General features: G+C 43.1%; 1 protein-coding gene and 1 non-coding gene across 2 annotated transcripts; one reads left to right on the top strand and one right to left on the bottom strand.

Moving 5' to 3' along the window:
• Window positions 1-18,023: 18,023 nt before the first annotated feature.
• On the bottom strand, window positions 18,024-70,654 carry SMS (spermine synthase). Its single transcript, XM_012784619.3, has 10 exons — window positions 70,356-70,654; window positions 46,233-46,353; window positions 40,876-40,969; window positions 40,292-40,356; window positions 35,232-35,407; window positions 33,927-34,081; window positions 32,672-32,761; window positions 24,584-24,698; window positions 23,714-23,793; window positions 18,024-18,639 (listed from the first exon to the last, which is right to left on the bottom strand). Exons 1-10 carry the CDS (start codon window positions 70,402-70,404, stop codon window positions 18,439-18,441), a joined length of 1,146 nt encoding a protein of 381 aa, XP_012640073.2. The 5' UTR covers window positions 70,405-70,654; the 3' UTR covers window positions 18,024-18,438.
• LOC142866031 (U6 spliceosomal RNA) lies at window positions 50,115-50,221 on the top strand. The gene has a single exon (XR_012916104.1). It is a non-coding gene; the product is annotated as a U6 spliceosomal RNA (small nuclear RNA).
• Window positions 70,655-72,089: the final 1,435 nt, after the last annotated feature.

The following is a 72,089-nucleotide window of genomic DNA, read 5'->3' as shown; positions in this document are numbered from 1 at the left end:
GTGCCCTTCCTAAAGGAATTGCAAATTTCGAGACCAGGAGCCAAGCATTTGGAGGTAGCAGATAGAAAAAGGACACAATTATATTACAGGTCGCTTCTAATAAATTTTGCCAAGTGCCTTCCTAATTTCTGCCGGCTTTTGTTTATTAGCCCTTCACATGCAATGACTTCAGTGGCTGGTAAGGATGTTTTAAAGGATCCCTTTGGCACGTTAACAAAAATCCATAGTAATGTGAATATTTTCCAACTTGTCCATTGCTTTTTTTCCTAGTATCATTATTGTAGCATTCTGATTCATCCATGAAAATGGGTGTTTTTTTTTTACTTTTTATTTCAGCATATTAAGAGGGTGCAAATGTTTAGGTTACATATATTGTCTTTGTCCCACCCGTGTCAGAGCTTCAAGCGTGTCCATCCCCCAGACGGTGAGTACCGCACCCATTAGGCATGAATATACCCATCCCCCCCTCCCCTCCCACCTGCCCAACACCCAATGAACGTTACTACTATATGTGCACATAAGTCTTGATCAATTAATACCAATTTGATGGTGAGTACATGAGGATGTTGACATCAGTCTTCCAAGTTTTGAAGGGCTGGGAATTTAGACCTGGTTAAATGCATTTGTTCCATGAAAGAGAAAGCTGGTCATCGTTTTTGGTTGTTAATTTCTATCTCCATATGTCAGTGTCTAGCTGAAACATAAATTACTCACTATTCTTACCATTTATGTTGAATCACCTACTAAATTCTTTGTATGTTACTGTGTCTTCCATAGCCAAATCACCAGATATGTCATCTTTTTGATGATTTAAATTTCATATTATCTCGATGATCTTTTTTTGTTTGTTTGTTTGTTTTGTTTTTTTGAGACAGAGTCTCACTTTATTGCCTGGGCTAGAGTGCCGTGGCGTCAGCCTAGCTCACAGCAACCTCAAACTCCTGGGCTCAAGCGATCCTCCTGCCTCAGCCTCCCGAGTAGCTGGGACTACAGGCATGCGCCACCATGCCCGGCTCATTTTTTCTGTATATTTTTAGCTGTCCAATTAACTTGTTTCTACTTTTGGTAGAGACGGGGTCTCGCTCTTGCTCAGGCTGATCTCGAACTCCTGATCTTGAGCCATCCTCTCGCTTCAGCCTTCCAGAGTGCTAGGATTACAGGCGTAAGCCACCACGCCCAGCCTTGATGATCATTTATATTTTCATTTTCTCTTTATTGGGTGCTCTGTGACTGCCAGCCTCTGGGGATATGAAACTCCATAGGGCATGGTCTCTATCCACCAAGACCTTATAGAGTTTCTCAATGTAAATATCTAACCTTAACTTTTTTAAATGCATACAAATGGAAGATCGCCCAATCCTCCCTTAAATGAGTCCTTCCAGGACACATCAAGAACATCTAACAGGCCATTTGCAGTGGCTCACGCCTGTAATCCTAGCTCTCTGGGAGGCCGAGGTGGGCGGATTGCTCGAGGTCAGGAGTTCGAAACCAGCCTGAGCAAGAGCGAGACCTCGTCTCTACTATAAATAGAAAGAAATTAATTGGCCAACTAATATATATAGAAAATATTAGCCGGGCATGGTGGCGCATGCCTGTAGTCCCAGCTACTCGGGAGGCTGAGGCAGGAGGATTGCTTGAGCCCAGGAGTTTGAGGTTGCTGTGAGCTAGGCTGACGTCACGGCACTCTAGCCCGGGCAACAGAGTGAGACTCTGTCTCAAAAAAACATCTGACATCTTTGCCACCTTCATTTAACCATCATTTAATATAGCCACTTAACTTGGGGACATGTGGAGAAATTAGAAGGAAAATTTGAGCATTTGGGTGGATTAAATAGGTTTTTAAAAACTAACCCAATTCTGTACCATTGTTCTTGGTGAATGTAAAGACTGAAGAGAGTGTGGCCATCAGTATTCCTTCATATCCTACCACCTGATTTCTTTTAAAGGCAGCAGTAGCATAATATATTAATAATAGGCAGTTTGGCTGCACTGGTATCAATTCTAATTTTGCATAACTGATTTTTGAAACCTGATGCTTGCTGATAAATGATAAAATCTAAAATTTGAGCACTTACTCCATGCCAGGCACCAATCAAAGCATGGATTTTTTTTTTTTTTCATTTGATCCCCACAACAATCTGGAGAGAGATGCTGTTATTCCTATCTTACAGCTGCACAGAGGGCCAAGGTCCCAGAGCTAGGAAGTGGCAGAGCCAGCATTTGAAGCCAGTAGTCCGGGTCAAGAGCCTCTGCTCAAAACCACTTTTACATTGTGCACCCCATAAAGTCTTTGCAGGAGTTGGCATTGCTTGCTGAGTGTGTGATGCCTACGTAGTAACACCACTGTGTACGTGTGAAGCACTACTGACTTTTATGCCTGGAAATTTAGGATAATTTCTCAAGCGAGTCTTGATCCTACTACTAAAGGCAAGGAGTGGAGAGAAGGAACAAAGCTGCCTTGTAACTTTGGACTTCCATGTCCAAGGCTAAAATACAATTTAGTCTTGTGTTTTAGTTCCCTAATTACCAAGAGAATATGTTCACCAAGCGGAGCCTTTCCTCAGTTTCCAGAATAGTGTTCCTTCCAGGGAACCACAAACATTGGCATTTCATACCAATGTAGGATGTCTGTGCACTTCACAGTACGTGTCAGGTGCCTGTTAGTGCTTCTGATTATTTCCTTCAAAGGTTTTAATATCTCTTTGCTAATAAAAGGTCATCTTGATACAGGGCTATAGGATTCAGTTGTCAGAGTCAAGCTAGACTGCTGCTATCTGTGGGAAAGAAATTTTCCCATTTCTTTAAATACCATTAATTCTGATTCGGGGGCATTGAGCTCTCCTTGGATTTTACAGTAAATTGTGGAGTCAAATGTGGTAGATCGAAATCTCTTTTCCAATTCTTTACTGCCCTATCATCCATCTCCTTGCCATAATCTCATGATTGGCAGAGTGTGCCGTGTTTCCCTGAAAATAAGACAGGGTCTTATATTTATTTTTCCTCAAGAAGACACACACCCTAGGGCTTATTATCAGGGGATGTGTTATATTTTTAAGTACGGTAGAACAATCTAAATGTAGTTTATGCAAATATCTAAATGTAGTTTAAAAATCTAAATGTAGTTTATATAAATAAACTACATTTATTCAAATATAGTTAAGCCATCTTCTTCTGGAACATCATCATAACTCTCCAAACCCCAAATTCCATCCTGAATTTCTTGCAACTCTATTTCCTTTAGAACCATTGGCCCCAATCTCTCATGTCGAGCAATAGAGCTCTCATGGGGCAGATGAGAAGGGCTGCTCATCTTCTTTACCACTCCATGAAGAAATGCATGGGTTGTGCAGATATGCTGCATAGCCACCCTCATCACTAGGTCTTATTTTTGGGGTAGGGCTTCTATTGCGCAAATGCTCAGAAATCCTGCTAGGGTTTATTTTATGGGTAGGTCTTATTTTTGGGGAAACATGGTACATCCTTGTCTCTTGGCCTTAGCCATGCAATGTGGTGTGGCCAATGGAATACAGACAGACATGGCACACACACAGGCTTGACATGGACACATGCTAGAGTCACTGTGTCCTTCCTCTTGCATTCCTGCCTTTCACCATGAGAACACCTGTCTCAGGTAGCCATTGCTCTAAGAAGGATCGGACACATGCTGAGCAAGCCTAGACCCAACACACAGCTTGGAGCAAAACCCAGCCTAGATCAGCTGAACCCCAGCCAACCAATAGATGGGAAAAAAAAAAAAAATTCAACACTTGTTGCTATAAGCAACAAGTTGAAATTTCAGGTTTGCTTGTTGTATAATTGCATGTATAGCTGATGGATTCATAAACCCTCATCCATCTGCTAATCATTCTGAAGACCATTTGTATTAGTTTCTTGGGGATGATATAACAAAGCACCATATACCAAGTGGCTTAAACAACAGAAATTTATTGTCTCACAGTTCTAGAGGCTGGGAAGTCCAAGATCAAGGTATCAGCAAAGTTAGGTTTCTTCCAACAGCTGTGAAGATCAGTTCCATGCCCTTCTCGTAGCTTCTGGTAGCCTCAGGCATACCTTGGCATGTAGAGGGCATACTCCCTGTGTGTGTCTGTGTTCAAATTTCCCCTTTTTATAAGGACATGAGTTCTATCAGATAAGGGCCCATCCTAAGTACCTCATTTTATCATCTGCAAAGACCCTATTTCCAAATAAGGTCACATTCACAGGTACTGGGGGTTGGGACTTCAACATTTTTCTGAACAACACAATTCATCCATAACACCATCCAAGATGTCTTTCTAGCTGGAGTGGTGGGGGAGGAAATAAGAGTTGAAGGGTCTTTTTGGTTAACAAGAAATCTAAGAGTTTGCCTTTTTATATAGCTGTTGCAGGGCTAAATAGTATTAGGGTTTTTGTTGTTTTTTTTGTTTTTTTTTTTGCAACAGAGTCTCACTGTTGCCTGGGCTAGAGTGCTGTGGCGTCAGCCTAGCTCACAGCAACCTCAAACTCCTAGGCTCAAGCGATCCTCCTGCCTCAGCCTCCTGAGTAGCTGGGACCACAGGCATGCGCCACCATGCCCAGCTGATTTTTTCTATATATTTTTAGTTGGCTAATTAATTTCTATTTTTAGTAGAGATGGGGTCTCTCTCTTGCTCAGGCTGGTTTTGAACTCCTGACCTCCAGCAATCCGCCCACCTCAGCCTCCCAGAGTGCTAGGATTAGCTGACACCACAGCACTCTAGCCTTGGTGACAGAGCAAGACTCTGTCTCAAAAAAAAAAAAAATTAAATTTTTTTTTAAATTCTTAAAAAAAGGATGTAGCTGAAAGATGCTCTAATACAATGTCAAGGACAGAAGCATGTAACCTCTAATGCTGCCTCTTATTATTCTTTTTATTTCCAATAAACCTGCAAAAGACCCAAGCACAAACTGAAATTTATTCTGGTTTTATTCTCCACAGAAATAAACTGACCTAAACCCATAAAATCAAAGCATAATCCAGACTTCAGTAAGTTGCATGTTTAGTTGAATAAAGAATATAATCCCTTATCCTTGTGTTTAGAACCTTCTTGTTGTCAGGGCAATGTCTGCACACTGAACTGGGTCCCCAAATCCTCAAAATCACAGGGTGGACTTGAAAATTTCTGCACGGTTCATTCCTTCAAAGTCTCTACTAATGGGCCTGTATCTACCACCACTGTTTTGTAATTTTTCAAACCCTGGGGGTATGGATGCTTTTTGGGGAGTTCTGAGAGCTTAAAAGCCCCAGATTAATGGTTTATCAAATTGCTTTTTCATTTTGTATTGATACATAATAAATGTATGTATTTTCAGGGTACATGTAATAATTTAATACATTCATATAGTCTGTAAAGATCAAATTAGCATAATTGGAATATCCATCATCTTAAATGTCTTTTCTCTATGCAAGAAACATTCGAATTCTTCTCTTCTATTTTGAAATATACAATAGATTATTGTAAACTATAGTCACCCTACTTAGCAAACACTAGATGTTATTTCCTCTATCAAACCATGTTTTTGTACCTATTAATTAACCTCTCTTCATCCCTTCTCCCCACTATCCTTCCCGGCCTCTGGCCTTAAAGTCTTTAATTCATCTTGATTTTTTTACATGGTGAGAGAGAGGAGTCTAGGTTCATTCTTCTGCATGTCGCTATCCAGTTTTCCCAGCACTATTGAAGAGACTGTCCTTTCCCTACTGCATGTTCTTGGTGTCATTGTTGAAAATGAGTTGGCTTTAAAAGTATGGATTTATAGCTGGATTTTCTATTCTGTTCCATTGGTCTGTGTCTGTTTTTATGCTAATACCATGCTGATTTGGTTACTCTAGTTTTGTAGTATATTTTGAAGTCAGGCTGTGTGATACCTCCAGCTTTGTTCTTTTTTCTCAGTATTTCTTTGGCTATTCAGGGTCTTTTGTGGTGCCATACAAATTTTAGGATTGATCTTTCCATTTCTGTGAAGAATGTCATTGGTGTTTTAATAGGGATTTCACTGAATCTGTAAATTGCCTTTGTAATAATGTTCATGAGAACATTTCTAATCCTTGAAAACCAAACAGAAACTCATTTTAGCAATTATCATGGCAACATCTATTGCTTTCAAGGCCACTTATAAGTTGATATTTAAAACATTTAAATTGAAGGCTGGGCACGGTGGCTCACGCCTGTAATCCTAGCACTCTGGGAGGCCGAGGCGGGCAGATTGCTCGAGGTCAAGAGTTCGAAGCCAGCCTGCGCAAGAGTGAGACCCCGTCTCTACTATAAATATAGAAAGAAATTAATTGGCCAACTAATACATATAGAAAAAAATTAGCCGGGCATGGTGGCGCATGCCTGTAGTCCCAGCTACTCGGGAGGCTGAGGCAGGAGGATTGCTTGAGCCCAGGAGTGTGAGGTTGCTGTGAGCTAGGCTGACACCACGGCACTCACTCTAGCCTGTGCAACAAAGCGAGACTCTGTCTCAAAAAAAAAAAAAAACATTTAAATTGAGCAGGTCTTACAACAGCTTTCTGCATTTTTCTGCAATGAGGCCCATCCAATTTTCCATTGACCAAGTACTCTTGCTCAGTACTATTCAAGGTGTGGTTCAAAGACTGGCAGCATCAATATCCACTAGATTGTGAGAAATGCAGACTCCTGGGCCCTACCCCAGACCTACTGAATCAGACTCTGTATTTGAACAAGATTCTCAAGTAATTCTCATGTGTGACTTAAGTTTCAGAAGCACTGCTCTAGTTTTTCTATTTCTAGATAGCAAGACAACTACCGTTCTAGTGGAACCTCTTAAAGCCCTCACCCACTTTTCTCATAAAACTGGACACGTTTTTGATGGGATCCAACTTCAATTTTGAAATATTACAATGTGGGGCTCTTTGCCTTAAGTCCTCAAACACACTCACTCTCCATCCCTCTTTTCTGCCACATATACCAGGAAAAGACAAAGAAAATCAGTCATGTTCTGCTGTGTCATAGCAGTAGCTCAAGCTCTGGAAGTCTTTGAAGAAGGATCTTTCCCTGAGGCCTTTTGTCTCTAAGCCAGCAGAACCCGAGGGTCCAGAGCCAACTGTCATGCCATCTTCTCCCTCTTGCTGCCATCTCCCTTTTTTGTTTCTCCCTTGGCAGACATCACGGCAGAGCCCTGCTCCTCTGGTCTCTAGTGGGAGCCCTCGTAGCTTTGGTTTCTTCTTTGTGTGGCAGTCAGAAAGCCTCAAAGATATAATTTAACCACTAGGACTTCTGCCTCAGGAGCATGCCATCTTACTGTCTCCTGGGCTAGATCATAAAAGCTGCAGAATGCTCCTTTGGGTGTTACACAGGTCCCTTGAGCCTTACTGCTGTTATGTTTTTGATTCTGTGTCCAAAAATCTTGCTAGGCAGTCCCTCGGGAGCACGGGAGACCAACTGTGCCCAAACTACCCCTTCTCCTATTTCCTAATGTTTAAAATTTGATTTAGAAATAACTTCAAACTTAAATAGTTGCAATAAGAACTTTAGTAAATTTAATAGAGCACAATACTTACACTGAAACTGTCTGCATTCTAACTTGTCAATTGACAATGTCCTGTACAGCATATTTTCCACCAATACAGGTTCCAGTATGGGGTGAGGTATCACATTTAGTTGGCACATCTTCTTAGCCTCCTTTAACCTGGAATTGTTCGCAGCCTTTGTCTGTGACATTAATACTCATAAGCTAGGCATATTTCTTAATACAACATTTCTCTTTTATTGTCTAAGGTTTCCTCAAAGATTTAGGCAATGCATTCTTGCCAAATATCGTGTAGATGGTGACAGACCTTTCTTCACGTGTGGAGGCACGGGATTCCGCCTGCCCCCTTGTGGGTGTTGATTTTGATCACCTGGTCAAGGTGTTCTCAAATTTCTCCACTGGGAAATTACTTTTCTCTTGCAACATGTGGTAGGCCGAATAAATGCCCCCCACCAAGGATGTCCACATCCTAATCCCCAGAACCTTATGTTACCTTCTATGAACTTTACGTGGCAAAGGGGACTTTGCAGATATGGACGAGGATCTTGAAGTGGGGACAATATCCAGGGTCATCCAGGTGGGGTCCAATGTAATCACAAGTGCCTTACAAGAGGGACACAGGAGTCAGAGATAGCAATGTAACAACTGGAGCAGAGAGATCTGAAGCTGCTCTGCTGCTGGGTTGGAGACTGGAAGAAGGAGCCAAGAGCCAAAGAATGCAGGCAGCCTCTAGGAATTAGAAAAGGCAGAAAACAGATTCTCCCCCAAGCCTCCAGAAGGAACCAGCCCTGCTAACACCTTAATTTGAGCCATTGTGAGACCCATTTCAAACTTTTGACCCCACAGAACTGTAAGATGGTAAGTTTGTGTTAAGGAACTAAGTTTTTGATAATTTGTTAAAAGGGAAATAGGAAACTGATACACAACTCACAAGCAATCTGTGGGAGATACTTTAAAGGCACATTAACGTGCTCCTTGTCAAAATTTCCCCCAAGAGTGAACACCAATGATGATCCTTGCCTGATTCAGCCTTCACTAAACATGCTCATTTCTCAACTCCAGCACCCCCATCCCCTTAACCAATTGACACTCAGCATTCTATGGTAAGCAAGTCTTATCTGTGTCCCCCCCATTGTACATATTATCTGTTAATATACTCATGGTTTCCAATTTTCTTGAGCAGTTTGTAACTCATCACTACGCCTAGTTATATTGCTGCACAAACCCTTTTACCATGTTTCCTCGAAAATAAGACAGGGTCTTATATTTATTTTTCCTCAAGACACCCTAGGGCTTATTTTCAGGGTATGTGTTTTTTAAGTACGGCACAACAATCTACATTGATTCAAATATAGTTTAGTCATCTTCTTCTGGAACATCATTATAACTCTTCAAATCCCAAATTCCATCCTGAATTTCTACACTTGATCTTAGCCAAAAGGCCGAGAAGCGATGCATCCTGAATTTCTTGCAACTCTATTTCCTTTGGAACCATTGGCGCCAATCTCTCATGCCGAGCACTAGAGCTCTCCGTGGGGCAGATGAGAAGGGCTGCTCGTCTTCTTTACCGCTCCGCGACAAAATGCATGGATCGTGCAGATGCGCTGCGTAGCCACATCCATCACTAGGTCTTATTTTCAGGGTAGAGCTTCTATTGCACAAATGCTTAGAAATCCTGTTAGGGTTTGGTCAAGGTTAAATTAAAAAAAAAAAAAAAAGAGGCCGGGCGCGGTGGCTCACGCCTGTAATCCTAGCTCTCTGGGAGGCCGAGGCGGGCGGATTGCTCGAGGTCGGGAGTTCGAAACCAGCCTGAGCAAGAGCGAGACCCCGTCTCTACTATAAATAGAAAGAAACTAATTGGCCAACTAATATATATAGAAAAAATTAGCCGGGCATTGTGGCACATGCCTGTAGTCCCAGCTACTTGGGAGGCTGAGACAGAAGGATCACTTGAGCCCAGGAGTTTGAGGTTGCTGTGAGCTAGGCTGACGCCACGGCACTCACTCTAGCCTAGGCAACAAAGCAAGACTCTGTCTCAAAAAAAAAAAAAAAAAAAAAAAAGAAATCCTGTTAGGGCTTATTTTATGGGTAGGTCTTATTTTCGGGAAAACACGGTAGATTCATTAAGTGGGAGCCAAGGTTCAGCACCTGAGCCAAAGACAGTCCTCCATAAGCTGGCCAGGACCGAAGTAGAGGCCTGGTGCAGGAAGTGCACCCAGATGGGTGGGGAATGGTGATATTCAATACTGAAATCAGTAGAGAGCAAATAAGGAGAAATGGCTGACAGCCAAAATGGCTACAGATCCTCCACTTTCTCCCAGTTTTCCACTTGGGCTACTGTATACCTTCTCGATTTTCTGCTCCTCTTCAGCCCTTAGGGGCACCAAAAAGGAAATGAGAGGCAAGCCCTGGATTTTGAGGACCCCCTTCACCAACACCGTGCTTTCACCAGTACTGGGACTGCACCCTTGCTAATGCAGCGCAGACGTTCTTGCTCCTTTGATGTGTGAAGATGCAGAGACGTCTCCATCATCATAGATTGTTTTTCTTCTTGAACAAGCCCAACCCTGGGTAATTTCTCCAGGCCAGCCTGTTTCCTCCACATTCTACCTGGAAAATGCAATTGCATTTTACAGTGCACTTCAATCTCCTAAGGTTGGAAATACTGACTGTAATACATGCACGAAGCAGCAAAGGTAAAAAAGAGGGACCCAGAGGTTGCTTTCAGAGCTTACATTCTACCTGATGTTAACCAGACCTGGGCCCAAGTTCTTGCTTGCTCTGTGCCCCCACCACAGAGTTGGGCTCGTAAGTCAGAACCCTAACTCAAGTGTCTGTATTCTTTCCCACCAAGACACACTGTCTCTTCAGACATTAAATACTTAAAACTAGGCCGGGCGCAGTGGCTCACGCCTGTAATCCTAGCACTCTGGGAGGCCAAGGCAGGCAGATTGCTTGAGGTCAGGAGTTCGAAACCAGCCTAAGCAAGGGCGAGACCCCGTCTCTACTATAAAGAAATTAATTAGTATATATATATATAAATTAGCCGGGCATGGTGGCGCACGCCTGTAGTCCCAGCTACTCGGGAAGCTGAGGCAGAAGGATTGCTTGAGCCCAGGAGTTTGAGGTTGCTGTGAGCTAGGCTGACGCCATGGCACTCACTCTAGCCTGGGCAACAAATTGAGACTCTGTCTCAAAAAAAAAAAAGAAACACTATATGGGCTACATGGGATGAAGATCACTTATTAAGAGTAGAAAAATCAGAAATACTGAGTGTGAAGGGAGCATGTAATGCACCCAATATGCTGACAGAAGCTGCCCTTAGCACTGGGAGGAGGGACAGAGGAGGAATTTCAGATATCAAATTTAATTCAGTGGGTTGGGCGCGGTGGCTCACACCTGTAATCTTAGCATCTTGGGAGGCCGAGGCGGGAGGATTGTTCCTGGTGAGGAATTCAAAACCAGCCTGAGCGAGACCCTGTCTCTACTAAAATTAGAAAGAAATTAATTGACCAACTAAAAATATACAGGAAAAAAAAAAAATTAGCCAGGCATGGTGGCACATGCCTGTAGTCCCAGCTACTCGGGAGGCTGAGGCAGGAGGATTGCTTGAGCCCAGGAGATAGAGGTTGCTGTAAGCTAGGCTGACGCCACGGTACTCACTCTAGCCTGGGCAACAAAGGGAGACTCTGTCTCAAAAAAAAAAAACCAAAACCGGAAAAAAAAAAAAAACAAACAAACAAAAGACCAGCCTGAGCAAAAGACCCTGCCTCTACAAAAAAAATTAAAAAAAAAAAAAACAGAAAAATTAGCCAGGCGTGGTGGTATGCATCTATAGTCCCAGTTACTCAGGAGGCTGAGGCAGGAGAATCACTTGAGCCCAGGAGTTTGAGGTTGCAGTGAGCTATGCAAGGTCACTGCACTCCAAGCCTGGGCTGCAAAACAAGACCCTGTCTCAAAAAAAAAAAAAAAAAAAAAAACATTAACTCAGACAACTGAGAACGGGCCAAGGTAGAATGTCTAGAAAGTAGAAGAGGATGTGGAATGTAGTGCAGAGCTGTGTGCATGACCAAGTCCAAGGAGTGTTTCTGTCCCTCAGCAATGAACAGAGAGCAGCACTCTAAATCACTTAGCAAGAACCTAAGCTACCACCATAATCATTAACCAAGACATTACATTATTTTAGAAAAAAAAAGAATTTCCCAATAGGTGGAACTAGGAGTCATCTCCAAAAAGATGACTCTAGGGTCAAAGCCAACATCTGGCGACCTACCCCTTGGCCAGTCTTTTTGGGAAATACGATGGAGCAACTCTCCAGTACTCCCTCTCTGGATACTGGAAGTCTTCTGTCTAAATACACTTAGCTTGTTTAGCCCGCCTCTCTACTCAAGAGAACCCCCGGATGCATTTATTGTGTTACATTTCTGTGCACAGAGAGGGACCTATTCCCTAATGCTCCATTCATAAGGAATTGCTCACGAAAATGATCACCCCATGGTTGGATGCTGCATGGGAAAACTGTCTGTATTGATGAGCTGGCCTGGGCATCCCCGGGACCCCCAGATATAGGAGATAAGTATACCTGTCCAGTTACATTTATCATCCAGTTTCCCAGGGAAATCACATCCAAGATTATTCAAATAGCTTTCCAAAGCACTACTTCTTGTCCATGTTCTACTTCTCATTTTTGAAATAATGAGTAAAGCAGAAATCACTGGAACGACTGCATGAGGTAATTGAGATTTTAAATGGTTCTGGCCAAGAATTGATTGCCAGTATTGATTTGAGGTTCCAACAGAAGGGTGAAGGGACTCTACCTATCCTTCCCCACCACCCAGAAACAATGAAACAATGGAAGCAAAAATTCTAGGTCAGGGGTTGTTAACCTGGAGTCTATGGACAGAATTCTGTGTGTCCATAAACCTGGATGGGAAAACATTTCTATGTTTATCTTCACTAACCCCTTGCTGAAATTTAGTATTTCCTTTAACCAATGAACAGAGATGACGAACCCTATTATAACACAGAGCAGTTCCAATGACTTTGTCAACAGAAATCTGATGTGTTATCACATTTCAGTCGCTACAGATCTTATGCATATTTACTACTTCACAATTATGGTATCCAACCCACCACTCCAGCTATTTAACAATAAAGCAGCACAGGCCGGGCGCGGTGGCTCACGCCTGTAATCCTAGCTCTCTGGGAGGCCGAGGCGGGTGGAATGCTCGAGGTCAGGAGTTCGAAACCAGCCTGAGCAAGAGCGAGACCTCGTCTCTACTATAAAATAGAAAGAAATTAATTGGCCAACTAATATATATACAAAAAATTAGCCGGGCATGGTGGCGAATGCCTGTAGTCCCAGCTACTTGGGAGGCTGAGGCAAGAGGATTGCTTGAGCCAGGAGTTTGAGGTTGCTGTGAGCTAGGCTGACGCCACGGCACTCACTCTAGCCTGGGCAACAAAGCGAGACTCTGTCTCAAAAAAATAAATAAATAAATAAATAAAGCAGCACAAATATTCAATCAAGGGGCCCAGCACGGTGGCTCACGCCTGTAATCCCACTCTGTGAGGCCAAGGCTGGAGGATCGCTCAAGGGTCAGGAGTTCGAAACCAGCCTGAGCAAGAGTGAGACCCTGACTCTACTAAAAATTGAAAGCAATTAGCTGGATAACTAAAAATATATAGAAAAAAAATTAGCCAGGCATTGTGGCACATGCCTGTAGTCCCAGCTACTTGGGAGGCTGAGGCAGGATGATCGCTTAAGCCCAGAAGTTTGAGGTTGCTGTGAGCTAGGCTGATGCCACGGCACTCTAGCCTGGGTAATGGAGTGAGACTCTGTCTCAAAACAAAAAAACAAAAAAAACAAAAAAAAATTCAATCAAATTTTTGAAAAGGATAAGTTTGCTTGCAATTCTATTTTGTGTACTTAATATTTAAAAGCATGTTTCTGAGAAGGGGCTCACAGGTTTCATCAGGTAGCTACCAAAGGAGTCCAGGGTACAAAAAAGGTTCAAGAACCCATGATGGAAGCTTCCACGTTGAAAACTGAGAATGCTGAAACCTAGATTCTCTGTGGCACAAGGAAAATCAGCACACTGCTTCGTTCACTGAGAAAGTCTTGCTACGAAAAAAGTTCTGCTGAAGTAAAAAGTGCTTAGAAAACAAAGCTGGTTGACAGAGCACACTTGGAGTACCACTGTTCTAGAGCCTTGAACACAGGCCAATGATAAAGAACACAACAAAAACATCCACGATTCCCCACCCTATCCCAGGAGTCATGGGAATGAAATGAAATTGATCTACTGAGAGACAGACGGTATAGATAGATGCGAACTCTTGTCAGCAATCGTTAATGCAAGCAAGGAAGTGACTATTCAAAGGGCGTAGGAAGATATTTTTATTTCGACATCAGCACTGCTCCAGCCCATTAAAAACACTGTCAACGCAGCCTTCTTCCAGCCCCGTCAGATCGCTATTAATCAAGTTCTTAAAATATTCAATCACACATCCAAAAGAAAGCATTTCATTTTTTTAATAAATCAATTCTTGATATCTCATGTGTTAAATAGAATTTTAAACTACAGCCATATTTGTCTTGTCTTTAAAAAGCAGCTCTAGGATACTACAGTATATTCCATTTTAAATTATAACGGGGACTATCACACTATATAACACTACAGCCACTACAGGAAAATAACAGTGCTAGATCTTATAACATTTCTTTAAAAGGCAGCAAAAGCAGAGGTGTTTTTAAGTTATCCAAGTTCAGTTTCCATGCTTTTTTGTTTTAAAATAACAAACATGTTCAAAACAATCAGACATCATTTCTCCAATACAAAGATATGAGTAGGATCAGAATTCGCTATTATCACCCCAAATAAAATATTGATTTCCATCCCCCCCTCCCATTCTGACATTCCTTATGCTTTCCTGCATGTATCTTCTATGGCCTGGCACAACCCGATCCACTTTCTTCTACCTCTCAGGTATTAGCAGGCAGGATCTGTGTCACCAGATTTATCAGCAGATCTATTGCCTTAGCTGCAAGTTTCAAGTACAAAGTCATGCCCACATATTTCTATTGCCAGTGCTCTATAGTAATGGCACCATCATTTTAAATCGTACATACTACACAGACTTTGCAAAGCATTATAGAAAAGTTTAAGGGGATGGGGAAGATTCCTTAACATCCACTGATGCCATTTTAAACCCACATGCACAAGAAAAATATTTGTTCAGCCTATCTAGTTCTAAAATGACTCTAACTCCTTTATTCTACCTTAGTTTCTTCTTCCATGCCAATCCAACAAAAAGAAAAATAAGTATACACTCACTCATTTTTAAAGAACATTTGTTACATACCATACCAACTGTGTTCCCACCTTGGGAGAAAGAACATTCTGTGTTCACACTAGTTCTACCTCCAGACACTGAGTATTTCATTTTTTAACGTTTTTACTGCAAATTCAACATAAATGAACTCATTGCACTGATAAGGTATAAACCTTTCATAAAACCAAAAGCATAACTTGGTAATGTCTAACAATTCAAAGTCTATACGAGCTCACCTTTGATGTGGATTGTTACCCACAGATAATAAGCTGTTACATGTGCTTCCTTAGGAGAATTTTCAAGTTGCTCTTATTGCCGAGGGCCTCTGTCCTTTCTGTGCATCCAAGAATCTTCTCAGAAAGTTTCATAGCAGCTATTCAAAATAATCTTTATTTCCACATCTAATATACCAGTAAGAGTGAGAATAGAAATAAGCTTTTGACTTTCAACTCTGCAGTCAGGCAAAATCTTTTGCTAGCCTCGGGACAATGTTCAAATGAAGGACTGGTGAATTTAATAGGTTGTGTATCATTTAGCACGGTAGCAAATGAAGTCATTACTACTGTTCAAAAAAGGCCCAAGGCCAACCTATTATAAAGAGATAAATGACACCGAGTGATAGAACTAAAAACAGACCAGGAGATATCTGTGTTCTATGAGATCAGAAGTGAGAAAGAGGGACTGCGCTGAAATAAAACAACAGAACACGTGAAATGTCTCTTTTGTGATTTTAATTGAAGCATTACTATTCATTTCTTTAACTCTTATAAGCACCAAATTTTAATATCTAAGTCAATGTGGGAGAAAGAAACACCATCAAGAACTTCCCTCCAGAACAAAACAATGATGTTCATTCCTCCAAACATCCAAATTGAAGGTCTACCAAAAAAAAAAAAAAAAAAAAAAAAAGCCCACACAGAAATAAAAACAAAAATCACATTCTAGGGGGTCAGTGCATTTAGCAGTCTTCGCTGTGCTGTCTAACTGTCCTTCAGCTGACTTTCAACAAAAATAACACCCTAGCTCATCAAAATATACATTTCCCATTTGCTTTTTTTAAATTAAAAATAATTATTAAAGAAAACTTTAAGGAATTCACAATCAATTGCCTGACTCGTTTCGATGTCATGTACAGCATATGGAGGTCAGGAAGGTTATCTGCAGCACATGATTGGGGATATTCATCTTCAAGGCTTAGCTTTCTTCCACACAGTGTAAAATACCCACCTGGACAGGGAGTCAAGGAATAAGACCAGGTCATTCAAAGAACAGGCATCACTTAAAATTCATTTGCTGGCCAAGAAACTGGAAGATGTATGAAAAGCTTCATGGCTTAGCATTGTGGGAATAAGGATAAGGCCACTTTACAGCCAGGGACATCCACCACTTGGGGATGGCTTAAGGTGAGGACTGAGTTGACAAAAGGCGAAAGGAACGCAAATATTCAATCAGGTAACACTACTGGCTTCCAGGGTCTCATAAAAGTTTTAAGGAATTATGAGAAGGAAAGAAAAGAGGGAGGGAAAGATTGGGCGGGAAGAAGAGAGAGGAAGTGTAGGGAGGACAGAAAGAACAGAGAAAAAAAGTAGAAGGAAGAAAGGAGGGGGAAGAACTAGAGGACGGAAGTCTTTTCCCCAAATGTCATCAACTGATTTCTCTCAAATCTCTAAACATGAACACAGACCTGACTATAAAAAAAAATCTCCCAATGGGAACCGTAAACAAAGGTGCATGGTCATGGGGTGGGGGATGGGGCGGGCTGTCAAACCTCTCCACAGGCCATGGAGGGACACGGCCACGCAGCAAGTACAGGACACCCCTCCTCACACAGAGGACCTAGGGGGTTCCTCTTGCCACTGTCTGTGCTGTCCCAGCCTGCCCAGGCTGGTGGGACCCGGCTGCAGGCTGGCAGCAGTCGCAGGATCTCCCATTTTTTTTTTTTTGAGACAGAGTCTCACTCTGTTGCCTGGGCTAGAGTGCCATGGCATCAGCCTAGCTCACAGCAACCTCAAACTCCTGGGCTCAAGCAATCCTCCTGCCTCAGCCTCCCGAGTAGCTGGGACTACAGGCATGCGCCACCATGCCCGGCTAATTTTTTCTATATATATTAGTTGGCCAATTAATTTCTTTCTATTTTTAGTAGAGTCGGGTCTCGCTCTTGCTCAGGCTGGTTTCAAACTCCTGACCTTGAGCGATCTGCCTGCCTCGGCCTCCCAGAGTGCTAGGATTACAGGCGTGAGCCACCTCGCCCGGCCTATCCCTTGACAGAAATAAAAAACTGCTGTCACGGGAACCTGGACTCGGCCACCACAGATGAGGAAGCTGTCATTCTGCAGACTACAGTCCACATTTTAGAAGAAGGAAATGCAGTGCAAATTTCCAGCGACAATGCTGTCATTTTGGTTCTTCTCCACGTTTTCTTATTTCTCTGGGCTAACTTTACTAAGTGAGACGTTTTCTTATTTCTCTGGGCTAACTTTACTAAGTGAGACTAATGGAGAGCCCCGACATTACCTGTGCCGTCCCCAGCATTATTCTGGTTCTCAATGTCTACTGCAAATAGGCACCAAGTGTAGAAACTAATATTAAAGTCAGATAACTTTAATAATATAAGAGCGGGATAGGCCGGGCATGGTGGCTCACACCTGTAATCCTACTACTCTGGGAGGCCGAGGCGGGAGGATCGCTCAAGGTCAGGAGTTCAAAACCAGCCTGAGCAAGAGCGAGACCCTGTCTCTAGTATAAATAGAAATAAATTAATTGGACAACTAATATATATACAAAAAATTAGCCGGGCATAGTGGCGCATGCCTGAAGTCCCCAGCTACTCAGGAGGCTGAGGCAGTAGGACTGCCTGAGCCTAGGAGTTTGAGGTTGCTGTGAGCTAGGCTGATGCCACGGCACTCACTCTAGCCTGGGCAACAAAGTAAGACTCTGCGCCCCCCCTCCAAAAAAAGAAATTAATTGGCCAACTAAAAATGTATAGAAAAAAAAGTAGCCAGGCATGGTGGCACTTGCCTGTAGTACCAGCTACTCGGGAGGCTGAGGCAGGAAGATCGCTTGAGCCCAGGAGTTTGAGGTTGCTGTGAATTAGGCTGATGCCACGGCACTCTAGCCTGGGCAACAGAGTGAGACTCTGTTTAAAAAAAAAAAAAAAAAAAAGCGCAGGATGACTGTCTTCATACAGACTTTTACCTGCCACAAGTGTGGCAATGTTTTAGACTAGGGCTTCTCAAGCTTTTCAGGTGCACAAAAATCCCCTGGAGGGCTGGTAAAACAAGTCCCTGGGCCCCACTTCCAGCATCTGACTGGGCAGCAGGTCAGGATGGGGCTTGAGAATTTGAATGTCTAACTAGCTCTTCCCAGGTGATGCTGCAAGTTTGAGAATTCCTTTGAGAACCAGTGCTTTTGGACCAGTGCTGCTTGTTAAAAGCATCTAGGAACTTGTGGCAAGTCATCTCCCAGAGTTTCTGAGGGTGGGACTTGGGAATCTGTTTTGTTTTGTTTTGTTTTAAAGCTCCTGGGGGAATTCCAATATGCAGCCAAGTTTGAGAACCCAGGCTTTATATATTCCAGAGCTAATTCCATTCATTACTGTGATTTAAAAATGTTAAATTGGCATAGGATTGACTTGGGTGCTCTGATCTGGCAACACAACGTCACGGTCAAAGGATATAATTCCAAGTATGAAGGGACACAAACGATCTCCTTCGAGAATTCCACAGGACAATACAGGCGCCCGAGCTGTTCTTCATAGAGCGACAGGGCTTCTGTCAGATTGACACAGTTCCCCTAAATCAAAGGGAGAAACACAAACAATAAGATTGAGTCCTACCGAGCACCCTGCTCATCTCGTTTGAAGGTCTCCAATAAAGGAGAGCAAGTCTAGCTTTAGATAAAAGTTCATCTTTGAAAAATAAGGCTTCTGTACTTTTACAAATTGCATTGAATTCTATTTATAGACTCATGCGTTCATTATCCTTCTACCTCATTTACCAAGCCATTTCAAATTATTAGAGTATGAAGCAATAAAAAGCAGTGAGACCAATTTCTCATTAGTGACACATCATTGTATCGACACCATGCAATTTAGCAAAGATTCATACACACAACCCGTTCAAAGTAAATTTTCTCAATAATGGTCATGTCACCATTGTGTTGAAAATTAAGTAGCAAAAATAGAGTGTTCTCGATTTCCAGAATGTTTTTAAACTACAAGTCTCCCAAGAGTGTAAAACATTGACAGAGAACAACATTCACCCCTCATGCGTTCCCCAAAATCTGTGATCTTAAGGCATAAAAGAACAAACGTTTCTTCAGGATATATATGCCAACGATCCCCCAGTTGCACCCCTGATCAAAAACTTTCTCTCAGTTTCATCATTCTAACTTTTCTCCCTCTCTGGTCACCACTTTTTTCAGGATCCCCAGCAGCTAGGGGTGGTCAATGAGATAGAGTGGCAGTCTGCTGGGGGCTGCTGGGAAAGCTTTTGATTCTGAACAAGCAAAGATACAGCAGCCCACTCCTTCAACTTTCTTCCAGCCTATAACCTGAATGTGGTATCTGGAGCCACGGCAGCCATTCTGTGACCACAAGGGAAAAATGGTGATGAGAATTAGAGATGTCATGCAAGATATAGCAGAGCTGGGCAGTGGCTACAGTATTTGCCCAGCTTTAGCTTCTCTATCTTTAATATGTATATGAATCAAAGGAAATCTTATTAAAATGCAGATTTTTGAATTAGTACGTCTGGGGTAGGATTTATCATCATTTCAGCACAATTTGTCCCCAAGTGCTTTTCATTATGGATTTACAAAACAAGATGGATGTTTAATACCACCTATTTATTTCCCTTTAACCTCTGAAGGTCTTAACATTCACAAGACTACTAAATCTATGTGCAGATTCCATTTCTTCTTACGAACTTTACTATTAATGTACTTCAAAATAGCCATGTACCACGTAAGACCAAATTATTTACAAATAAAGGCAGTATGGCATTTCAAAACCAACCAGCCAACTAGTCACGGGCAAGAGGTTAGAACTATTCTGAGAGCTGGCCTTGGTGGTTTTAACTTAGCACATTTGCTTAGCATGACGTCGTCCTTCAGTGCCAGCCTGTTTAGTAACCCATCATCTAGGGTCCTGCAGTGGGATATGGCCACAGTGCCCTTCACCAGCATATAATTTGGTTTCAACATCAAGTTCACCATGAGAGCATATAAACACCACACGTGTAATTTAAAGTTCACAAATAGAAAACACTGCCTATAGTTATTTTTACAACACATACCACTGGGGAAGGTATAGAATAGAAATGCCACCAAGGTGCAGTGTAAATGGCTTTCCTTGCCATCTTAAAATTGACAATTCTCTCTCTCTTTATAGAGGGTATATGGGAGGACTTCCTTACAGAGAGTGTGGTAAGGAAATAGGAAAGTTTCAATTTGTTTTTTCCCAACATTGTCAAGAAGCAGTTTTAAAAAAGAAAAAAAAATACCACAAATAGAGACCTACCCAAAAAAAGTAACATGATACATTTCACTTCCCTATTTAAATGAAATGCCTGTTTGTTTGTTTTAAGAAAGACACATGGGAGATGAACAAAAATCTAACAGCAAAGAATTAAGCACCTATTAAGGATGAGAGGAAAAGGTGGGACAAGGGTTGCGGGGGCACACCTAGGAGTTAAAACCCAATTCAGCAGTTTTAGTTCCAGAAAGTTCTCTCTGCCCCACATTAGGTGTGGGTATCTGACACTTCCTTTTATTTTATGAATTCTGTATCATTTACATCTTTTATACTTAAGTTAGTTAGCAATATATTATTTGTGTAATGTAAAAAAATAACAGGTACAGAAGAATACATCCTTAACAACATTTTTTTTAAATCAAGTTCCAAAAAACCAAGCCAAACTAAGTAATGTAATGATTTAGGAAATCACATAAACATGAACCATCTATAAAAAAAGCATAGGAATAGAAAGAATGACATTAAGAATAGGTTACTTCTAGGCCGGGTGCGGTGGCTCACGCCTGTAATCCTAGTACTCTGGGAGGCAGAGGCAGTCAGATTGCTCAAGGTCAGGAGTTCAAAACCAGCCTGAGCAAGAGCGAGACCCTGTCTCTACTATAAATAGAAAGAAATTAATTGGCCAACTAATATATATAGAAAAAATTAGCCGGGCATGGTGGTGCATGCCTGTAGTCCCAGCTACTAAGGAGGCTGAGGCAGGAGGACTGCTTGGGCCCAGGAGTTTGAAGTTGCTATGAGCTAGGCTGACGCCATGGTACTGTAGCCAGGGCAACAGAGTGAGACTTTGTCTCAAAGAAAGAAAAAAAAAAAAAAAAGAATAGGTTACTTCTAGAAGGCAGGCAGGAATAAGGGAGGACTACAGACGCATGAAAGATACCGATTATATCCAGTTTTCAAACTGGGTGGAGGGCTGGGGACTGCTAGTATTCTGCATCATAACTTAACCTGTATAAAATAACCTACAGTTTTTTTAAATGATGGGTGGGGAAAAGAAGGGAGGTGAAGGTCAAGTCCCAGGAACTGCCTCCTAGTTCCATGAAAACACTTCCTCCCCAGTTGCAATTCCACTGGCCCACCTCAATCCCCCTGTGCTCCATGACGCTTTCCCCAGCTTCATGGCATGCTGACAAAGTTGCCTTCAAGCAGCCCAGATGACACCACTGACATCATGACCTCACCACTGTGATGCAAGCAGTTTTCGGCGGGAGCATTTAGCTTTTATAAATCACCACCACACACTTTCATCCCATCCTTAACCTGACTCCAGTTCTCAGCTACACACTCAGGCAAGGCGGGGTGGGGATGGCAGCGGCAATCAGGGGCCATCTCCTAAGCATGTCACTTGGCAGTTAAAAAAAAATTACACTGTGGCAACTCCATCAACACATCCCGAGTCAAACCACCCTGCTTCCTGACTCGAATACTGCTTCTTGAAAGCCTATACTCCCCCCCTCCCCTTAGTTCATATGCATTTCGCCATGTGACACATTCAACCACCAAATGGCCTGCATGACACCCAGGTGTGTTATGAGATCACTTTGTGGTTCCCACTGTAATGAACGTGGGAATGAAAAACATGTCATGATATGTTTTTTGGACAATTCTTGGAAACCAGCATAGCCCTGGGCATATAATCCTTGTGATTTTTGGTAAAAGTCAGTTAGCAAGGCAAGTTATCAAAGCCTAGGTCGTTGATATTTATGAATGGGCTATGGTGATAGTCTAAGCAAGCATCTCTATTTGTCTTCCATATTAAGATTAAAGTTCCCCATAGGAGCCTACTAGGCAAATACTCAGGACAAAAGAGGACAGTCACACTTTCTAACTCTACGTGTTGTCTACTAACATACAGACTGGTTTTGCAGTGGATCCGTATTTTTTTCAATCTCTTTTGGTTAAAGATCCCAGAGCCTCACATTCTTCCTTGACTTAACTTGCATGAGATTTCCTTCCACATATTTGCAGAAACATAAAAAATTCTATAGGTGTGCTCTGCTTCACAAAATACCCACTCATGAAAAAAGTCCAACATGCTTCTTTACAGTAAGCAGCCTTCATTAAGCAAGTTTCACTGTAGATTTCCTATAAAACAGGGGTCAGCAACCTTTCTCCGTAAAGGGCCAGACAAAATATTTTAGGCTTTGCAGATCACACAGCATTCAACTACAACTATTCAACACTGCTGTAATAGCACAAAAGCGGCCGCAGACACTATGTAATGAATGGGCATGCCTGTGTGCAAAAAAATACTTCACAAAAACAAGCAGAAAGCTGGATTTGGTCCATAGTTTGCAGATACCTGCTTTAAATAGTAAGGTCTAGAATGTGTTAAAAAAAAAAATCATTTCTAAATATCAAGGGAAAAAAATCCATTCGTAGATAGTTGTTTGCTCTCCTTGAAGCTTCCCAACACTTTCAGCAAGTGCAAAGTCCAAGATTAATCTCCACTTGCCTGCAGGTCTCACAGGCAGAGGGAAGAGGAAGAAAACACGATAGGCTAGAACCTGAGTCAAGATGTCTTAGAGTCGCTAAGTTGTTTTCAGCAATATTAATCTAAGAATCCACAAAATGTCCAGGATAGTGTTGTGCCTATAAATGCCTCCTGGGGAGAATAAAGTTAATACCTCTACCTGTACCTGACATTTAAATATAGTATACTCATTCTTTATTTAAAAAAAAAAAAAGTAGAGGGAATTCTCCTGCAAACTCAGAATTCAGAGACCAGACTGCAATACTACCTATGTTAAGTGCTTATCTTTTGTTTATTCATCAACGAATTTCTGTACCAAATAAAGAGATCAGATTATCAATTAGCTGCCTTTGCAACCATTTACGGAATTTTTTTGAGGATTTTAATAGGTTTTATATATATTTTTTATATATCAAGAAATACAATCTATAAACTTTCTTTTAAAATGAAGAATCGCCTAAAAAATGAGAAAAACAGCACAATCTGCTTCCATCTGGTGGCAGGAGTTCATACTACAACCAGAGCAAAACGCATGTTGAGAAATGTGCTTTGCAATTAAAGAGTCTCCTAGAGGAAGAGGGGAGGAAAAAGAAAAATCAGTCTGTGTCTCCATCTGGTGGCAGTAGCTCACACTACAGCCAAAGACCAAGATTGATAAATCAGGATAAATCTTACATCCTGCTAATAGGACACAAGAACTCATTAATGCCCGACAGATGACAGGTCAATTACTTACTGCTTGAAAGAACATAATCCAATGATGCTGTTCCACTCTTAAAATTTCGAGAATATGCATTCAAATTTCAAAATATACAATTCTTACTAAGAGTTCTGGGGGGAAAGCCACTTCAGTAGCTTACCTGTGTGAAATATTTCCCATCCTGCTTCAATACTTTCATGGAGAGGTCAAGAATCAGTCTGAGAAACTCCCATGTGGAATCTGGACGTTTAAAAAAAATGAAGTTTTATAAATAGGGGTTTCTGTGCATTAACAACATCTAAAGTCAAATATTCACTCTCAAACTCAATACCAAAGAAAAAGGAGCAAGCCACAAACTTAAAGACCCAATATTCAAGAGCTCATTCATCAGTGATAACATATGGTTATATGGCCAGTGCATGCACGCACGCACACACACACACACCACAAAAAGCAAGGTCAAAATCAAATGTGCATCTACTTAGCCCTGCTCTCACAAAACCAATAAAGTTTTGACACAAAGGCAGTGGTTGAAATCTGAAAGAAAACTGCTTTAAGTAAGAAAGCAAGCAGCAACATCAAGAGAAACAATAAGAGTCAAACTCAAAAAAGGTCTGCAAACTCAGCTCAGCAGAAGTCAAGTTTATAGAAAAAACATTAACCAGCAGTGATCTGAGAAGGGGAATTATCTCTTATTTAAGCAAAGGTCATCAGTTTACCCCGATACTGGTTAAAAAAAATCACATAATTTAAATAAATCAAACAATTTAATGTCTTGATGTGATGAGTCGTTTTAAACTTTTGTTTCTAATGACTGAGTTAATTCTAAACTCATTTAGTGGCAGAACAGGAATTAAAGCCAAGTCCAAATCCCAGTCATCTTTCTACCATGGGCCTCAATTTAACTCCCTTTAAAAAAAAATTTAAAAAATGAGAGAACTGATTTCTAAAATCCTTTTACCATTGCATGGTGCCAAGAGAAATATTTCCATGAAAAACATCTTGGTTAAAAAAACAAAACACAATCTACCTTCTTCTGGAGACGTGGAGATTGGAACAGCCGTCAAATCATTAATCACATAATCAAACTCTCTCCCTTCTTTGGCGTACCTCTTCAGTACTGGAATACAGTCTTCTATTAGAACCTTCCAGAGAGAATAGGAATGAATCAATGAGCCAACACATGGATGTAGTTAAACAACACTAGTAGAGAAGGGGAAAAAATGCAAGCAAGGGCTTATGTCCACAGCGGTTGCCACATAAACAAAAAAAAACTTTCTTCCATATCTGTAACAGCAAAAATTAAGTGCTTACTCTGTATGGTTTATATGCCTTCTCATTTCAATGAAATAAACCTAGAGGTACTATTATTATCCCTGTCTTACCAATGGAGAAAAACTGGAGAAGTTACAAAGTTTGCCAAAAGGCACCCAATAGGAAATGGAACAAACACCTAGAACTATCTGAAAGCCAACTTCACACTTTTAACTCTAATCTATACTGCCTCTCCTACCACTATCTGCATTTTCTCCTACTTTTATTTTATACTAAGCACTGAGTGACCGTTTATAGATTTTTTCTGCATCTTACCTCGTAAACTATTAACCTATAGTTTTTCAACTTTCTCTGACATTTTGAGTATTGCTAATAAAGCCATGTAATAAATGACAGCCCCCACTATCACAGAGTCATTAAAGAGTACAGCAGTGAAGGGCTGAAATTATCACACAGATCCTACATGGTAAACACAGGAAATGAGTTTGAGGTCTGTCTTATTCTTGAAGTATTGAGGCTCTGTGCTAGAGACACATCTGGCTCTAGGCAACATCCTAGACAGGAGTTACTCCCCTTTCGTTTTTCTAATTACAAAAAGCACACTCATGTAAAAAATATTCACATATAACAAATCAAAAGTTTGCCACAATTCCCCATGATGATGTATTCCAAATTTTTTCCTACGAATGTTCTCGAAGCCTCACAGTCATAATTTTAAAAAACTGGATTTTACTATCCTGTTTTATAATTTACGTCACTTAATGCATCATACAAGTCCAACTATGCAAAGATAGAGTAGATACTAACACCCTAGCTGCCTGCGATCCACATATTAATCACACTTGATAGGCTCATATTCTTATAAATGCCCATATACAGGCCGGGCGTGGTGGCTCACGCTTGTAATCCTAGCACTTTGGGAGGCCGAGGTGGGCGGATTGCTCAAGGTCAGGAGTTCAAAACCAGCCTGAGCGAGACCCCGCCTCTACCAAAAATAGAAATAAATTAATTGACCAACCAAAAATATATATACAAAAAATTAGCCGGGCATGGTGGCGCATGCCTGTAGTCCCAGCTACTCGGGAGGCTGAGGCAGTAGGATCGCTGAGCCCCGGAGATTGAGGTTGCTGTGAGCCAGGCTGACGCCACGGCACTCACTCTAGCCTGGGCAACAAAGTGAGACTCTGTCTCAAAAAAATAAATAAATAAATAAATGCCCATATACAAACACAAATGTATCTTCTTTTGTAAAACTTGGCTTGCACACATTCTGAACTTGCGACATTTTAACCGAGCCTCTCTCAAAGTAATTATAAAATTTCTGGGCCAGGCCCGGTGACTCATGCCTGTAATCCTAGCACTCTGGGAGGCTGGAGGCTGAAGCAGGAGGATCACTCAAAGTCAAGAGTTCGAGACCAGCCTGAGCAAGAGCAAGACTTCGTCTCTACTATAAATAGAAAGAAATTAGCTGGACAACTAAAAATAGAAAAAATTAGCCGGGCATGGTGGCGCATGCCTGTAGTCCCAGCTACCTGGAAAGCTGAGGCAGGAGGATCACTTGAGCCCAGGAGTTTGAGGTTGGTGACTGTGAGCTAGGCTGATACCACAGAACTCTAGCCCAGGCAACAGAGTGACTCTGTCTCAAAAAAAAAAAAAAATCAATCTAACAATACACCATTCCACTAAAAAATGTTCTACTGTTGTTATCGCCTAGCCTTGTCCTCTATGAGCCAAACTGTCAAACCTCCTTGTACTGATGTCTGTCTGTGGGCTGGGCACACAAGCACTGGGTTACCAAGGTAAAAGCCACCTGTTTTAGTTTTTAGTTCTGACAGCAATTCACACTCCAACCAGCAATGCACGTGAGCACCTGTCTCCGTCTCACATCCTCCTCTCCAGCACAGGATACTGTCCCTCTTCTAAAATTTGCTAAGTCCGTTGCTAATGTTTTCACATGAACTGTGGTATTTTCACAGGTTGACTTTCCTCTTCTGAGAAGTACCAGTTCATAGCTAAATTTCAAAAAGTATAAAGGCTAACTTCATTTTTTAAGCTGTAGGGGCTCTTGTATTATTCAAGGGATCCACTTCCTGTCATGTTTGTTACTAGTCTTTTAGCTTGGTAATGACAACATAGTATCATAGTCTGTCTTTATCCAACCACTTCACCAAATTCTCATGAATTCAACGAATTTTCTATACAAGTTTCCTAGATTTTTCTAGCAGTCATATCATGTGCAAATAATTTGGTTATTTACACTGTTTTCATTTTCCTACCTTACAGTCTTAGCTGCCTCAAAAACAATGCTGAATAAGGGCAATAAACATCCTTATCTTGTTCCTAGAGGCAGTGGAAATGACTTTTACCATTTACTGTAATTTTAAGTTTCGATAGTTTCCCCTCTATTGCAATTTTATTTTACCTAAAGTGTTCTTATTAAAAAGGACTGCTAAACATTCTCAAATTTTGTACATACATAAAATTAACCTTCAGTTTTATATACTGCCCTTGATTTTGTATTAAGGTATTCTATTTTTGTAAAAGGAATGAAGGATTTTGGAACATTTTCTAAAAATGTTAAACAGAGTAATTATGTTTCTCAAATAACAGCTGCAAAGACTTGGTATTTTTTTTAATGGTAGTTTTTTTAAATTTTTTCTTATGGAACATAATTTATTTTTATCATACAGGAGCTGAATCTACAGGCAGGGTACTCTGCCCCCATCCCATCTTAAGGAGATGGACTCTTGGGACACAGGACTGTCTAGTAGACACCAATATATTGGACAAGGAACTCAGTGGTACTTGTGGGCCAGAGCATTAGCTATAGCAGTTGTCAGTTTCTGCCAGGAAGCCTGGGTCTATAAGGTAAATTCCTTGCTGAAGTGGGTAGCCAAGACAATCAGTACCACATTGCCTATGAGCCAGAAGTTCTCAAAATATACACTCAGTTTGCTACATTGCAGTTCACTCAGCAAAGTCGCCTTTGGGGTCATCCAAGTGCATGACAGCATTTCTGAAGGAGATCACTCCGGGTCTAGGCGTAGACAACCAGGAGCCTGCTCTTCAATAAATGGTGCTGCGAAAACTGGATATCCATATGCAGAAGAAAGTAAACCCCTATCTCTTACCATATACAAAAAAATCAACTCAAAATGGATTAAAGACTTAAATATAAGACCCAAAACTATAAAACTACTGAAGAAAACACAGGGCAAATGCTTCAGGGTACTGGTCTAGGAAAAGATTCTATGGCTAAGACTTCAAAAGCATAGGCAACAAAAACAAACAAATGGGACTAAGTGAAGAGACAGCCTGTAGAATGGGAGAAAACGCGGTTGACTCTCAACAATGGGTTTGAACTGTGCAGATCCGCTCACACACACAGATTTTTTTCAACCAAATGCAGATAGAAAATACAGTATTCGGAGGATGTGAAATTTTCCTATATGGAGGGCCAAATATGGGACTTGAGTATGCATGGATTTTGGTTATACTTTGGGGTCTTGGAAGCAATCCAAGTATGCCAAGGGACGACTATAGTTGTATTTGCAAACTATTCATCAGCCAAGGGACTAGTATCCAGAATATATAACGAACTCAACAGCAAAAAATAACAACAACAATCCCCTTAAGAACCAAGCAAAGGAGCCAGGTGTGGTGGTACATGCTGGTAGTCCCAGTTATTCAAGAAGCTGAGCTGGGAGGATTGATTCAGGCCAGGAGTTCTAGGCCAGACTGAGCAATATATCAAGACCCCATGTCTAAAATTAATTAAATTTTAAAAAATTAAACTAGGAGACCTTTTTTTATCTTTTTTATTTTTTTCCTCTCATGTTGAACTAGGGAAACTAGGAGGCATTTTTTAAAAATTGGGCAAAGAGGCCGGGCGCGGTGGCTCACGCCTGTAATCCTAGCTCTCTGGGAGGCCGAGGCGGGAGGATCACTCAAGGTCAGGAGTTCGAAACCAGCCTGAGCAAGAGTGAGACCCCATCTCCACTAAAAATAGAAAGAAATTAATTGGACAACTAAAAATATATTACAGGCCGGGCGCGGTGGCTCACACCTGTAATCCTAGCACTCTGGGAGGCCAAGGCGGACAGATTGCTCAAGGTCAGGAGTTCGAGACCAGCCTGAGCAAGAGCAAGACCCCGTCTCTACTATAAATAGAAAGAAATTAATTGGCCAACTAATATATATAGAAAAAATTAGCTGGGCATGGTGGCGCATGCCTGTAGTCCCAGCTACTTGGGAGGCTGAGGCAGGAGGATCCCTTGAGCCCAAGAGTTTGAGGTTGCTGTGAGCTAGGCTGACGCCACGGCACTCACTCTAGCCTGGGCAACAAAGCGAGACTCTGTCTCAAAAAAAAAAAAAAAAAAAAAAAAAAAAGGCTGGGCGCGGTGGCTCACGCTCGAAACCAGCAAGAGCGAGACCCTGTCTCTACTAGAAATAGAAAGAAATTAATTGGCCAACTAATATATATAGAAAAAATTAGCCAGGCATAGTGGCACATGCCTGTAGTCCCAGCTACTCGGGAGGCTGAGGCAGCAGGATTGCTCGAGCCCAGGAGTTTGAGGTTGCTGTGAGCTAGGCTGACGCCACAGCACTCATTCTAGCCTGGGTAACAAAGTGAGACTCTGCCTCAAAAAAAAAAAAAAATATATTACAAAAAAATTAGCTGGGCATGGTGGCGCATGACTGTAGTCCCAGCTACTAGGGAGGCTGAGGCAGAAGGATTGCTTCAGCCCAGGTATGAGGTTGCTGTGAGCTAAGCTGATACCACAGCATTCTAGCCCAGGCAACAGAGACTTTGTCTCAAAAAAAAAAAAAATTGGGCAAAGAAACTGAATAGACATTTCTCAAATGACAACATACAAATAGCCAACAAACAATGCTCACCATTACTAATCATCAGGGAAATGCATAACCACAATGAGGTATCTCACCCCAGTTAGAATGGCTGTTATCAAAAAGACAAAATATTAATAACTGCTGGTAAGGATGTGGAATAAAGGAAACTCTTGAAATCAGTGTATCAAAGGGATACCTGCACTCCCATGTTTACTCCAGCAGTATCAACAATAGCCAAGATATGGAATCAACCTAAGTGCCCATCAACAGATAAATGGATAAAGAAAACATGACACATAGACACATCAGAATATTATTCAGCCACAAAAAAGAAGGAAATCTTGTCATTCCTAGAAACAAGGATGAGCCTGGAGGACAGTATTGTTAATGGTATAATCGCATTTTAATGGCCAAAGGGCTTGCCTGCCCAAAGGGAAGGTGGCCCTGTTGGTCTCTCTTCTCACCCAACCCTACATACTAGGGAGCCCAAGCCCCCATCCCACCTTGAGAGCTCTCAGCCCTAGAAGAATTTTCGAGGTGGAGAAGGAAAGAGAATGCATTCAGGTACCAACTTCCACAAGTGCCTCTTTAAATAAAAACACTACTTTTCCCTTTTCTCAATAGTTCAACTGTCTTGGTCACTATCTGCGCATGGTGCCCTAGCTTCAGGTCAAGAGGTTGCTTTCAGAGGCCATTAGTAAATCTTCCTACCACTTATATCTGGCCTTTTATTACAACAGTCAACAACTATAGTATGCTGCTGGTTTGGATTTTTGGTTCTGTCTTTTCTTAATCCATAAAAGAAAGCCATATAAAAAGCCAGGGAGTCAGGAGTCTGAATCGCTCCTCTAAAGTCACCCTACAACCTTGAATAAATCCCCTTTAAACGCTCTAAGCTTCATCATCTTCACCCATATACTAGAAATAATACCCACCTGGTACAGGTGTGAGGATTAAACTCTGCAGGCAGAAGGTCTGGCTCATCATTTGCAAACACTAGTAACTTTGAGCTCATTGTGAAACAATTCTGTCATAGCTCAGAAGAACCTAATTCCCCCTTCCTCTTTAAGCTTTCAAACAGTATAATACACATCTTTTTTTCCCTTCTGCCCAGAAACAAATGACAACTGCATTTTAATGTGAGTTCCTCTCTCAACTTAAAAAAAAAAGATAACATACATGTACCATGCAATCAAATTTTGATGTACACACATTAGGAAAGATTGAGGGGTTAATTTACATATTAACAAACTCAATCATTCATCTAAATTGTTTATAAATCTGGAGTATTTGCTTCGACATCTTGCTCTAACAAGCACTATAGGTACAGTCACTGGAAATGCACATTCTCAAAATACAACACAAAATGTATCCTACAAACTATAATGACAAACTATAACAAAATGTATCCTACAAACTATAATCACCTTTCACCTACAGAATTTAGGACAGGAACTAATTGCTTATTAGTAAGAAGCAATTGTTCCTACCTCAAATATTTTAATCATACACGCGTACCAATTAAATACCTTAATTCCCTCTGAAACACCCAGGCTCAAAGAGATTATTCGAGAGAGACAAAAGACAACTTGGTGGTTACCAGGTCATAGAAAGGTATATGACATCTTTTACATAAGAACTCACAACACTCAGTTCAGATAATCTAGAGTTGGTATGAATTAAAGTCATAATTAAAGAATAAAAAAATAAAAAAAAAAGAGTCGGTGGTTTGTTTTCCCCCAAGAGTACTGAGTTTATTATTTAACATATGACACTGAAGTCAGTGAAGGATAAAGCAAGCGGACAGCACCAAGAAGTTTCTCGTTCTTATCATCTGCTGTAATTATTCATCTCCTCATCCATCTCCCTCCAAGTCCTCCAGACTTTCTGTTGCTCTATCCTTGATTAATGTCTATGTTAGTTTTATATGGTTTTTTTTTAATTCAGGATATTATAGGGGTACAAACATTTTGATTACATACAATGCTTTTGCCTCACCAAAGCCAGAGCCAGAGGCGTGTCCTTCCCCCATACAGTGTGCTGCACTTCCTTTAGTTGTGACTTTACCCCCCCCCACCTGACCAGCACCCAGTGAGTATTACTACCATGTGAGCATCTTAGTGTTGATCAGTTAGTACCAATTTGATGGCGAGTACATGTGGTGCACGTTTCTCCATTCTTGTGATATCTCACTTCGAAGGATGGGCTCAAGCTCTCTCCAGGGTAACACAGGAGATGTTAGTTCACCATTGCTTTTGTAGTTGAATAGTATTTCACGGTATACATATATCACATTTTATTAACCCACTCATGTATTGATGGGCACTTGGGTTGTTTCCACATCTTTGCAATTGTGAATTGTGGTGCATTAAACATTCAAGTACAGGTCTCTTTTTTATAGAATGTCTTTTTCTCCTTTGGGTAGATGCCTAGTAGTGGGATTGCTGGATCAAATGGTATTTCTATTTTTAGCTATTTGAGGTATCTTGAAATTACTTTCTACAGGGGTTGCACTAATTTGCAGTCCCACCAACAGTCTAAGAGTGTTCTGTCTCTCCACATTCATGTCAGCATTTGTTGTTTTGGGACTTTTAGATAAAAGCCATTCTAATTAGAGTTAGGTGATGTCTCACTGTGGCTTTGACTTGCATTTCCCTAATGATTAGAGATGCTTAACACTTTTTTATATGTTTACTAGCCATTATTCTGTCTTCTTTTGAAAAATTTCTGTTCATGTTCTTTGCTTATTTATTGATGGGGTTGACTTTTTTCTTATTGATTTTAAGTTCTATATATAGAGTTGGTGGTTTCTTATCATTTTTACACATCCACCCTAAATACAAATATACATACGATTCATACAAAGAGACAACCTATTTATCTTCTTAACCAATTATAATAAAAGCTGTTTTAAGAAGGCACAATTCTGATCAATAACTTAAATTATATTATCAGCGCACTTAAAAATACATTATCCAGAAAACATAATTACCTGATAGCAGTCTCCTTTAAGATTGTCTAAGACATCACCGCACGTTTTTCGCATATATTTCTTACATCCATCAATCACCATTTGGTCAATGTCCGAAACAGGTTAAGGATAATTTGGGTGTATCAGAGAATTCTGAAATAGCAGTACTTTAAATAAAAAGTTAACGTCAGGCGAGGTGGCTCACGCCTGTAATCCTAGCAACTCTGGGAGGCTGAGGCAGGAGGATCACTTGAGCTCAGGAGTTCGAGACCAGTCTCAGCAAGAGCAAGACCCCTTTTCTCTACTAAAAATAGAAAAAATTAGCTGGGCGTGGTGGTGTGAACCTATAATCCCAGCTACTCAGGAAGCTGAGGCAGGAGTACGGCTTAAGCCCAGGAGTCTGAGGTTCCTGTGAGCTAGGATGATGCCACTGCACTCTAGCTCGGGCAACAGAGCAAGACTCCATCTCAAAAAAAAAAAGCAGAGGAAGGCCAAGAAAACAATCTTAACCAATTCAAATTTTAAAAATAAATAAATAAAAGGTTAAGACAAACAAAGGTTTTATAATACTAATTTGGGTGTCACAATTTAAAAAATGAGACAGTGATTTTATTTTCACACTAAGGACACTCAAAAGGACTTGAATTTTCTTTTCTTCTCATGAGATGGCTTGAGGAAGCCATTTCGGAAACTGCTGAGTAGTAGACATGGTAGTTGCTTGCTCTTTAATCCTGAACTAGATTATCCCCACTTCTTTCTTGGTGGTCACATAAAAATCTACCGTATGGCTGGGTGCAGTGGCTCACGCCTGTAATCCTAGCACTCTGGGAGGCTGAGGCGGGAGGAGCGTTGAGCTCAGGAGTTCGAGACCAGCCTGAGCAAGAATAAGACCCCGTGTCTCTACTAAAAATAGAAATAAATTAGCTGGACAACTAAAAATATATAGCCAAAATTAGCCAGGCATGGTGACACAGGCTGTAGTCCCAGCTACTCAGGAGGCTGAGGCAGGAGGATTGCTTGAGCCCATGAGTTTGAGATTGCTGTGAGCTAGGCTGATGCCACAGCACTCTAGCCCGGGCAAAAGAGTGAGACTCAGTCTCAAAAAAAAAAAAAAAAAAAAAAATCTACTGGTACTAAATAGAAATGTCTGTTCAAGGTAGTCTTTATAACACATTTGCCTAGAGTCTGTGGTAACTTGAGTCTCATTAAGATGCTAAAGGAAGGAAGGAAAAGCAGCCCACTGAACTCATTCGTTCTCTTATACAACAAAGGATATCTCTACCATAGTGACCATCTTTGGTTTCAGTTTGACTATTTCACATAATATGCCCCCATCTCCACCTCCCAGAATCAGTACGTCTTTGCCAGTGTAATCTTCTTTGCCACTGCCCATGATGGCCCGGGTATACGCCAAGTCACTCTCTGCCAAATCTAGAAAAGAGAAACAAAGATCCAAACTGGTGACTCCACCAGAACACACAAACTACCTGGCCTCACCACACTAGAAAGTGCTAGAAGTTAGCCCAAAATGTAAAATCTTCATTTTCAATTTTTAAAAACTGTCAACAATGTATAAAGATTTTTTTTCAGGATTAAGGACTTTTCATCAACCCTGATCATCAGACACCTAATACAAATGGACGCTAGTTGATGGTAAGAAAATCTAGCCTTAAATGTGCTTGCAGGCCGGGCGTGGGGGCTCACGCCTATAATCCTAGCACTCTGGGAGGCCAAGGCAGGCAGATCGCTCAAGGTCAGGAGTTCGAAACCAGCCTGAGCAAGAGTGAAACCCCATCTCTACTAAAAATAGAAAGAAATTAATTGGCTAACTAAAAATATATAGAAAAAATTAGCTGGGCATGGTGGCGCATGACTGTAGTCCCAGCTACTCGGGAGGCTGAGGCAGAAGGATTGCTTGAGCCCAGGAGTTTGAGGTTGCTGTGAGCTAGGCTGACGCCACGGCACTTACTCTAGCCTGGGCAATAGAGTGAGACTCCGTCTCAAAAAAAAAAAAAAAAAAAAAAAAGAAGAAGAAATGTGCTTGCTTCTGAAAGTTGACCTTGAAAAAAAACAAAAAAGAAATGTGCTGATATGCTGAATAATTAAAACAAATTATATCTTTGATGCTTATTAAACCTTGGTAAGGAAATAAAGAAAAAAAGTAAAACAAATAGAAATTACATCTTAACAACAGATGAAATATGACATCTGAGAGTTGCTTCAAAATGAGAGGGCTGAGACTGGCCAGGAACTGATAACTGTTGATGCTCAATGATGAGTACACATGGGTTCATCACTGGTTTGTCTTCTTAGGTTTGAATTTTTCCCTAACAGCTTTTTTTAATTAGCAATTGCATTTTCTTCTGAAATACAATTCAAATACTTAACAATAAGGAAGCAATGTCAAGACAAAGTTTACACGAAAGCCCAGACAATCTACAGGTTAATATGATGTAAATGTACATCTCAAAGAACAGCAGAATCAAAGACAAACTTGGACAAATCCACAACAGCACTGTCCGGAAAACATCCAACATATCGCCACTTTGTTATGCGACTGGGGCAGGGACAGAGTACTTACTAACATCCCCGCTAAGAATGAGAATATTTCCAAATTGCTTTGAGTGTAAAATTTTAATGTTTTGATACGGAGAATCTTCATCATACACCACTTCATCAATGTCGTATTCAACCAGGCGCCCGTCAGCGGTGGGCCAGTATCTGTCGATGGCCCCTCCTCGCACTATGGGTGGTAATCTGGAAAAAGAGGAAAACAGGATTGTGCCTTACTAGAATACACCCTTACAACAGGACCTGGAATGAAGATGGTACAAAAGAAAGCCCTATGGCTGCAGGCAAACTCCTGAAGACCACAAAATGAATCCAAAGCTTGGATTTATAGTTTTGTACAATCATGGCCATCACCAAATGTTGACAAGTATTATACAGAGAGGAGTTTACTTTTTTCAAAACCTTTCTGGCATGCTTCAGATTTTTCCTAATAAAAAGCTGAAGGGAGGCCGGGCGCGGTGGCTCACACCTGTAATCCTAGCTCTCTGGGAGGCCGAGGCGGGCGGATTGCTCGAGGTCAGGAGTTCGAAACCAGCCTGAGCAAGAGTGAGACCCCGTCTCTACTATAAATAGAAAGAAATTAATTGGCCAACTAATATATATAGAAAAAATTAGCCGGGCATGGTGGCACATGCCTGTAATCCCAGCTACTCGGGAGGCTGAGGCAGAAGGATTGTTTGAGCCCAGGAGTTTGAGGTTGCTGTGAGCTAGGCTGACGCCACGGCACTCACTCTAGCCTGGGCAACAAAGCGAGACTTTGTCTCAAAAAAAAAAAAAAGGTGAAGGAGAAAAATGGTCACTGCAGACTTCACACTTCATCAAATACTCAAGCAGGTTATGTCTCTTAAGATCTCCTATATTACCATGTTGCCACTAGCACATTCACACAAGTCCTTTATAGCTGTTCTGCTCTTCAATACAGGTTCATCTATGCATTTTGCTATTTTTTTCCTTTTTTTAGCTTCATGTAACCTAGAACCTTTTTTAGTTTTTTTGGGAGACAGGATTTCTCTGTGTCACCCTGGGTAGAGTGCAGTGGCATCTTCAGAACTCACTACAACCTCAAACTCCTGGGCTCAAGATATCCTCCTGCCTCAGCCTCCCAAGTTGTTGGGACTATAGACGCATGCCACCATGCCCAGCTGATTTTTCCATTTCTAATGGAGACAGGTCTCGCTCTTGCTCAGGTTGGTCTTCAACTCCTGACCTCAAGTAATCGTCCCACCTCAACCTCCCAGAGTGCATGATTATAGGCGTAAGCCACTGTGCTGGGGCCCAGAACATTCTTTTTTTGCCTGGTATGTTTCATGACATTTATATCTCTGAAAAGTGTAAACCAGATGTTCTGCTAAAAAAAACAAAACAAAACAAAACAAAAAAAAGACACCCCCCTCCTGTGGGTTTACCTGATCTCATCATGATTAGAGTCAGGTTGACATATATTACACAGGCATGACATCAGGAATAGAAGATGTGCATCTGTCCTATTATTGGTGATGCTAAGTGTATGGTCACTTGATTAAAGCGGTACTCACTAGATCTCTCCCCTTTGAAATTACTAAGCAGGCCGTGGGGTAGTCCCCTGAAACTGGGTAAAGGTCCTAATCCCAAAACAAACCTTTACTAGTGGTTTTAGCATCTAGAAGATTATTACCTGAACCAATTATTACTAGAGTAGCTGCCGAATTATGATTTTCTGATTCCATTCTTTTGTAAATACTATTTTCGACGGGGTGAATGTACTAAAAACTACCAGCAGAGGACACTAAATGACAAGGGAAGAGAGACCCAGAAAAGGGGCTTGGCAAATCTAACCTGAACACAAAGAAAATGAGAACTCACTACACGCATAACACAACATCGTGCGAGTCCTGTGTTCTCAAACACAGTAGCGTTCAACAGTAAAACGGCAGGAGGTACAGCTGGGATACGCTACACTTCTGACTTAATCTGGTGAGTCTTTTTCCACTGCTGGCTCACCTGCTTCCAAGACTGCAGTCGGAACCTGTTACAAGTTAACAATGCTTTCTGTAGGGAAATACTAACATCTGCAAAGAGCACTGAGCTTGATGAAGCAAACGCCCATAAACTCTTATTTAACCCTAATGACTCCTGATTTAACCACTTTACTTAGCCTTTCAAGTGAAGAAATTCAGCTTTCAGAATGTTGGGCAGAGCACAGGTTTTTTTCTTGTAAATTATAAAATTTAAAGCACCAATCAGGACAACCCCCAAAGAACAGGCAAATAGCGCTAGGAAGGAGGAAGCCTCTTCTAACCCTGATGGTGGGGAGTAGAGGTGAGAGGGTGAGCCACCCACAGCACTGGACGAAGGTGACAAATACAAAGGCACCCACTTTCAGGGGAGAAAACTCATCCCCTGCTTGACAGCCAGTCATCTATAGGCAATCACTGCATTATGACAAACTCACTGAAAATAAACGATGCCTAGTCTCAATTGTGTCATTAGTGGCTTGGTCAAGGTGAAGAGCTCTTGCAACACCACGGTTTTTTTAAGACTGGCAAAGAAACAAGGATCTTAACAGGATGTGGAGGCCATTACCTTGATGAAGTGCTTAAACCTGGCATAAAATGCATCTCCTTATAATGGGCTACCAGGAGACACCGTGGAGCCCTGCAGAACTTGTTTCAACCTTCACTGCTGAAAATTGAAACTGGACTGTAGAAAGTCAGGTGGAATATGTCCTGGGCCTCAGGTATCCGTGCAAATTCCAAGAAAAATTTTTTTTAATAAAATTTATCTGATTTAGTTTTCTTATTCCATTTCATTTGAAAGTAGAATACGAAAATAAATTCAAGTAAATTCCATGGCTTCTTAGTTGAAAATTCAGATTTAATTAATCAGCCAAAGGGGAATAATAGTTTCAGACCATCTTAGTGAGTTATTTGTTAATGATTTAATCTCTAACAATGTCATTCACCAGATTGAAAACAATAGTGCAGTCCTTGTCTTTTTGAGGCCAAAAACAAAAGGTCTACACAAGGTATTCCGAACTTTTCATTCTTTACACTTATTTTATAAAAAGATGTAAAAATCGTGATAAGCAAAAATAAGGTCTGTATTTTGAAATGAAAATCTAAAGCTCAATTCTATTCCCATTTAGAAAATTCCTACACCAAAAAAACAAGAGTCAGACTTCTCATGAATGCTGAAGCCCATAAGTGCATTCTATTTCCTCACTCCTATAATTAACCCTGATTAAAAAAATCAGACCACATTTTGCTGAGAGCCAATTCATTACCACCTAAGACATTTTCTGACACAGTGAGAAACAGTGGGGGATCTTTTCTAGCTACAGCTAAGAAAAACTCTGCAATCAGGAAAAGATGAAATACCCAGAAAGAGATGTGAGTGTGGGTGCGTTTTAAAGGATGGGAAAGGAGGAGAGACATGGCTGAGGCCCCTAAACTGAGCCTGAGTCTCGGGTAAGAGAGTCTAGGTGCTCTGACAGATCTCAAAAAAGAGAGCAAGTTCTGCAGTGTGTCACGTTCTTTTCACTTTAAGCTTCCTGCTTTCCTTTCTACCTACAGTAGGTTAAGTAATTACCTTGTTATCTTACATCTGCCCTGGAGCTTTCCTATGGGCTGATCAAATTTAGCAGGGTGAGTCATTAAGTACTTAAATATCCTAGCTCTTGCCAGTAAGGATTCCCTCTTCTAGAAAGTGCCATGGACTGTATTCTGGTCATCCTCATAAAGTCCCTGTGTCTGTCTCTGCATCTATGATGTTAACTTTATGAACAAGGGACAGGCCTCCTATGCCTTAGGGCCTAATGAGAAGCCACCAAGGCAGGGCAAAAGTAAATTGCCCGGCAATGTGTGCTGTGTATCTCAAGCACTTGTTAAATCCCATGACATATCACAGACCCTGTTCCCTCAAGCAAATGCTAAAACTGCTACCACCTTCTATCAAAGTTCTTTCAAAATCTGACACCACTGGCAAACTTCAGTGCTGTCCAACAGAACTTCCTTCCATGATGAAAATGTTCAATATTTGTACTGTCCAATATGGCCGTCACTAGCCACTCACTAGCTATCAACATGAGGCTAATGCGACTGAGGAACTGAGTTGTTTATTTTAATTAGTTTAACTTTAAATAGCCATGTGTGGTTAGTGGCTACCCTACTAGACAGGGAAAGCTTCATTTTCTTCATTATCATTTGAAAATAATCTGCCTATGGCAGCTCAAGGTAGATAGGGCGGGCCTCTCAATTCTTAGTACCTTGGAAAGTTTTCTTACTTGCAAACCTTGAAGCAAATTTTTTCACCCTACCCTGTCAGAAGTGTCCTAAAATTGCTTAATTCTACTCTGGGGCCCAAAACCCTGAGCACAGAAAAGTGTCCTTTTCTCCTTCCTAAAGGGATTGGGGGTCAGGAGTTTTCTAGCCTCCCTTTGACTGAGGCAACAGCCCTATCTTATCTACTAGGTCTCCACTTTATACAGTTCCAACTCCTTGAAGTCACTCCCTATCTCCCTTGTGCCTTTGTTTCATTTTACCCAGCATTTCTGTGTATGTGTTCATACACTGTGTCTTGTTTCAGTGTGAGGGGCCCAGTAGTTCACTGTGTTGTGAGAAGCACATGCTGATTTTGATCTTTTCCACATCTTAAGTAGACACTACTGCGGACAACACTGCCATTCTGACTATTTTACCAATTAAACAAATATAAGAGGACATTCAGGCTGAGCATGGTGGCTCACACCTGTAATCCTAGCACTCTGGGAGGCCGAGGCAGGAGGATCGTTTGAGCTCAGGAGTTCGAGACCAGCCTGAGCAAGAGTGAGACCCCCGTCTCTACTAAAAAAATAGAAAGAAATTAGTTGGACAGCTAAAAATATATATAGAAAAAATTACCCAGCGCATGCCTATAGTCCCAGCTACTTGGGAGGCTGAGGCAGAAGGATCGCCTGAGCACAGGAGTTTGAGGTTGCTGTGAGCTAGGCTGATGCCACAGCACTCTAGCCCAGGCAACACAGTGAGACTCTGTCTCAATCAACCAATCAATCAATCAATCAATAAAAAAAAGGACATTCAAGAGTAGACTTACCGCTTCACCCGTCCAGTACTGTCCTGGTTCAATTCTTTCATTCTTTCTTCAACTTTGTTCAGAAGCTACAATTAAAAGAAATGAATGAGCTTACAGATTGAGTTACAAGGAACAGCTAAATTACAGACCAGAAGACTGAGGCTGTAGTGACAGAGGTGTATGGACACATACACCTGTCCCCTTCATCTCTACAGCAGCCTCCAGGCCTGGCCCAATCCCACCCTCCCACGCCAACCATCCCTCATGGAGCTGACCTAACCTTAGTCTCAGCAACACAATAACAGGGGAGGGGAAGTCTAAAGGGTGCTGTCCCTCTAAAATCCTGGGTAAAGCTTTTATATAGTCTCTCCAGTGGAAAGTAAAATCATTACTCATACTCAGGCAATTAAAGGGGAAAGCTGACAGCCAGGCTCCAAAAACAAATGAGGAACAACTACTACTCTTCTAAAACCACTTATCTGGAGGGAGGAAAGTTTAAAATTAACTGGGAAGTCAGCAATGAAGAGAAAACAATTTTAATGTCATTAAGCTAAGTGGACATTATGATTCTTAAACACTTGAGTAAATAACAATGAAAAACTGACTGTGTCAATTTCTTCCTTGCTCTGTGCATCGGTATCATAACTCTGAAGGTCCAGTAACACCAAACCATGTGGGTAAATTCTCAAATTGGCAAAGCTAGAAAGGAAAGAATAATTTTAAGGTTAGGCATTATATCACGGCACTCAAAAGAAAAAAGATGCCACCCCCATTAAGAAAAAAAGACCACTGCCCGTTATTTCTCTAAATTACACAGTTAATCCTTTTGCTTTCTTATTAGGGCCTCTTCTCAGCGGAAGAGGCTACCAATCATTTATGGAAGATTTAAAGGACGTCACCAAATGCTAGGGTTTTCAAAACTGGTTCTCGGGCCCAGAAATTGATTCAGTAGCGGTTCTGTGAATATAATTTTTTTTTAAAAAGTTCCCCAAGTGATTCTGCCAGGTTTAAAAAGAAGGGAGGGTAGAGAAGGCAAACTGGGTTCTCCCAATTAATCTTCAGAGTTCAAACCAGAGCTATTCCTCCTGACCCCAATGCAAGGCAGCAGTGGGTAAATTAATTTAGTAGCGGGTGGGGGAGTGGCAAACTCCAGCCCTACAGCCTGCAAATCCAATCCCGCCCACAGCAGGCTTTTGTAAACCCTGCAGGCTAAAAATGGCTTATATTTTTACAGTTGTTTTTTAAAAAAGGAATGTGACAGTGACTGTATGCAGCTCCTTACAGAAAGTCCTGACCTCTCTAATTTAGTGGATCTCATCAGCCCTTTTTATGAAATAAATATGAGTGTATCACATGCAATCAAAACGTGTTTGATACAACTTTTGTTTCAATTATATGCATGTATTTATACTGCATATACACAGATGTCTATTTGCAGGGTTATAAGACTACTTTGTACTATAACTTGTGGTTAAAGAAACATTTGAAAAACACTAAATTAGACAATGAATTCTGTTCAGAGAATACAAGCAGGGTGTGTGCCTGGATTTAAAAATAAATAAAACTATTCTGTGTGAATATCTTAATGAAAAAAAAGAAAAGAAATTTTATTTTTTTAAAATGTTTAGAAAAATAAATTAAATTAAAAAATAAATAAATAAAACCTTCAGCCATTAAATGGCCTCAAAATCAAGTTCAGGCCCAGACACCACAAACTCATCTACACTTGAAGAAGTAGATAATCTTTCTTTCCCCCTCCATCACCACCAGCAGCAAAAGAGGAGAGTAGCCTGGAGTAAAGGACAGAGAAATGCCACCCCTGGTGACACATTCTCAGTCTATACTGAGTCTGTGTTTCTGGGCAAAAAAAAAAAAAAGAGAGAGAAAGAGAAATGCCACCACTTAACCACTTGGGTGGTTCTAGTATGAACACAGAATGCAGGAAGTTGGGGTCAAGTAGCAAATTCAAGAATAGCAAGGAGCTCCAAGGGATTAAAAGCAGAAATAAAGAAAAACAAGAATGCCAGGTGGGGGGGAAATGGAGAAGCTAAAAAAAGGTGGCTGAGGACCAGGGCCAGGCTACTCAGCATCACAAAAGGACCATTAACTGGGAGAAACCAAGCCTTAAACAGGCTGGGGAGCTGCTATCTCCCCCACTAAGCCTAATATGGGTAGGACAAATGGGGTTTCAGGAGAGGCACCTCAGGATAGGTTCCAGTTGGCCAAGTGAAAGGAGGAAGATCAATGTAGAAAATAAATTTTTGGCCAAGCACGGTGGTTCACATCTGTAATCCTAGCACTCTAAGAGGCCGATGGGGGTGGATCTTTGGGCTCAGGAGTTCCAGACCAGCCTGAGCAAGAGCAAGACCCCCATCTCTACTAAACATAGAAAGAAATTAATTGGCCAACTAAAAATATATAGAGAAAATTAGCCGGGCATGGTGGCCCATGCCTGTAGTCCCAGCTTCTCGGGAGGCTGAGGCAGAAGGATTGCTCGAGCCCAGGAGTTTGAGGTTGCTGTGAGCTAGGCTGACATCACAGCACTCTAGCTCAGGCAAAGAAAATAAGTTTGTTAACTAAGTATGTTGATTTTATTTTTTTGCTTTGAGAAGCAAGTTCCAAGTATAAATAGCTCTTATCACTCAAAAACCCCCTTCTGGGAAGAATTCTAAGTCCTCTGTACAACTGGAATCTGTGTCTATGGTATTAATAGAAATTTCAAGAACTTCAGTAGAGGGGTAAGCAGGGCCTGGCTATAAAGAGCTTTAGGAGCTAATGACAGATGCAGCTACTCATCTGGGACTGGAGAAGTCACCTACTGAGGTGGCAGAGTGTTGAGTTCTCCCAAAGGATGGACCACAGTAAAGAGAGGTGGCAGGGACAGAGAAGGGCTGAGTGCAAGCCTGCAGGAGCCAGGGGCTCTAGGACAGCTGCAGCACCTTTGCTTCCAGGACATTCTCCATCAACTGGGCCAGAGCATAGTGAAGGACGAAGGGCAGAGGAGGGTTTGGTGGTGGTCTTGATTTGGGTTACCCTTAATGAAGAAATATTACTGTCGATCCATTGGAGGCATCTGCTAAACACATAGGGAAGTTTGCTACAGAGTTAGAAATACAAGTCTGGGCTTGGGGAGTCAAGACTGGAATGTCTTGGAGAGGTATGAGGATAGAAAACGCCAATTAATGCCACAGGGGTGGGCCATGTAGGCATATAAAGAGAATAATGGAAGGTAAGGTGGGCTCAAAAAATAGAAGGTTCCCTCATCTCACAGCACTGTCCTACAGGCCTCTGAAAGATTGGGAAGGTGGGTTTTTTTCTTTTAATAGATAAACGAAGGGAGAGAAAGTGGGAGATTAATAAATGAAAGCCATTGAAAATATCCAGTTAACTTTTTTTTTTTGAGACAGAGTCTCACTCTGTTGCCCAGGCTAGAGTGAGTACCTTGGCATCAGCCTAGCTCACAGCAACCTCAAACTCCTGGGCCCAAGCGATCCTATTGCCTCAGCCTCCTGAGTAGCTGGGACTACAGGCACGCGCCACCATGCCCGGCTAATTTTTTCTATATATTTTGTTTCTATTTTTAGTAGAGATGGGGGTCTCACTCTTGCTCGGGCTGGTTTCCCACTCCTGACCTTGAGTGATCCTCCTGCCTCGGCCTCCCAGAGTGCTAGGATTATAGGCATGAGCCACCATGCCCAGCCCAATTAACATTTTTAAGTTAACAGTGCCCATTACTAAGAATCTTAATAGTTTGACATACTAAGCCAGTTTAGATAAAATACAAACCGAGATTTAAGAAACTACAAAGAGCTCAATGCACTGGCTTCTTCTGTTATCAGTCATTTCTTAGTTTAGGCTTTCTTTCTACTCTCAGAACACATTTACTTTCTTTCTTTTTTTGAGACAGAGTCTCACTTTGTTGCCCAGGCTAGAGTGAGTGCCATAGCGTCACCCTAGCTCACAGCAACCTCAAACTCCTGGGCTCAAGCGATCCTACCACCTCAGCCTCCCAAGTAGCTGGGACTACAGGTATGCGCCACTATGCCTGGCTAATTTTTTCTATGTATATTAGTTGGCCAATTAGTTTCTTTCTATTTTTGAGACTGGGTCTCCCTCTTGCTCAGGCTGGTTTTGAACTCCTGACCTGGAGCAATCCGCCTGCCTCGGCCTCCCAGAGTGCTAGGATTACAGGCGTGAGCCACCGCGCCCGGCCCACATTTACTTTCAAGTATGTATTTACTACAAAAAAGTCTATATAGTCTTTAAAGTCTTTTTTAAAAACCCAAGACTAGAACTCTTGGGTCATCTCAGCTTCCTATCAAACTACTTTGTAGACTTTATCATCCTGCACTTTACTATTGTCTGCATTGACTGATCATCACTCAGAACAGTGCCACTCAAGGTGTGGTCAGCCGACCAGAGCATCAACATCTTCCAGGAGCTTGTTAGAAATGGGATCCAGGGGCCGGGCGCGGTGGCTCACGCCTGTAATCCTAGCACTCTGGGAGGCCAAAGCGGGCAGATTTGCTCAAGGTCAGGAGTTCGAAACCAGCCTGAACAAGAGGGAGACCCAGTCTCTACTCAAAATAGAAAGAAATTAATTGGAGAACTGAAAAATATATAGAAAAAATTAGCCGGGCATGGTGGCGCATGCCTGTAGTCCCAGCTACTCGGGAGGCTGAGACAGGAGGATCGCTTGAGCCCAGGAGTTTGAGGTTGCTGTGAGCTAGGGTGACGCCACAGAACTCACTCTAGCCTGGGCAACAAAGCAAAACTCTGTCTCAAAAAAAAAAAAAAAGAAATGTGACCCAGGGCCCTGCCTCAGAAACTCTTGGGGTGGGAGCCCAGTAATCTGTGTCACAACCAACTCTGGATCGCTGCCTGCCATCTCACATTGCTTATGCTGCCAAGGGTTCTTGGTCCTGGCAACGCAGAATCACAGGGGCTTTGGAGAAATACAGATGTCTGGGCCCAGTGGCCTCAATCTCTGCGGGAAATGGCTGGACATGGGTATTCTATGGAAGCTCTCCTGTAAAATACTGGGCTATAAGGACAATGGACACCTTACAGCTTCTGTTTACTGCTTGTTTGCTAACCGCAAGGCATTATGAATACATTATGGAATGCAGAGGAAAAAGACAAAAAACGCGGAAACCAAAATCTCTCAGCTAGGACCCGGAAACAGGTTAGAGCCTATCAGGGGCAAGATAAAATAAAAATCACTGTGGCGGCCGGGCGCAGTGACTCACGCCTATAATCCTAGCACTCTGGGAGGCCGAGGCGGGTGGATTGCTCCAGGTCAGGAGTTCAAAACCAGCCTGAGCGAGACCCCATCTCTACTAAAAATAGAAAGAAATTAATTGACCAACTAAAAATACATAGAGAAAAAATTAGCTGGGCATGGTGGTGCATGCCTGTAGTCCCAGCTACTCGGGAGGCTGAGGCAGAAGGATTGCTTGATCCCAGGAGTTTGAGGTTGCTGTGAGCTAGGCTGACGCCATGGCACTCACTGTAGCCTGGGCAACAAAGTGAGACTCTGTCTCAAAAAAAAAAAAAAAAAAAAAAATCACTGTGGGGGCAAATGCATGATCAGTGTATAAACAATTTAGTTATAAAAGGGCACTAGCACACAAAGGTCCTTGCCCGAAGAAGAGGCCACTGTGCTAGCACTCTGGGGGCTCGGACCCTAGCTCGAGCTAGACAATAAAACTCCTTTTAATAATTACAGCCTCGGTGACTCTGTCTCTCTGTCCTGCGGCCTTGCAAATCTCAAATATAACACTCCCAGGAAAGAGATTCTAATGTGCAGCTAGGAGAGAAGCACTGAGTTCCAGCCCCCTCCCAGAAGGTGTCAAAGAAGAAAACAAATACCTCCATGCCACCCCTCACCCTCTGCACCCCCCCACCCAACCCCCACCCCTGTGCTCTTCCCCCATCTGAAGAACACTCCAGGCTGCCTCACCTGCCGTTTTTGTTTGTGTAGGTTGCTAAATAGCCGTGGTCCTGCCAGGTATGCACCGACTCCACCATCCCCTGCTCCTGGAAAATGGACTGGAGGCCTTTTAGAATGGTCTCGCCATCAGCTAGAACAGAGAGAGAAGACAAGACTGTCAGGAAGAAATGGCCAGAAGGAAAGCCAATGAGGCAGGGTCTGACAACTGAACCTTACAAGAAAACCTGAACAAGTTGCCGGTGTCGCTTACCCCCTCTATCATGAGCTATAAACATTCTGCACCCGGCAAGGAGAGGTTACACAGCTCACCAGGTTACACAATAAAAGCACAAAAAACGACCACGCATAGCTGTGCCAAAGATGCAGACAGCTGTTCAGCCTAACTGGAGACAGCGTAACAGAATACTCAGCCCAACCAGAAATCAAAGAAATGCAAATAAATGCACATACAATAAATGAGATTCTACTTCAGGCTAGATAAATTAGTGAGCATACACAGTACTAGAGAACGGATTACCAACCACTGCTGATGGGTATTATAAAGACTTGAAAACCTTTCATTTCCCAGGTATTTTACAAAAAGGATGTATTGCTTTGAGGGGGGGGGGAAGATAGTTATGCTCAGTAACATAGTTCTAAATGGTAGAAACTGGACAATCTGCTGGGTTGTCTATTTCCCTACCGCCACCCTCATCCACATGGTCCCAAAGCCAATCCTCCCATCTCCTATTCTGCCCGCCCCACCCCCCTCAAAGGTAGAGCTCAGTGTCTCCCAGATAGGACTAAGGTCAAGGTTACAAAAAACACATCAATCTCTGCAGGTTCACTTGAAGCCAAAACCTTCAAGAACACCCAACATCACGATACTTAGAAGGACACAATGCAGTTGTTCTTCTGTAGTTCTCTCTGGGAAGGAGGCATTCCCCGGGATAAAGGCAAAATGAAGAACCACAACGTGACAAGAGGAATTACTCTTTATCGGACCGCCAGCCCTCTGCAGGCTGGCTCCCCTGTGAAGGAAAAAAACAACATAGCCTGGAAAGCGTCAAAACAAAGAAGCATCCCTGTGACCTGAACAGAGGCAAAAGAAGAAAAAAAAAAAAAAAAAAGATTCACAGCTGACTGCAGTACGGTTTCCCCAGACAATTACATCAGAATTCCTGCCAGGAAAAATTCATAAGTAGTACGATTCATAAGTACTGCCGAACCTGCAGCTGGGAAATTAAGGATTTTGTCACTATGCCATAGAGAGTCTATCTCCAGTGACTTCTGGAACTGTGTCCAAGACCGTTCCAGCACACGGTAAGAATGAAGGCCACAAACGGGGGTCAGAGGCTAAATTGGATAGCAGATATGTCTTATGGGGCCCTGCACACACTGTTCAAAAAGTGTAAATTAGGGCCGGGCGCGGTGGATCACGCCTGGGAGGCCAAGGCAGGCGGATTGCTCAAGGTCAGGAGTTCGAAATCAGCCTGAGCAAGACCCCGTCTCTACTATAAGTAGAAATAAATTAATTGGCCAACTAATATATATAGAAAAAATTAGCCGGACATGGTGGCACATGCCTGTAGTCCCAGCTACTTGGGAGGCTGAGGCAGAAGAATCGCTTGAGCCCAGGAGTTTGAGGTTGCTGTGAGCTAGGCTGACGCCACGGCACTCACTCTAGCCTGGGCAACAAAGTAAGACTCTGTCTCCAAAAAAAAAAAAAAAACAGCCCTGAGAATTAGAGGAACCCCCCCACAAAAAAAAAGTCACCAACAGGTGTTGACCCGCAAAGGTGTTTCTTCCCCCTCAGAATGCAGCACAGCACCCAGCAAGCCAAAGTAAGGATGCAGCTGAAACCCCCTGAGAGAGAAGGGGACCTGGGTAGGGCCAGAGAATCTCAGGGCGGCAGAGCCCTATGGATGGGCAAAATGAACAAGCTTCCAGGAGAAAGTGCCACACCAGGGAGACACTACTGCAATCCACATCACACCCCTGTGGCAACACAAGCATCTATGAACACCAGCAGCGGCCCGATGAATCATTAAGTTCTCAGTCATTCCTAGCAAAACTGTGCCTTTGGGAAAGTCAGTTGGCAGAAAATAATCTAGCTTGCTTTGCTATTCTGAAATTGGTTTCAGGAAATTAAAAGGCCTGAATTATACCCCCAGAACTGTGGTGTTTAACACTGAATTCCACTTCCCTTTAAAAAACACAAATTCTGATTTCAAACTTGATAAAACGAACTAACGTTGTTCGCTTTGTGTTTGTCACGGAAGCAATGGTGGGTCAGCCCACTGTGGAGGTGACTGAGTGTGCCCAGCCCGGCAGAACTTACCCTGAATATGAAAGCCACTCTGAAATTACGCAATCCCTCCTTGGCTAGAACAGATGTTTTCTGTTTTGAAAGTGTATAAAACAAGTCATCACTCTGGGTAAACTGCCTCAAAGACTGGGTTCTGTTGGCACATTACGAAACAGAACACAAATCCCCCATGCTGGTGAAGGAACAATCCAGGCAGGGCCACCCTGTGTGTGATTGACCAGGCTGTGCAGTGAACAAGGACTCCGGCCTGGGGGCTGAGCTGGGGCGAACTCCATCCCTTGGGCCAGGGGAAGGGGGTGTCTTTGTTCTTCGCAAAGGCCTTGACTGCTGGCCAAGCCCAGCATGGCGGCCATCCCCTTTTTCCTAACTGGCACAATTAGTGGAAAGGCACCGTGTGGGATAAAGAAAGCCCTCCGGCCAGGTTTCAAAGTAAACAAAAAACTTTACAAAAGAAACTCAATTGGAAGTGTTACTTGTTTCCACACTATGGGCTCCCCCACCACCACCAGTGCAGTAAAAACAGGCCAAGTCTGAATTACATCTGGTAGTTCATTCACCTACATGCCCAGTTTGGTTCCTGTGGGCATCTGAGTATGCCGGCCCTGACAGGAAAGGTGTCTGTAGGGCATTGTGAGGACAATGCTGTTCTGCCCACTGTCACCTCACTTCATACTCACCTTCCTCCTGATCCTCCCTGCCCCCCCCACCCCATCACCCAGTCTGCTCCTAGCCCTTAGGAAGACTCCAGAAAGGGGAACTGGAGCTGAAAACTATTTGGTAAGTGAAAACTACAAGCCAAAGCCACAAGGTCTGCTAAGCTCACCGAGGTGGCTCACTTAGTGATCTTAACCTCAGATGCTCAATAAATGTTTTACAGGTAAAAGAAAAATTATTTTATTTGGCTGAATTTGTGATCTTTATTACGGTATCTCTGCAGAGTTTCTAGAACATCCAGACTAGTTGTTTTCAATCCTAGCTATGCATTATTAACTACCTAGGGAGTTTTAGGTTTTTGTTTTGTTTTGTTTTTTGAGACAGAGTCGTCTCACTCTGTTGCCGGGTTACAGTGCTGTGGTGTCAGCCTAGCTCACAGCAACCTCAAACTCCTGGGCTAAGGCGATCCTCCTGCCTCAGCCTCCAGAGTAGCTGGGACTACAGGTATGCGCCATCGTGTCTGACTAATTTTTTCTATATATTTTTAGTTGTCCAGCTAGTTTCTTTCGATTTTTTTGGTAGAGATGGGGTCTTTCTCTTGCTCAGGCTGGTCTTGAACTCCTGAGCTCAAATGATCCACCTGCCTCGGCCTCCCAGAGTGCTATGATTATAGGCGTGAGCCACCTCGCCCAGCCTTACCTGGGGAGTTTTTAAAAATTCCAATGCCATGCAGCTAGACCAATTAAATAAAAATTCTAGGGGTGGGACTCAGGCATCAGTATTTTCAAAAGCTCCCTGGGAAATTCCAATGTGCAGCCATGGTTGAGAACCACTGATCTAAACCACCTAATAAAAAAGAAAAAGAAACCCCCATCTTCATACTGACTACACCGAAATCACCAAAAAGTTACATTAAATATAAAATGCTCGTGCTTGCTTCGGCAGCACATATACTAAAATTGGAACGATACAGAGAAGATTACCATGGCCCCTGCGCAAGGATGACACGCAAATTCGTGAAGCGTTCCATAAAAAAAAAAAAAAAAAAAAATATATAAAATGCTCAACAAAACAGAAGGGCTGAAAAAAGTTCGAACTCTCTACTAACTGAAGCCACAAGTAATGTCACATGCCCTCCCCCACAAAAAAAAAAAAAAAATGCTTTGCAATTATTTCAAATTTCAACATTCACACCTGTCTAGTTCAGAACTTATAAAATGACCAAACAAATCAGACTTGCCCTATAGGGGCCCCTCAACATTGGGGGTGAGGTTGACAGTATGGTAGGCCTGTCCTGTCCCTCACAGGACTTTGGCAACCCCAGCCATACCCACTAATTATCAGTAACAGCTTCCCTTGTCAAAAAAAACCACCCACACCCAATTGCCACAAGGGTGGAAGAAAGGCAACGCAATCTCTTGAGAACTACTAGATGCTCTACACATGGGTGAAAATGAGCCTGATCAAAGCATACCCAAATTTGGGAACACAGAAAACCTGCAAGTAGATTTGAAAGCTAAAAGAGATAACCACATCGCTTTCAAGAAGACATGGTAATCCAAACTAAGCCAGTAAAATGCTTGGCAGAAGTTCTAAGAAAATTCACGTCAATGGTCAGGCAAGAATGATATATTATAACTAGTGTTATCACTCAGAACCTACCACTCAGAAACATAGTGACCTCTCCCAGGGCAAAATGTGTCCTTTGTCCACGGAACAACACAATGTCCCCGTTTCCAGACCACTGCCTGCTTTGTGTTTGTTCAACAATAAGTTAAAATGAATCAACTGGTGCAAACTAAATACACCACCATACCAAAAGAAAGGAAGACAGGAAGGGGGAGAAAAAAGAATCAGGGCCTAAGTTTCACCTCCCTGCCTCATTTTTTTCCCTGCCTCATTTTTATAGGCCTTTCTTGGAGAACATCATTCCTCTGACCCTGAGGATCAACTCCAGATGGCTGAAGTCCAAATCTATATCATCCAGCTGGAACCTGCTTCCCATGCAACTGCCCACTGCACTACTCCAAATCACAGGTCTGAGATCAAAATCAGGCTTGTGACTTCCCTACTCTCACCAGCCACTCAGATGCTCATAATCCCCTCCTCCAAGCTTTTCCCCACAATCCCCCACCACAACCTCTCTACCCCACCCAAACTCGTTGGCCAGGGACACTTTGCACTTACAGACCTAATTTCCTCAAATTAGGACAAGTGGAGATACTACTTCATAGGGTTCTTGAACAGAACCCAGAATCAATATTAGTTCCCTCCATCCCTCATAATCTTACACTGCTATTTAATCATTGATCTGTATTATGGGCAGCCCTGTGTAAGATCTGCTGTACTGGCCGGCCGCCAGTATAGGCCCACACCTATAATCCTCGCACTCTGGAAGGCCGAGGTGGGAGGATCACTTGAGGTCAGGAGTTCGAAACCAGCCTGAGCAAGAGCAAGACCCCATCTCTACTAAAACAGAAAGAAATTAATTGGCCAACTAAAAATATCTAGAAAAAATTAGCCGGGCATGGTGGCGCATGCCTGTAGTCCCAGCTATTCGGGAGGCTGAGGCAGAAAGATTGCTTGAACTCAGGAGTTTGAGGTTACTGTGAGCCAGGCTGATGCCACGGCACTCTAGCCCAGGCAACAGAGTGAGACTCTGTCTCATAAAAAAAAAAAAAAAAAAAAAAAAATTTGCTATACTGATCCAACCTTACTACCCAAGGAAGTCATGCTGAACAACAACCCAAGACACCATGTGACCTGGCAAAAAGGCAAAAATACATGCTTTGGTTATATTCCTGGTCCTCCTTCAGCTTTGAGAGGCTAAATGCTCCTTAAACTGAATTCAATTACAGGGTGCCCTAAGGAAATATGCAATTCTCACATATCCAGAAAAAAATTCTAGACTCTCTCCACTGTAACCTTGGCTTACAGCTTTTTGTTTCAACTTCAAAAAGTTCAGCTAAGAAAACTCAGGCCAAAGGTACGCTGGATGGTGTGCAGGCTCTTTCTGAAGGCCACACAATCCCAAGTGTCATGTGTTGAGGGGGTTGGAACAGATCTGCCTTCACATTCCTTTCAAGCTCTCTCACATTCAAGTAGCACCTGGCTTATGAAACTAGGAGATGAATTTCTCTTCTTGCCAAGTGTATTTTTAATTATGAAGGCTGGAAATTCCACACCTCACTATCAAGCTCCTACCGCCCATTGCTTTGCCTCCTAGGTCTCTCCCACACGGGCTCCGAGGGATGGTTAATCATTCCCATCTTCGCGTCATGCCAAAGTGATGAGGCCCCACAGCTCAACCTCGTCTCCAGCCCACCTACTACTCCAGCAACTGCAGGTGCTGCCACTCGTAATCCACCAAGATTTCCAGGGCTCCATGCCCTTGCTCACACTTTATTCCCACCCCCCTTACTACCTACCGCCCAGGTCCACCCGCACCCCTCCTGCCTGCTCCTTTCAGGGATATCTGCATCGTCTCTGAGGGAAGACGGCCCAGAAGCTGGCTGGCAACAGATCCCATCAGCAACTCCCTGCAAATGGAAGTCTAAATGCAGGTGTCCTCTTCCCAAAACCCCAGACTCTAATGTCCGAGAATCTAAGAGCCAGGCTCAGGTTCACATGTAAAGCAGCTTTCTAGTTTTTCTTGATAAACCCCCTAAACTTAAGAGGAAGAAAGGGAAACTGGACTCCAATCAAGCTGGAAGTCATTCAGGTAGCTACTTTAAAAACCCATTCAGGCCAGGGCACGGTGGCTCATGTCTGTAATCCTAGCACTCTGGGAGGCCAAGGTGAGAAGATAGCTCAATGTCAGGAGTTCGAGACCAGCCTGAGCAAGACCGAGACCCTGTCTCTACTATAAATAGAAAGAAATTAGCCAAATAACTAAAAATAGAAAAAATTAGCTGAGTGCGATGGCACGTGCCTGTAGTCCCAGCTACTCAGGAGGCTGAGGCAGGAGGATTGCTTGAGCCCAGGAGTTTGAAGTTGCTGTGAGCTAGGCTGACACCATGGCACTCTAGCCCAGGTAACAGAGTGAGACTCTGTCTCAAAAAACAAAAAGAAAAAAGGAAAATAAAAACCCGTTCAGATGTTCTAATCTTGATAGTGGTAGTGGTTATATGGCTGTATGCACTGGTTAAAACTTAGAACTGTACATTAAAATGTACTCTGGGTAAATTATATATCTCATCCTAGCACCCTGGGAGGCTGAAACGGGCGGGTTGCTCAAGGTCAGGAGTTCGAAACCAGCCTGAGCAAGAGCAAGACCCCGTCTCTACTATAAATAGAAATTAATTGGCCAACTAACATATATAACACACACACACAAAAAAAAAAAAAAAAATTAGCCGGGCATGATGGCGCATGCCTGTAGTCCCAGGTACTTGGGAGGCTGAGGCAGGAGGATCGCTTGAGCCCAGGAGATTGAGGTTGCTGTGAACTAGGCTGATGCCACGGCACTCACTCTAGCCTGGGCAACAAAGTGAGACTCTGTCTAAAAAAAAAAAAAAATTATATATCTCAAGTTAAAAAAGAAATATCTATTTAAGAGTCACCAACACCACTCACATAACCCCTCTGAAAAGAATGACGAAAGAAAGCCGGGCGCGGTGGCTCACGCCTGTAATCCTAGCTCTCTGGGAGGCTGAGGCGGGCGGATTGCTCGAGGTCAGGAGTTCGAAACCAGCCTGAGCAAGAGTGAGACCCCGTCTCTACTATAAATAGAAAGAAATTAATTGGCCAACTAATATATATACAAAAAATTAGCCGGGCATGGTGGCGAATGCCTGTAGTCCCAGCTACTTGGGAGGCTGAGGCAGCAGGATTGCTTGAGCCAGGAGTTTGAGGTTGCTGTGAGCTAGGCTGATGCCACGGCACTCACTCTAGCCTGGGCAACAAAGCGAGACTCTGTCTCAAAAAAAAAAAAAAAAAAAAAAAAAAAAAAAAAGAATGACGAAAGAGCACAACATCCCTCATGGAGTCCCTGTCACCCAAGCTGGTGGCTCAGCACTGCCTAAGGGATGGAAAACATCCTTCGAACCCACTCTGGATAGCCTAGGTCCATCAAAAACATGAAGATCCACAGGCAGCAAGTCCAGATCACTGAAATCAAGTGATCTATGGAAAAATCCTTCATATTTTGCAGTAAGTTTTAAGTTACATTCAAATTTTTTCAACTTTTTAATTTTAAAAAAAGTGTATGCCTATCAGGAGACTTGACATTCAGATGCCTAATTAGTTTTCCAGGGATTAATGTGAAGATCAAACAGGTGCTTCTTGGGCGTGCCTTACTTTGACAGCTTGGTTTTATATTCCCACGTCCAGTTCAGTCCTTTTTCACAACTGCACAATGATTTATCTCATCACACAAAATCCAAGCCAACACAAACATTCAGAGCAGCATGACTCATAAAAGACAAAAAGTAGAAACAACCCAAATGTCCATCAAGTTATAAATGGATAAGCAAAACGTGGTACATCCATACCACAGATTGTCATAAAAGGAATGAAGCCATAAAAGGAATGAAGTACTGACACATGCTACACAGAACATGGTCAGGCCAGGCGCAGTGGCTCACACCTGTAATCCTAGCACTCTGGGAGGCTGAGGCAAGAGGATCACTTGAGCTCAGGAGTTCGAGACCAGCCTGAGCAAGAACAAGATCCTGTCTCGAATTAAAAAAAAAAAAAAGTGTAGAACATGGTCAGACCTTGAAAACATGCAAAGTGAAAGAAGGTAGTCACAAAGAACCACATATTGTACGATTCCATTTATGTGAAATGTCCAAAAACGGCAAATCCATAGAGACAGAAAGCAGATTAGTGATTGCCAGAGGCAGAGAAAAATGGAAGAAGGGAGCTAGGAGGAATAGGTGTGATGGCTAAGGGGTATAAAGCTTTCTCTTTGAGATGATGAAAATGTTCTAAAACCGACTGTGCTGATGGACACAGAATTCTGCAAATATTCCGAAAACCACTGAATTGTACACATTAAATAAGGGAACTGTATAGCTGTGAATCGTATCTCAATAAAGCTGTCCCAAAAAACCCAAACAAACAAGCTGAGCCTTCAGATTCCCACTTACTCCAAGGTTACCAAGGCAACTGACAGAAAGTCCTAGAAGTTGGCTTCTACCCCTCCTCCACAAGCCACATACTAGGCACAGGCTCAGATGCAGCGCACAGCAGGTAAAGAAGGCACAGCAGGTAAAGAAGGCGCAAGGGGTGGTCTTCTCTACCTGTCCCCACCCCCCCCAACAGCAAGTGTCTGAGTGACACTGTGTGGCGGCCAGTGCCCAGCTCCTATGCAGATTTCCTGCCACTAAATCGCTTCGGCTCAATCACAGCAGCAAGGTGTGGCTGCAAAATACAGAAACGGACAATAGTGTGAACAATTTGGAGGGCTTATTTTTAGAGCACAGTTTCTGGTGTTCAGAGAAGAGCAACCAAACCAGGAAAAATTAACTCCTGAGAGAAAAAAAGACCTACTGAGGGTGGATTCACAGCCATACGACATCAGCAACTAACACCCAACCTCTTTTCATGCAAATGTGCATTAAGGAAAGGAAAGCCATATGGGAATGTTTATAGAGTACCGGCCACAATGACTATTTCTTAAAACTCACCATGCACTAATTTATAGCATAAAGTCAATGTGTTGCTAATTATTTCACTGCCCTGCCTTCCCAGTCCCCCTGCAAAGGAGAGCAGTTAAACGGGCATTTCCCACAGATCCACAGGGCCAGCTCTGTCACCCTCCCCTAACACCTACTAAAATATGGGCAGGGGCCCACTGCTCTACTTTAAAATAACACCAATAATCTACGTCCTCCATGAGGCAATCTCCTTATGAAATTAAAGTAGGGTTTATAAAAATCTAATTTATGACACAATCCTAATCCCTCTTTGGTTTAGAAACTAAACACTAATTCAACAATGTCCCCCCTTCCTTCCTGGTAAGCCCGTTTTTTTCCCCCCACAAGAGGGACAGAGACTTTTTTCTTTCTTTCTTTTTTTTTTTTGAAACAGAGTCTCACTCTGTTGCCCAGGCTAGAGTGTCATGGCGTCAGCCTAGCTCACAGCAACCTCAAACTCCTGGGCTCAGGCGATCCCCTCCTGCCTCAGCCTCCTGAGTAGCTGGAACTACAGGTATGCGCCACCATGCCTGGATAATTTTTTTCTATTTTTAGTTGTTTGGCTCATTTCTTTCTATTTATAGTAGAGACGGGGTCTCGCTCTTGCTCAGGCTGGTTTCGAACTCCTGAGCTCAAGCAATCCTCCTGCCTCGGCCTCCCAGAGTGCTAGGATTACAGGCATGAGCCCAAGCAGAGTCTTAAAAGTAGAGAGACAGCCCCCAGGCCTGATTCACCAGCCAGCATCTGAGAGGGCGGCATGAGTGTATAGAGTAGTCAAGCGACTCAGCTGTCCTGTCCTCACCCTTCTGACTTAACCGACATGGGAGTCTAACCAAAATTTAGAAAATAAGGCACAGACAAGGAGGTTATGCTAAAGCCTCCCTTTCATTTGGGGGAAAGGTAATACTGTTAGTTTGTGGTTATGAAGACACCAAACAGGCAGGTCACTTGACCTCTCCTGGAAGGAATCTTTCAAGCAACATAAGGCATCCTATGACACTAGCATATGCCCCCCCCCCCCAATCAGCTTAAGGACAGTGTTTATGGAGGGCAAGGAGTTGTGGAAGGAAACCAAGGCAGAGAGGATCAGGAAAAGAGATCAGGAACCAAAAAATGTCTGGGAGGAGGAGGGAGGGTGCTACAACCCAACAGGAAGGAGAAGCTAAAGAAGTGAAGGGAGGCCAGGCACAGTAGCATCATAAAGAGGACAAGGAAGAAAGTATCAAGAAGGGACTGACAGTGTTTGAGGTTAGAAGATAGGAGACGACTTAAGAAGGCATGTATGGGCCAGGTACGGCAGCTCATCACACCTGTAATCCTAGCACTGTGGGAGCCCTAGGTGGGACGATCGCTCAAGGTCAGGAGTTCGAAACCAGCCTGAGCAAGAGCGAGACCCCGTCTCTACTACAAAAATAGAAAGAAATGAAGTGGCCATCTAAAAATATATATATATACAAAAAATTAGCCGGGCATGGTGGCGCATGCCTGAGGTCCCAGCTACTTGGGAGGCTGAGGCAGTAGGATTGCTTGAGCCCAGGAGTTTGAGGTTGCTGTGAGCTAGGCTGACACCACGGCACTCACCCTAGCCTGGGCAACAAAGCGAGACTCTGTCTCACAAAAAAAAAATAAAAAAAAAATCCAGTGAAGCAAAAAGCTATTTCTTTGAAATGATCGATAAAATTGCCAAACTCTAGCAAGACTGACAGAAGACACAGATTGCCAATATTAAGAATAACAGGGGGTATCACCACAGACCCCGCAGGCACCAAAGATAAGGGAATACTACACACAACTCTACACACACAAATTTAACAACTCAAGAAAGAAATGGGCCAATAACCTGAACATTTCTACAAGTATTAAGGAAACTGATTTTGTAATTTAAAAAAAAAAAAAAAAGATTTTGAAGCCCAGATGGATTCACTGGAGAATTCTACCAAATATTTAAAGATGGCCACACGTGGTGACACACACCATAGTCCCAGCTACTTGGGAGGCTGAGGCAGGAGGATTGCTTTTCCCCAGGAGTTCGAGGTTACAGTGAGCTATGATGATGCCACTGCACTCCTGCCTGGGCAACAAAGCAAGACTCTGTCATTCATTCTTTAATAAGTAAGAATTAACACCAATTCTACATAATCTCTTCCAGAAAATAGAAGAAGGAAGGAAGGCCTCCCAATTTTATAAAGCCACTATTCCTAACACCAAAACAAGACAAAGGCAGTCCAAAAAAAGAAACCTGCAGGCCAATATCCATTACGAATATAGACACAAAAATCCTTAACAAAATCCTTAGCAAACAGGATTCAGCAATATAGAAAAATAATTACATTCCATAAGCAAGTGGGATTTATTCCAAGTATGCAATGCTGCTTCAATATTAAACAAACAAAAAAAGTCAATGCAGGCCGGGCGCTGTGGCTCACGCCTGTAATCCTAGCTCTTGGGAGGCCGAGGCGGGCGGATTGCTCAAGGTCAGGAGTTCAAAACCAGCCTGAGCAAGAGCGAGACCCCGTCTCTACTATAAATAGAAAGAAATTAATTGGCTAACTGATATATATAGAAAAAATTAGCCGGGCATGGTGGCGCATGCCTGTAGTCCCAGCTACTCGGGAGGCTGAGGCAGAAGGATCACTCAAGCCCAGGAGTTTGAGGTTGCTGTGAGCTAGGCTGACGCCACGGCACTCACTCTAGCCTGGACAACAAAGTGAGACTCTGTCTCAAAAAAAAAAAAAAAAAAAAAAGTCAATGCAACTTACCATATTAATACACTAAGAAAAAAAATCACGATATATTAATTGATGCAGATAAAGAATCTGACAAAATTTGACACCGATAGATAAAAACACAGAAAAATAGCAATAGAGGGGAACTTGATAAAGGATAGCTACAAAACACCTATAGCTAGCATAATACACAATAGTAAAAAACTGCTTTTCCCCTAAGACAGGAACAAGGCAAGGATGTCTATTCTCACCTTTGCTATTGCAAATGGTAATGAAAGTGCAGCCAGCTCAGTAAGGCACAGAGAGGTTAATAACTTGCCTAAAATCACAAAGTCAGTAAGTGGAGCCAGGATTCAAACCCAAGCAGTTGGGTTCCAAGATCCAGTGCTTTTAATCATGACACTGTGTTGCCTTCCCTAGTTATATGTGCAACAAGAGTAAGTCATTTGTTCCATACATCAAAGTGGTTATCTACTTGTGATAGGATTAGAGTTAAATTTCTGTTTCCCTACCCCTGAACACAATCTAAAACAAGCGTCCTCAAACTACGGCCCCCGGGCCACATGCGGGTGTTTTTGCCCATTTGTTTTTTTACTTCAAAATAAGATATGTGCAGTGTGCATAGGAATTTGTTCATAGTTTTTTTAAAACGATAGTCTGGCCCTCCAACGGTCTGAGAGACAGCGAACTGGCCCCCTGTTTAAAAAGTTTGAGGACCCCTGGTCTAAAATAAGCAAGTAACTTTTCAAACAAGTTATGTAAAAAGACACATGCATAAACCACTACACTTGAACAATTTCTGCAGCCTCTCCAAGTAAAGCCAGATCCTTTATTCAAAGAAAAGTTACAAAAACTCCACTAACAATTTAACATTCACAAAATGTTTTTTAAAAAGTCCTATCATTTTCTTGCACCTCATATGAGTTGACAGTAAATTCTTTCTTGGCTCTCCAACACCAGGCCACCTGCTCCAAACTAGACAAACCCCACGTAGGAACATCAAACACTTACTTGGACAGACAGGCTCATGACCCTTTCTCAAAACCCCAGAACCAACTGCACCACTTAGCAACAGCATTATACAGGTTCAAAGATCCAATGTTAAACCATTTATAAAACCTATACATACCACTACTGTTTCCCAAAGTGTGATCCAAAGCACCAGTCCTGAAAATACAGGTTGACTGTTCCTTATCCAAAAGGCTTGGGACCAAAAGTGTCTTGGATTTCAATTTTTTCCAGATTTTGGAATATTTGCATTATACCTTTTTATTTCACAATAACGTTTTGCTTTCATGAATTGCCATTTGCATTATACTTACCAGTGAGTATCCCTAATCTGAAAATCCAAAATGTTCCAATGAGCATTGCCTTTGAGTGTCACATCAGTGCTCAAAAAGTTTCAGATTTTGGAGCACTTCAGATTTCAAATTAGGGATGCTCAACCTACACTCTAAGAATAAAGTGTTCTTTGTTGACCCAAATTTGAGAACTATTTCATATTCCCAAGACCAACAGCAAAATCTGGAATGCCCATAGGCACAGCAATCTTGTTTGACCACTATGATTCAGTCCTTTCGGAAAAGAGAATTCCGTATTAAATATAGCAATGTCCTAGAAATTGCTCAGGCTTCTCACTGGAGAAATTTCCATTCTATGGAAAAATGGAGTCGTGCAATAAAAACATGTGCTATCTTAAAAATCAAAGTGTCCGGCTGGGCGTGGTGGCTCACGCCGGTAATCCTAAGCACTCTGGGAGACCGAGGCAGGTGGATTGAGATCAGGAGTTCAAAACAAGCCTGAACAAGAGCAAGACCCTGTCTCTACTGAAACTAGAAACAAATTAATTGGCCAACTAAAAATATATACAAACAATTAGCCGAGCCGGGCACGGTGGCTCACGCCTGTAATTCTAGCACTCTGAGAGGCCGAGGCGGGAGGATTGCTCCAGGTCAGGAGTTCAAAACCAGCCTGAGCAAGAGCGAGACCCCGTCTCTACTATAAATAGAAAGAAATTAATTGGCCAACTAATGCATATGAAAAAAATTAGCCGGGTATGGTGGCTTGTGCCTGTAGTCCCAGCTACTCAGGAGGCTGAGGCAGGAGGATTGCTTGAGCCCAGGAGTTAGAGGTTGCTGTGAGCTAGGCTGACAGCCATGGCACTCACTCTAGCCTGGGCAACAGAGTGAGACTCTGTCTCAAAAAAAAAAAAAAAATCCAAGTGTCCTTTTAAAATTCTGCTTTGGGCCAGGCACAGTGGCTCCCATCTTTTTTTTTTTTTTTTTTTTTGAGACAGAGTCTCACTTTGTTGCCCAGGCTAGAGTGAGTGCCATGGCATCAGCCTAGCTCACAGCAACCTCAAACTCCTGGGCTCAAGCAATCCTCCTGCCTCAGCCTCCCCAGCAGCTGGGACTACAGCCATGCGCCACCATGCTCGGCTGATTTTTTCTATATATATTAGTTGGACAATTAATTTCTTTCTATTTATAGTAGAGACGACGGGGTCTCGCTCTTGCTCAGGCTGGTTTTGAACTACTGACCTTGAGCAATCTGCCCGTCTCAGCCTCCCAGAGTGCTAGGATTACAGGCGTGAGCCACCGCACCTGCCCTGGCTTGTATCTTAATACCAGCATTTTGGGAGGCCAAGAGTTCAAGATCAGCCTGAGCAAGAGTGAGACCCCCATCTTCACAAAAAAAATAGAAAAATGAGCTGGTGATGTGCACCTGTAGTCCCAGCTACTCAGGAGGCTGAGGCAGGAGCACCTGAGCCCAGAAATTTAAGGTTGCAGTAAGTTATGACAATGCCACTGCACTCTAGCGTGGGCGACAGAGTCTGTCTCAAAAAAATAAATAAAATTCTGCATTAATAACTTAGAGAGGTCCTTTAAATAAAGTAGACCAACCTTTAAATTATTCAAACTCTGTCTACTACTAAAAAAAAAAATAAAATAAATCATAGGCTGACCCATTATTTTCTGCCTCTTCTCTTGCCAGCAGAACTTTCCTTATCTTTCAGTAAGTTAAATTCACACCTCTTCATTACTGAGCATCTTTATCCACTGGAACAATTTCAAAGTACCCAGCCCCTAAGTACTGCAATTAGTGTTAAGTATTTTATGTATCATCTGACACTCTTCCAAACATTTTATTGGACATCCCACCCAACAACACAGTGTGTGGGATTTTGGTATCATTAGCACCTTCATGGAGAGGAAGAAATCAAGGTGTATGCTAAAACACCCACACAGTTACGTCAGTTCAGGAATCTAGAACATGCACTGGCTCTTACCAGCTTCTTGAGTGTGGGGCTTAGCACATAAATGCACTTGATCACCAGTATCACCACTAGCTAGCTCAGTGGGCTCCTTCTGGAACACAGATGACAGTATCAATTTAATGAAATCCAGGCCCACCACACCTTAGGGCTGCAGAGTTGTTTTTCCTGGGGTCTGGAAAAGTGCCTAGTTGTAAGGGTTTTAAAAGAGCATTTGTGCATAGTTTACATACTTGGTTTGCAGATTCAATTGAGGAGGTTTCCCGGCTTTTCAAGAGAACTGAGCCTGCAATTAAACTACCATGAAATGGTGGTTGGAGCCGCAGTGCACACCAGCAGGCTTCAGTTACTACCGCAGTGAGATGGTGGATTAAAACACCTGGAATAGCCGGGCGCGGTGGCTCACGCCTGTAATCCTAGCACTCTGGGAGGCTGAGGCGGGCGGATTGCTCGAGGTCAGGAGTTCGAAACCAGCCTGAGCAAGAGCAAGACCCCGTCTCTACTATAAATAGAAAGAAAGTAATTGGCCAACTAATATATATAGAAAAAATCAGCCGGGCATGGTGGCGCATGCCTGTAGTCCCAGCTACTCGGGAGGCTGAGGCAGAGGATTGCTTGAGCCCAGGAGTTTGAGGTTGCTGTGAGCTAGGCTGACGCCACGGCACTCACTCTAGCCTGTGCAACAAAGTGAGACTCTGTCTCAAAAAAAAAAAAAAACACCTGGAATATGCAACAACTCCAAAAAGGAAACTCAATAACAACTTCATTGATAATGTTTTTAAACAGACACCAGTAACTTTATAACTAATCCTTACTTGTGAAGGATGAGTATAACCCTGATGGTCACAATTCAAATTATAAAGCCCCTGATTCCAAATCTTCCAGGTATCAAGTCCAAAACCAAAAGCTCTATTTTTTCAAAGCTATTAGAGGTCAGTGATTCAGTCTTTTAAAAGGTAGCTAGGGCCAGCAACTGCCAATTCAAATACAGTAGATTTAATTGTATACTGAAGGAATGAGAAGATTTCAAATTGGTAACTCCCCCACTACAAAAACAAAAGCGACGTTCTCTCCTTTAAAAAAAAAAAAAAAAATCACAAGACAAATTGACTATCAGTTATTAAACTGGGAAACACTCTCCCTAATGTCTCACGCAGGGCTTCAGATTACTAGAAAAAGTACCTCTCCTGTGTTAGCTAAGGTGGAGGTTGCTCTTAGTGCCTTTATTGTGGAATCAATTTCTTAAACAGCTGGTATCCCCTCCAAAGTATTTAAAACAATAGAGAACGACCCAATGAAAACTAGATGAGGCTTCTTGATATAAAGCACAAACTTATTTTTCCATATGCTACCTACACAGATTTAAGGAAACAAGTATAACTTAGGAACTACACTCTAAAAAGAATCATTATGGCTTATACAATTTTTTAAAGACAAGCTCACAAAACTAATTCCCAGGAACGTGAGATTATTTTTCAGCCTAGAGTCCTACGAAGCATGATCGGTGCAATTATGTATCTTTCGTGCAATTAACTATCTTTTGCAGAGTTGGGGAAGTCATTTTTTAAAAAGATCACAAACCAAAAGAGCGTGCCAAAGGAAGGCAGATTCCAACAAGTGACTTCCCCCAAGCAGTCCTTAAAATATTTCCAAACATAATTAACGTATGAGAGAATACCGACGTAAAGCACATACAAAATCTTTCCCAAAGCTGTTAAAGTCCAGGTGTTTCCTGGCTACTTGTAAGCACAAGGAATGTACTGATACAGTCAGGTGTGTGTTGGGGGAGGCAAGACAACCGGGTAGAAATGGATCTTGTATGTATTGATACGAAGTTGAGACTTTATCCACCATGTAACAGGAACCCATGGAAGGACTTTCAAATGGGAAAAGGGCCAGGGATCCCAACTTCCTAATGATCTAGTCCTTCCCAAAAACAGAGACAAAAGGGGAGATTGTGGCCAAAAAACTAAAGCCAGGAAACCGGTGAACAGCGATTTGAGAGCATTCAGCAGGTAGAAAAGACAGGACTTAATGACTGGGCTGACTGGGGGTTGGGGTTGAGATGGGTGTGCCAAAGGTTTTTTGTTTTTAATGAGCAAACTACTAGAGTGGTTCTCTTAATCAGCATCAGAATTACTGGGAGGAAGATGATTAAAACTGCAAATTCCAGAAACACACCACCCCCCACGACTACGATTCAGTCAGTCTAAAGTGGGGCTCAAGCAAGCATTCCCCACTCCTGGTCATCAGCCCCCCAAAGCTTCATTGTTAAAGCAGCTGCACACATGTGCCCCAGTAGTTTATCACAAAGGGGGATAAAGTGTAACGGGACAGGGGATAAGGATAATACTGAAGGAGTTGGGGGAGAGCAGCATTAGATGTAATCAGAACCAGATTGTTTAGGATTTATAGATAGTTATAGCTATTTTATTTATTTTTTTTTATTTATTTATTTTGAAACAGAGTCTCACTCTGTTGCCCAGGCTAGAGTGTCATGGCGTCAGCCTAGCTCACAGCAACCTCCAACTCCTGGGCTTGAGCAATCCTCCTGCCTCAGCCTCCTGAGTAGCTGGGAATACAGCAAGCACCACCATGCCCAGCTAATTTTTTCTATATATTTTTAGTTGGCCAATTAATTTCTCTCTAATTTTTTTTAAATAGAGATGGGGTCTTGCTCAGGCTGGTTTCGAACTCCTGACCTTGAATGATCCTCCCGCCTCGGCCTCCCAAAGTGCTAGGATTACAGGCGTGAGCTACCTGGTCATACCAGTTATAGCTATTTTAAACACAAAAAGATAAGCTTCTGGCCAGGTGTTGTGGCTCACGCCAGTAATCCTAGCACTCTGGGAGGCCGAGGCGGGGCGGATTGCTCAAGGTCAGGAGTTCGAAACCAACCTGAGCAAGATCGAGACCCCATCTGTACTATAAATAGAAATTAATTGGCCAACTAATATACATAGAAAAAAATTAGCCGGGCATGGTGGCACATGCCTGTAGTCCCAGCTACTCAGGAGGCTGAGGCAGCAGGATTGCTTGAGCCCAGGAGTTTGAGGTTGCTGTGAGCTAGGCTGATGCCAGGGCACTCACTCTAGCCCAGGCAAGAAAGTGAGACTCTGTCTCAAAATAAATAAATAAATAAATAAAAAGATATGCTTCCACCAGAAAGCAGCTCAACAAACACACAGCAAAGTGAGAGCTGGTTGGATGGGCCTATAACAGTTCAGGAAATGAAGGAAGGAAAATCACCTCAAGCCCTCAAGCTACAGGTTCTGTTGGTTGGGAAATGCTGGCTCCTAACAAGACCCTGAAGCAAACCTTGAAGAAAGGATGGCTCATCCTTACTACCCATCTGTGTGCATAAAGGACCAAAAAGGACCAGGGAAATTTAGCTGCAAATTTGTCATCCAGATTACAGAAACGGCCTAGTTAGAATTTAAAACGGGGTTCCTCTATCCAGGCAGTATAGACATTGTGGGTTGTCAATGTTGTCGAGGTGTTGTCCTGTGCAATGTGGGGTGTCTAGCAGGATCCCTGCCCTCCACCTACTAGATGGTATTAGCACCTCTCCAGTTGTGACAACCAAAATTGTCTCCAGGAATTGCCAAATGTTCCCTACCCTACCTTGGGATGGGAGGGATCAAGCCTGTCGAGAATCACTGCCTTAAACTAAGAGGCTTCAGAGTTGTAGAAGCAGCAAAGGCATAGGAATCAAACAAGGCTTTGAATTTCAGCTATACCAGTTAAAAGGCAAAACCCTCAATTGGGCCTATTTATTCATCTTTAAAATGGGGATAACAAGACTTACCACAGGCTAGTTGTGAGGATTTTAGGCCAAAGCCTAGCCCTGGAGGCAGTAAATTGCAACTGTTACATTTTCAGATTACAAAGAGACATTCTGAACAGGAACCAAGGATATTGGTCTAGGGCACTGGCCTTGGGTGGAAAACTACCACACCTAATAGAAACATACAGAACTTGCAGTCCCAGTTCTCTCTCCAGCCTTGGGGGGAGGGGTTGAAGGGGAGTTTGGGGGCGGGGGTGTCCAAGGACTCCCAAGGAGCCAATGGATGCCAATTCAGGGAGTCTGTGAATTTGGGTGGGGGGAAAAATATATACATCCCAATTTTCACTAAGTGAAATTTAGCATTTCAATTATGCTTAGAGGCCAAAAACCACACATTATCAACTACACCTGGCCACCATCACAATAAAATCAGATTTTGGGGCCCGGCATGGTGGTTCACACCTGTAATCATAGCATTCTGGGAGGCTGAGGCGGGAGGATCGCTTAAGGTTAGGAGTTCGAAACCAGCCTGAGCAAGAGTGAGACCCCCGTCTCTATTAAAAAAAAAAAAAGAAAGAAATTAATTGGCCAACTAAAAATGGCCGGGCGCGGTGGCTCACGCCTGTAATCCTAGCTCTCTGGGAGGCCGAGGCGGGCGGATTGCTCAAGGTCAGGAGTTCAAAACCAGCCTGAGCAAGAGCGAGACCCCGTCTCTACTATAAATAGAAAGAAATTAATTGGCCAACTGATATGTATATAAAAAAAAAATTAGCCGGGCATGGTGGCTCATGCCTGTAGTCCCAGCTACTTGGGAGGCTGAGGCAGAAGGATCGCTCGAGCCCAGGAGTTTGAGGTTGCTGTGAGCGAGGCTGACGCCATGGCACTCACTCTAGCCTGGGCAACAAAGCGAGACTCTGTCTCAAAAAAAAAAAAAAAAATATATAGAAAAAATCAGCCAGGCATGGTGGTGCATGCCTGTAGTCCCAGCTACTCTGGAGGCTGAGGCAGGAGGATCGCTAGAGCCCAGGAGTTTGAGGTTGCTGTGAGCTAGTCTGACACGGCATTCTAGTCCAGGCAACAGAGTGAGTCTCTGTCTCAAAAATAAATAAAAAAAAATAAAATCTGATTTTTTCGTATCACATTACAGCTGAAATAATTTTGCTCAGCTCTATTTTAACATTATGAAAGCTTTGCTGCTATACCTTGTTTAATGTGTTAATAAAGAAGAGCACATTACAATACCATGCATTTGGGGTTTTTGAAAGTTGTATTTTAAATAATTGAGTTATCTTAGTTAATAGTCTTACTCTTAAGAGGTCCATAGGCTTTCCCTGATGAGGATCAACAGGACCCCTACCCCAAACTTTTTCTGCTAAGCCCATAATTCCTAAGCAGTCTTCCATTCTTAATGTATTAAACAAGATTTGTTACAAAATTGATTTGTGAATTTAAGTGACACAAGTCACTTGGTTTCCCTACGCAAGCCATATATCAATGGTCCAAAGACAGACCAAACAGCATCAGCCACATTTCTGAACACAGGATGCATCCTCACAATTCTAAAAGGTAAATGTGTGCCTCACTCTCTCAGAATGGATGTGAACCAGCATTTCACCTTTACTGCAACATAAATTTGGTCCATTTAATTAGTATTTATCAAACATCCACCATGTACGAGAGCAGTGTCCAAAATGCAGACCTTGGAGGTCTGCCTTCAGAGAAGGGCCTAGCCCAGAGGAAGAAAGAAGACATAGAAAGGATTGCTAGACTGTTCCCAAAGGCTGACTGGCCAGCTAGAGACTGTCTGCTCCAAGAGGACAAACAGGGAGAGGCTGTGACACCTCACTCACCTCTGGATACTCAGCACCCTGCCTGGCATCTACAACTAGGAACAAACCACGCGTCCTCCACCAACCCAGGGATCCCTAAACTATAGAAACATGAGTCAGGTTTATTCTTCTTGGCCTTGGGCTAAGTCACAAAATGTTTTCTGGGCTCAAGAGTCCTCAGAGTCCAATACCTCATTTACAAGATGACCAAAGATGACTTTTTTAAAAAAACAAAAATAAAAATTTTCTTCTGAGTTACCTCATCGGCCAGAACACTGAACAAGGCACCCACCAGGCCCCAATGTACAACTGCTCTTGGTCTGGTGGCTGCTAGGTTTGCATTGGTAACTAAGTTATATGGAGTCCCAACAAAATAACTAAATGGTTTAAGTTTAATTCCACTAAAATCACATCATGGAATTGGAACATTAGGATTACTGACAAATGGAGGTGGGGGGAAGAACATGAATCTAGACTTCACAGGCATTTGACTCACCCTTGAGTCACATCCAATACTCCCATGCCAAGAGTTAATGCCTTTTGACTCATTATCATCAATTAAGTGCTTTTAGAGACCTCACAAGTGGATTTTTCACCAAGTACCCCCTTATTGAAAACTAAAAACTTAGAAGATCCCAATCTAGCCAGATCCCTTTTATTTTTTGAGTGTGGATAGGACAGCAAGAGTGGCATGTTTCACCCCAAAAGAAGTGATGGGAGAGAATACAGTTAAGAATCAGAGTTCTTTTACAGAACACTTTTGTAAGGAATCAAGATCTGACATACATGCACATATATACACACCCCTCTTAATATCTTTCCAGTTGGTTTACTGGAGCTTTCTTATCTGAAGCTTTCTTATCTTCAAGAATGACAGAATTAAAATATTAACAGCTGTCTCATCTTTCCCTCTTAAGTACCTTCTATTCTGCTCTACACACACACACCCTCTTATCCTCGATCTTTTTACTTTCCCTTTGCACATTTAGATGCCACTTCCACACCTTGCCAACTTAGAACCCGCCAATTTCTTCTCCTCCCTCCCATATCGCCCATCAGTGAGTTCTCTCCCCCTCTCTGGCCCGTGTCAGCCCAAAATATCAAAATTCTCTCAATTTTTCTTCATACAATTACGTGATGGTCTTTCCCCACGTTCACAACCAAACAGAAGCAGCCCATTGTGTGAGCAAGCATTTCGGGTGGCAACAGCTGAATTTAGGTGAAGGAGGTTTAAGGGCTGCAGAAAGTGCCAGAATCTTTGGGCCCGTGCTGAGATCACCCTCCTTTAAGGCTAAAACACATGCACAATAAATACAGGTGAGTTCACATGACACACCAAGGACACTTCCCAGACTCACCTCTTACCAGCTGGGCAACACTGATACACTCACCCACTATTTCTCCTCAAGCCTCACTCTCTTCACCACTAAATTCAGTATGCTAGAACGTTCATTAGCCATTCAGCCTAAAGCTGTTAGGGTAATTACTCAACAAAACCTTAGCTATCTTATACTTCGTCACCCAAGCATCATTTCCAGATTCTCCCCAGTCTCCCTTCCCTCCATCCTACCAAAAAACGCGGGAACTAAAAATGCTTTCTTTTCTCCAGATCACTTCTGACCACCCAAATACACTGGACATTGCTCAACAACCCTACGGTGTTTCACAGCTACTCCCTTAATAGTAAAAAGCCCGAAGAGCTGTGCATTGTCCTTCCCTTTACAGATGGGGAAGATGAGGCTCAAAAAGGTTGAGAGAGAAACTCAAGGTCACATGCGGAGCCAAACAGGAAAAGCAAGAGTCAACCCCAGTTGTGGTTTCAAATCCTCAGTCTTTTTATTAAACCTTGTGCCTTCGGAGATCCTTTACATTGAGGAAGAAAATGCAAAACGAGTATTCAGAGTTCAGAAAGAGAAAGTCAATGTTAGAAATGGTCACAGAAAAGGCAGCTCCATCCAATTCGCGGACAACAGTGATAAAGCAGGGTATGGGTGAGACACTCCAAGTGGGACGCACGGGAAGTGCAGATTCAAGTCTGCAGCAGTCACAGGTTCAAAAGCCTCCAGAAAAAGAACAGGCGACTCTATTCCCCCCCGCCAACCCCCGCCCATGTTAGAGGCACCCAGAGAAAAGCCCACGAAGTATCCCTCCCCTTCAAAATTCCTGCACCCAGTTCAGACTTCCCCAGCCCCCTCTGTTCTGGCCAGTTCTGGCTTCTGAGTCTCCCCGTTTCGGGGTGTTATAATTCCCGCGCCCAGGCCGCACAGTTCCCCACCCCCAATAATAATAATCGTTTCCTTTTCCCGTGCCCCCGTTCCTTTCCGGGGGATCCGTCTCCTACGCAGACGGCTAAGAATGCTGCAAGCGCTGCGCGGCCGCGGTCCTTCCCCGGCCCGGGCTCCCCACGAGGGGAAACCCCCGCCCCCAAGAGGGAAATTTACCCGCCTGCAAGAACAGGAAAAGGTCGCGCGGGCAGCCCCGCGTGGCGCACGCCCCCCACCCGGGCCCACCGCGCGAGTCACGCCTCGCCCCACGCGGCCCCTGCACCCCCGCCCCGGGGGTCTGGGGGGGTCCGCCCGCGACGCGCAACCTGAAGGGGAACCCCCGGCGGGGGTGCAGAGGCTGCGAGCCCGCGTGGGGCGCGGGTGGGCGGTCCGGGCCCGGAAGGGCGGCGCGGCCGGTGGGCACCCGGAGTGGCCCCTCGGGGCCCCGAGCAGCGGCCAGGACCGAGCGCGATGCGGGCAGGGGAGCGGCCTCCGCCCGGCCGCCGATGCACGAGGCTCCGCAGCGCGCTCGGCGCGGCAGCCCGGGGCCGCCCGCATTGTTCGGCCCGCGGCGCGCGCCCCGCCCGGTCTCAGCCCCAGCCCGCCGGGCAGCGAGGGCGGCCGCGCAGGTGGCGGCCGGCGCCCTCACCTTTGGCGCCGAGCATGAAGTCGAGCGTGCTGTGCCGTGCTGCTGCCATAGTGAGGCGAGGCCCTGTGCCATGCCTGGGGGAGGCGACCGCGGGAGACTGGGGGGCCGCGCGGCGTGTCAGGCTGCGGCCGGCGGGGAGTGCGCTGCGCCGGGGGAGGCCAAGCCTAGGAGGTGGGAGGGGCCGCGGGGAGCGACCCGGGGCGCAGGGGCGGGGCCAGACCCGCCTCCGGGAGGGAGGAAGCAGGGACGCCTCCAGCCCCGAACTTGGAGCGCCGGGTGTGAGGCCTGGCTAATGGTGGAAACGTGGGCGCCGTGCTCCCCGGCGTGCGTCACCAATGGCCGCGCCCTGCGCCGAGGCTCGGGCGGACGCTCCCGCCATCCGTTAGGTCACCTTAGATTTAAACAGCGCAGCAGGACTTCCGGGGGGCCCACCCCATGCACTTCCCATATACCTCTCCCTAAGCCAAGGCCCCTCTTATTTCCTAGCCAAGTCAAGAAAATAAAATGCTGGGATCCACCCTGTATAGTCTAAAAGTACTGCCTGTCTTTTTCTTAATAATGCTTAAACCCACTCGGATTATTCTTGCCTTTATTTTTAGCAAGGGTCTGCTTTGCATTTGAGGACTGAATAAAAAGATCCTGGGCATTTAAGTTATCTACGTTTTCACGCAAAATTGGAACGGGGGAGAAGTGAGTAAGAGGATACCGTTGTTGTTAGTGTTGAGTTGGGAAACTGCAGATTGCGGAGTTGCTCCTCTGGCAGGGCTCCTCCATCGCTGGTGCTTCTGTCCTGGCAGGGGACCTTTCCGCGGTGGCCTTATTGTTGACGCTGGGGTTATGGCTAGTGTTCAACAAGATGATGGCAAAGGAGAGATCCTAAATGTCTGCGGACTAAAATTCTCCTTTATTACACTGACAATATCCCTGGGCAAATGTTTCCAACATCCTGTCAGGCTTTTGTGCCTCTCATGGCCACAGGAATTGCTGTGATGGCTACACAAAATTTAAATCAATGAACCCCTGTACCTCCACAAAGGCACAGAGAACCTGGATATTAAACTCATCTCTCCCCAAGGCAATGGCTATTTTGTTGAGTCCTTCACCTTTGTACAAGAACTGGGCAATGTCTTCATAAGTGTTCAACAAGGGTCTGTTGAAGAACAGATCTTTCTCTATAAAAAACTGGATATCTTTTTAGCACCCACATTAATTTTTGCCTACTCACCGCCACTTGCTTGTTGCTCTGTGTATCTTCCTTTCTTCTGTGGATCCAGGTTCTCATTCTCATCCTTCAGTCTATGTCAGTCTGCCTCTCCTCTTTCTTCCTGAGATAGTCTCCAGTTTTTACCATTCCTCTGGAGTCAGCTCCCTGGGAATAGAGTTGTCCTGGTCTTCACGTTGCAGGAGAAGTAGGGTTCCACTGGCCTGAGATGTGTCTCTTCCCACTCAGCACCAGGGTGGGCCACGCAGGCATTTAACCTGTACATAGGGCCTCATACACAAACAGGCCCTGCACTTGGTTTAATTATCTGTTGTCGCCATCCTGAAATTTTTAAAAATTTTTAAATAAAGGGCCTTGTGTTTTTATGTTGCACTGGGCTTGTAAATTATGCAGCTGGTCATGCTCAGCAGTTTGTGTCCAGCGGTGCAGGTGGCCCTTGGGCTCAGACTATTGCTTGGGCTTAGCCACTTACCCTATCCCCAGCACTTGGGCCTCACCTTGCTTCACACAGG

This window comes from Microcebus murinus, chromosome X (genome assembly GCF_040939455.1).
Source record: "Microcebus murinus isolate Inina chromosome X, M.murinus_Inina_mat1.0, whole genome shotgun sequence".
Classification (NCBI taxonomy): Eukaryota; Metazoa; Chordata; class Mammalia; order Primates; family Cheirogaleidae; genus Microcebus; species Microcebus murinus.
This window is presented reverse-complemented; position numbering and strand designations above follow the sequence as displayed.

Coding starts and splice junctions, on each gene's coding strand:
- SMS (XM_012784619.3), bottom strand. CDS start 70,404: ATGGCAGCAGCACGGCACAGCACGCTCGACTTCATGCTCGGCGCCAAA. Junction 40,357..40,875: donor GCAAGGAAGAAATTGACACA/GTCAGTTTTTCA, acceptor TTTTAATTGTAG/CTTCTGAACAAAGTTGAAGA. Junction 23,794..24,583: donor CTCCACGTCTCCAGAAGAAG/GTAGATTGTGTT, acceptor TTAAACGTCCAG/ATTCCACATGGGAGTTTCTC.